At 41.9% G+C, this 60,294-nt stretch overlaps 2 protein-coding genes across 3 annotated transcripts in view; both read left to right on the top strand.

Annotated features, from left to right (window-relative positions):
• The first annotated feature begins 15,108 nt into the window (after positions 1–15,108).
• Positions 15,109–29,216, top strand: LOC137352916 (sialic acid-binding Ig-like lectin 5). Of its 2 annotated transcripts, none has more exons than XM_068018768.1 (8): positions 15,109–15,434; positions 16,076–16,412; positions 17,626–17,943; positions 18,937–19,194; positions 20,078–20,365; positions 20,998–21,091; positions 23,875–23,962; positions 28,038–29,216. In XM_068018768.1, the coding sequence occupies exons 2-8, from the start codon at positions 16,157–16,159 to the stop codon at positions 28,197–28,199; spliced, it is 1,464 nt and encodes a 487-aa protein (XP_067874869.1). In that variant the 5' UTR covers positions 15,109–15,434; positions 16,076–16,156; the 3' UTR covers positions 28,200–29,216. The 2 variants fall into 2 exon arrangements, with proteins under 2 accessions (XP_067874869.1, XP_067874868.1); XM_068018767.1 differs by having other exon boundaries at positions 16,038–16,412.
• A 27,776-nt stretch (positions 29,217–56,992) lies between these two features.
• Positions 56,993–60,294, top strand: part of LOC137352850 (uncharacterized) — a 13,179-nt gene continuing 9,877 nt past the window's right edge. The window contains 2 exon segments of the mRNA XM_068018704.1: positions 56,993–57,120; positions 60,149–60,294. The exon segment at positions 60,149–60,294 is cut by the window's right edge and continues 22 nt beyond it. Of these exon segments, the coding sequence (XP_067874805.1) occupies positions 56,993–57,120; positions 60,149–60,294 (274 nt within the window).

Here is a 60,294-nt window from a genome sequence, read left to right as displayed (position 1 = left end):
GTCCTCAAGATAGATTGCTTTGCACGCAAGATTAATGCACCTGGGCTGTATTGATGGGTTCATGGGCCAGTACAATGTATTGTTTCATACTGAGCTGCACAAACAATGAAATTTAGGATACTTCCTCGTCTCATTTTCCCGTTGATCTCATAAATGTTGATGTAGGTAACGCAGCCAGACTCAGGAATGCCAGTGGAGGAAGTAACACAGCCAATGTTCTCCATCACAAGTCGAAAGTGTGTAAGTGGATGTTCTATTGAGGACCTGTTTAATGAGTGAAATCACTTCCGTGCTTAGAAGTCTGTCAAATATCCCTATCACGTGGCAGATGAAGAAGAGGACGAGAATTAGCTCACGAAGCTTATGGAATCTTGAGCAGGATAAGAGAAAGGAAAACAATAATTTATTCTCGAAGTTCAATATTGCTATATTTGGACTTTGAGCTGTTGATCTACATGTAATTGAATTTTAAGCAAAATGTAGCAGCAATCAACATAGGTTTATAATGTGATGAACAGTTCATTTTGGACGTCGGATAACAGGTTAGTTGTAAAATGCAGTCTGCACCAGAGATGAAATAACCATACTTTCATTCAATATTATATTGAAGATATAATATGAACAGAGGGTAACTTAGACCTTGAGCGTTTACCTCAGAATATGTGACAATTTAGAAAACACATCCACCAGATACACAACAAGATTATTAATACACTTTAAGACAAGTTTGCACGGCTGACAAAGTCGCAACTTACCTGGGACACCAACAGCGGCAAGAGTTGGATAGAAAATTGCATACACTAGACCAGTTGCTGCCTCATGCATTTTGTGGCCGAAAAGATTATGTCTCAACTGTATCAACAAATGGGTTGTGGTACAGTCAATATATAGATCATGGAAGCCTCCAGAGAGACAATTAGGTATCTTCATTACTGATATTAATTCCAGGCATTTGCACAAACAAACTGAGCGAGTTTTTTTTAAAATTCTAATCTTTACAACTGAAATGATTAAAGGTTATTATGGAAAACGCCAAAAGGATCCATTACTATTTTGGTTACTTTGCTTATGAACGTACAATTGAAAGGTGATACAAACAATGATTCAGAATGGTTCTCAATCCCAGATTCTATCTTTGGAGTGTGTTGATTTAGCTGAGTTATCCACAAAGTGATGGCGGGGCTGATGAAATTGCTTGACTGTCCACATAATGCTTTCAAATTAACATCCATTGATCCCTCCTGGGTATTGTTCATTTGATATTATGATCAACAGGCGAAGGGACTGAATGTCAGCACATTGGAATTTCCTTAACCAAGGCCTGTGTTCTTCTGCATGCACGATTAATAACATATAGTTCAGAAGCATAACCTTCCACAATCTCCGATTACTGGACTATATTTTGACAGTCTCAGTAAACATCATCAAAAAGTCGTGGATTGTGATTGGAAAAATCCAGGGAAATCTTTATTTTGGAAAATACAATCTGCTTTAGGTGCACATGGAATAGTCAAATAGATATTTCTAAGTGAGAGACAAAATCCTTTGAACAGCATCATCATATGCTTAGAGTACCTTCCTGAACAAGAACTTCATTTAATAATTGTGGCCCTTTACAGCACCATAGGAAGTTATTCGACCCACCATGCCTCTACTGCTCTCTGAAAGTCTTACTCTCAAAACCCTGACTTTTTGCCTGCGTTTTGTTTCCTTCTTCCTGAAATATGCATCCACCTCCTTTTGCTGTCCTACCTCCTCATGGGGCTGGGATACAAAATGGTGGCAGTTATATTACAGTGATAGAAATCTCTCATGAGATGTTATTTGTAGTATTGTGTTCAGTTTTGGCCACTGCACCTCAGGAAGGACAGAGCTGTCTTGGAGGGGAGCACAGCATAGATTTACCAGAATAATCCCAGACAAAGAGGGTCTAATAGAGAGAACTGGTTGCACAGCTTTGGTTTGCATTCCTTTGAATCCCACAAACACTCTTGAGGCTATGCCAACTGAAAATGTTAAAACTGAGATTGAAAGATTTTTGTCAGGCATGGGTATTACAGGTGACAGAAGAAAGGTGACAAAACGGAATCATCTAAAAGAGATGGATGGTCCACTTTCGTTGTCAGGTTGCTAAATTTGTGATCATTAACTGAAAACAGGCTTCGGATGGAACCTGGACCCTTGCTGCTATCTGCAGCACATTATCACACAAGGTGATATCAGTTAACTCAGCACAGGTCTTGGTTGCAATATTTGCCTTTTGACTCTGTTGCTGTCCATGTTCCATGCCAGATACAATTAGCTAACAGCGCAGGGTAGAGAGGGAGCCTGTGTGTGTTAGTTTTCTATTTGTATCACATTAACACGGTGGGTGAAATCAGCTATCACAGGCTTCCTGTGTCTTTTCTGTCCAGTGCAGTTCAGCACCACTCTGGTTTGGAGCAGCTAACTGAACATAGTCCGGCCTTAGAACCTAGAGCTTTCCAGCTCTCTATTGCTGGAAGATTACCACCTTTGCATACATTCTTGCACTGACGGAGGGTGAGTTCCTGAGGCTGCAGGCTGAATCTGATTGCCTGCAGATTTGGAAAGCCGGCAGGCAGGTATGGGTGTGGCTTCCAGTCACTGCACCACACAAACTTTATAAACCATGTGCGTCATTGAAACGATATTGGAGCAACGGATTATCTCCGATTTCTTTGGAAGTAATCATTTCACAAAATTTTAAAAATATATATATTTTAAGAACTGCAATAATTGTGACCAGAATATTATTGATGCATGAAATAAAAACAAGAAATGCTGGAATCACTCAGCAGGTCTGGCAGCATCTGTGGAAAGAGAAGCAGAGTTAACGTTTCATGTCAGTGACCCTTCTTCGGAACTTCTTCCCTTCTTCTGAAGAATAGTCACTGAACCGAAACGTTAACTCTGCTTCTCATTCCACAGATGCTGCCAGACCTGCTGAGTGGTTCCAGCATTTCTTGTTTTTATTTCAGATTTCCAGCATCCGCAGTATTTTGCTTTTATTTTACTATTGATGCATGCTTTGAAAAAGCCAATTAAATCTTGTGTAAAAAGTGATACACACTGAAGCATTGAAAAAGTCCAATAAATCATCCTAAAATGTAGTAGATTTTTTTAACAAGGTTTATCTGACTTTGATATAAATGACTTGTTAAACGAGATTTACCAGTGCTTTTAAATGTCTTCATGTTGAACTTTTTACAAGATTTATCGGATTGGTTTAAAAAGTCATCTACATTAAAATAATGAAAAGTCTGAAAAATCTGGTTTTTAATAATTACTGACATTAAAACAATGAAAATGTTTTTTTTCAATCCTTCTAAATTACTTCAACAGTCAGACCAACCTTCTGAAATAAATATCATTTATTTGAATCCATTTTTGTCTTTAAAAATTCCTTCAGGTATGGGCTTCCCCATTAAGTATTCACGAAATGAAAGGACGCCCCTTACAACCTGGAAATATTGTTTAAAATTCCAATATAACTGTTGGAGAAAATCCAGATTGTGCCCAATTGTTGAACAAATTCTCCGGACTCAGAAGTTGAGAATCAAACACTTTATTGCATGATATCATGGGGACCACACCTTACCTAAAGGCGGTCCAGTGCTACTCCCAAGAGCTACAGATCGCCGTGGACTTATATAGTATAAAAGAGGCAGAGCTAACAATTTCATAATTTGATAAACGCCCACAAGATGATCACAACACCGCCTCCGTGACTGTGCACCATGCAGAGTCCGAGGTCAGTAGAGCGTTAGTTCCAGCATAACAAGCTATTGTTCCCTATTTAACATACACACTCCAGGTACTATATTTGGCCGTTACTTCTGGCTAGGTTGCACAAACATGATAAAAGCAGAAGAGTCAGCAACGAACAGTCTGCGTTCACTTCCCCAAAATCCATCATGAGCTCTGTTAATTCCTAAGCCAGTTGATTGTGGTCAGTTGCTCTGCCTACATTTCCTGACCATTGGTTAGGCTAGCTACAAGCTGCGTCCTGTTTTTCTATTTCTACAAAGTTAAGTAATAATTAGCAAAGCTCAGAAAATTCTCCAACAATAACAATTAACTGTCATGTTGAAACCTGTGTATGAGGTATTACACCCAAGTTAACAATCGTATATTTGGAAATCACCTTGTGTATTGGTTATCAAATTCAATTTTAAAATTTACAGTAACTTTATTCTACTGTGTATTGGTTATCAAATTCAATTTATTCAATCACTGTAACTTTATGCCCTGTGAATTGGTTATCAGCATCAAATTACCTCTTAATAATAACCAAACACCACCAGGCATTGGTTATGAAGAGGAGACAATAAATTATAGCATTATTCCTTTATCTATGTGATGTTATGTCAAAATAACAGTTAGTTGCAATTTTTTATCCAGTGCAGACGTTATCAAGACCAATTTAGCAATTAATAATTTCATGAGTCAGTGCATTCGCTATATGAAATTGAACATTAACTACAACTTTAATCACCTGTATATTGGTTAGCATTTTCCAATTCAGCACATAACTGCAATGTTGTGCGAAGTGTCCTGGTTATCAAACCCAATTTAACAATTAACTGTAACGATAGTACACTATGCATTGGAAAGGAAGGCTAATTTCACAATTAATTGGAACTTTATTCCCCTGTGCATGGTTTTTGAACTCGAATTAAGAATTGCATAGAATCTTATACGCCCTTGTACTATCAAGACCAATACAGCAATTAATTGTAACTTCCAGTGCAGATACGATGGGCTGAATCTGCGGATACGATGGGCTGAACCTTCTGCGCTGTAACAATACTGTGATTCTGTGATTATAACCTGTAGTCGTTTTCGTATCCAACTTAACAGGTAATTGCAATCATTTTACAATGATAATTATCTTTCAACGTCTATTTAAACATTGTGGGGAGATGGAGTTGAGCTAGAAGATCAACCATGATCTTATTGAACGGCGGAGCAGGCTTGAAGTGACAATTTTTAATCGTTCTTGCGACGAGCACGTCACTGGTGAGGCACGGTTTTATTGCACATACCGAATTGTCCTTGAGATCATTGTGGTGAACCGCCTTCTTAAACTGCTACAGTCCATATGGGGTAGGCATTGCCAGAGTGCTGTTGGGAAGGGAGTTCCAGGATTTTGACCCAGCGACAGTGAAGTCATGGTGCTCTGGTTCCAGTCAGGATGTTGTGTGACTTGAAAGTGAACTTGCATGTAGTGATGTTCCCATGTGCCTGCAACCCGTGTCCTTCTAGGAAGTAGAGATCGTGGGTTTGGAAGGTGCTGTAAAGGGAGCCTTGGTGAGGTGATGATGAAATACACACCTACAGACTGCAGCAACCAAGAAAAGTGCAATTACGGTCTCCAACATTCATCTCATACCAGATGCCCAAAATCAGCAGAGGCGATTGTAGCTCCAGAGCAGATCAAATGCTCAGCGCCCAGTATTCTCATGTGGAGACCATCAAACCAACATGACTGCGATAAATGCAACTGTTTCAGTAAGATGCTTAGTGACACAAAACCAGAACATGCTGGAAATACTCAGCAAGTCAGACAGCATCCGTGCAGAAGCAATAAGGGTAATCTTTTCAGAACGATGGCCTTTCATCAGAACCGTCAGTTGTTAATGGTTCGGTTTAAGTCGTCAATATTGCTACCGTGATGCTTCAATTACATTAGGTCGAAATGTTAGTCAACAGATCAAAGCTAGCTTATAATTAAGAAGGAATGAGCTACTTTCAAGGATGGATGCTGTCTGCAGGGACAAACTGCAACGAGCTTTCTTCTGATTGGTTTCCTTAACAGAATAAATAAGACCCAGATGCAATGTTAATGATGCATTTACACTGTTTGTACATACAGCGACTGGAGCGATTCCACAAGAATATATAGGCATTTGTGACTGTACAAAAACGCACGTTTTGCAACCAGTTCAGCAGAAACATTCAAATCCTGAGCAAACAATAACAACACATTAGCTTAGATTTAAATCTCTGTCCTGTATTTTATTGAATTCAGATCAATTTCAAGCCACCTGGCATTTCGTGATAAAACCAGTTGAACAAAGCGCGGGAAAGCCTGACCCAGCATAAAACATCCTGCCCTCTGTTTCGTTCTGTTGAATACAATTAATTCATCAACTAGCTACTAACTCAGTTTAATTATTTTCCAATATCCTATACTTTTATCCGCAATTGGAAGAAATGTTTCGGGCTTGAGCCCACGTTAATGTAATTCCTCGTAATTCCAGTTGAATGGTTGAGAAGTGCAATATGTTCAAGATTTTACCACACTGATCAGTTTGGCGGGACTTGCTCTTTCAATCAATTTTATTTTTTCAGCTGTATTTAATACAAAAACTTCAAGCTTACTTGGTACGTTTTTTACTTCATTCCTGGGATGTGAGCGTCGCTGGTAAGGCAAAAGTATTTATTTCCCATCCCTAATTGTCCTTGACAAGGTGGTGGTGAACGGCCTTCTTCAAACGCTGTAGTAAATGTGATGTAGGCACACCCACAGTGCTGTTTGCAAGAATTTTGACCCAGTGATGGTCATGAACGACGATTTCGTTCTCCGTCAGGATAGTATGCGAATTGGAGGAGGACATGCAGGTGGTGGTGTGTCCATGTGACTGCTGTCCTTGTCCTTCTAGATGGTAGAGGTCGCGTGTTTGGAAGGTGCTGTCTGAGGAATCTTGGTGAGTTGCTGCAGTGCATCTTGTCGATGTTCTACACTGCTGCCAGTGTTAATCGGTGGTGGAGGGAGTGAATGTTGAAGGTGGTGGATGGGGTGACAATCAAGCATGCTCCTTTATCCTGTTTGGTTTCAACTTTCTGCAGTGTTGTTGGAGCTGCACCGATCCAGATAAGTGGAGAGTATTCCATCAAACTCCTGACTTGTGCCTTGCAAATGGTGGACAAGCTGTGGGAGCCAGGCTGTGAGTTACTCACCACATGATTCCCAACCGCTGAGCTGCTTTTGTATTCACAATATTTCTATGGCTGGTCCAGTTAAGTTTCTGGTTAATAGTAACCCCAAGGATGTTGACGGTGGGGGATTCAGCGATGGTAATGCCATTGAAAGTTAAGGAGCGATGGTTAACAATGAACAAAGAACAAAAAACAGTACAGCACAGGAACAGGCCATTCGGACCTCCAAGCCTGCGCAGATCTTGATGCCTGCCTGAACTAACACCTTGTGCACTTCCGGGGCCCATATCCCTCTATTCCCTTCCTATTCATATATTTGTCAAGATGTCTCTTAAACGTCGCTATCGAATCTGCTTCCATCACCTCCCCTGGCAGCAAGTACCAGGCACTCAACACCCTCTGTGTAAAAAACTTGCCTCGCACATCCCCTCGAGACTTTGCCCCTCTCAGCTTAAACCTATGTCCCCTAGTAACTGACTCTTCCACCCTGGGAAAAAGCGTCTGACTATCCACTCTGTCCATGCTGCTCATAACTTTGTAAACCTCTATCATGTCGCCCCTCCACCTCCGTCGTTCCAGTGAAAACAATCCGAGTTTTTCCAACCTCTCCTCATAGCTAATGCCCTCCAGACCCGGCAACATCCTGGCAAACCTCCTCTGTACCCTCTCCAAAGCCTCCAATTCCTTCTGGTAGTGTGGCGACCAGAATTGCAAGCAATATTTGAAGTGTGGCCTAACTAATTGATTCTCCCTTGTTGGAAATGGCCATTACCTGGCACTTGTGATGTGTGAATGTTATTGCCACTTATCATCCCAAGCTTCAATGTTGTCCAGGTCCTTCAGTATCTGAGGAGTAACGAATGTTGCTGAACATTGTACAATCATCAGCGAACATCCCCATTTCTGACCTTATGATTGAAGGAAAGTTATTGATGAAGCAGTTGGAAATGGTTAGGCCGAGGGCACTACCCTGCAAAAATCCTGCAGTGATATCCTGCGACTGAGATGATTGGCCTCCAACAACCACAATCATCTTTCTTTGCATTACCTATGCCTCCAACCAGTGGAGTCATCCACCCATCCAACTCCCCAATTCCAATTAACTTCAATTTTACTCAAGCTCCTTGAGGCCACATTCAAGGAAATGCTGCCTTGATGTCAAGGGCAGTCACGCTCAGTGCACATCTTAAATTCAGCTCTTCTGTTCATGTTTGGAGCAATCCTGTAATGTTGTATGGAGCTGAGTGACCCTGGCGTAACCAAACTGAGCATACGTGAGCTGGTTATTGCTGTTTAAGTGCCGGCAGGCAGCACTGTTGACGACACCTTCAATCACTTTGCTGGTGATTGAAGGTAGACTGATGGGGCTGTAATTGACCGGAGTGACTTTGTCCTGCTTTTATAGGCAGGACATACTTGGGCAATTTTCCACACTGTCGTGTAATGCCATTGTTGTAACTGTACTGGGATAGCTTGGCTAGGGACTCAGGTAGTTCTGGAGCATACATTGTCCATACTCCAATCGGGATGTGGTCAGCGCCCATAGCCTTTGCAGTATTCAGTGCCTCCAGTCCTTTCTTGATATCACGTGGAGTGAATCGACTTGGGTGACGACTGGCATTTCTGATGCTGGGATCTTCAGGAAGAGGCCGAGGTACACTTGACGCTTCTGGCTGCTGATGGTTGCAAATGTATCAGTGTTGCCTTTTGCACTGGCGTGCTGGGCCTCTCCACCGTTCAGGATGGGGGTGTTTGTGATGTCTCATCCTCCCTTTAGTTGTGAATATGTCCACCACAATTCATGAATGGATGTGGCAGGACTGCAGAGCTTTAATCTGTTGGTTGTGGGATCGCTTAGCCCTGTCTATCACATGTTACTTCGTAGCTTCACCAGTTTGGCAACTCATTCTTAGGTATGCCCGGTCCTGCTCCTGGCATTCCCTCTTGCACTCTTCATTGAACCAGTGTTGGTCCACCGGTTAGATAGTAATGCCGGGCCATAAGGTTGTAGATTGTGGCGGAATACTATTCTGCTGCTGATGGCCCACGGCACATTGTGGATACTCAGTTTTGAGGTACTTGATCTGTTCTGAATCTATCCAATTTAGCACAGTGGTAGTGACACGCAACAAGATGGAGGGTATCTGCAATGTGAAGACTGGACTTCTCCTCCACAAGGACTGTGCAGTTGTCACTCCTACTAATCCTGTCATGGACAGATGCATCTGCCGCATGTAGATTGGTGAGGGCGAAGTCAAGTAGTTTTTTGCCTCTTCTTTATGTTCTCATCACCTGCCGCAGACCAGTCAAGCAGATACAGCCTTCAGGACACGGCGTTACTGAGTCACTTTGATCATGGGCTTCGAAGTTCCCCAACAGGTACATTCTGTGCCCTTACTACAGTCATTGCTTCTTCAAAGTGATGTTCCACCTGGAGGAGTACTAATTCATCAGTCAGGGCGGGCGAGGGGGTGGCGGGGAGTGGGAAGGGTGGGGTGGGGGAGTGGTGGCAGTGGGTGGTAGGTGCGAATCAGCTGGAGGTTTCCTTGTCGATGTTTAGCTTGAAACGATGAGACGTCATGAAATCCAGAGACCATGTTGAGAACTCACAACTGCCTCCCAACTTTGGTGGATCTGTCATGCTGCTGGGACAAAACATTCTCAAGGAAGATGATGGTGGTATCTTGGAGATTGCCTGTAAGGTATGAGTCAGAGAGCATGATTATGTTAGGAGGTTGATCGACTAATCTGTGTCACAGCTCTCCCACGTTTGGCACAAATCCTCAGATGTTCATAAGGAGGACTTTGCAGTGTCGACTGGGCAGAGAGCGGATTTGTCATTTCCAGTGTTTAGGTCGATGCCAGGTGGTTCGTCCGTTTTTATTCTGCTTCGACTTTTCTGTAACGATTTGGTACAACTGAGTTGCTTGCTAGGCCATTTCAGAAGGCAGGTCAGAGTCAACCAGATTACTGTGGGTCTGGTGTCACATGTAGGCCAGAGCTGTTCAGGACGCCATATATTCTTCCCAAAAGGACATTCGTGAACCAGAAGGGTTCCTCAGACAATCCATTAGCTGTCTGGTCACTATTACTCAGGCGAGTTTTATTTTGATTACATTCTTTATTAGTTCATTCAATTCAAATTCCACCAGCTACAGTGTAGGAATTTGAACTCGTTTTTCCGCAGCTTTCGTCCGAGTCTCTGGATTACAAGGTCATTGACATTACCATGAAGGCACTTGTCTCTTACATACCCGACCTCATACCAAAATTTTGAAAAATTGATAAAATGTATTGCTAACTTTAGAACAAGAAAACAGAGTGTTTTTGAGTGTGAATGTAAAGAGTTAACTCAATTAGAAAAAAAACTGTTGTACTACAGGGTCGATCTCTGACGTGAACAATGCATATTGCAAGACTAATTAACGAAGGTGTGATCATCAACCATGTACAGATTGCAGAACCTAAACTAAGTGCAGTTTCGATTCTCTTAAGATACAGCTCGTATGAGCTGCCAGAAAGCTAAATATGCGTGGAATGTGAGTCAGAGGCATCCACACGCGTGGGCGATGCTGCTCTGTCTCAGATTCCGTGCAGTGGTAATACAACTGATAGCACCATTCTTTACTGGGCATTTGCAGCGTGGAGCTGGAGTGATGTTATCAAGATGTCCAAGCAATTGAATTGATACCGGCTGGTGGGATTACTATCGATAGGCATCATGGTCGGCATGGATGTGGTGGGCCGAATGGCCTGTTTCTATGCAGACTCTATGACTTTATAAGTAGGCAACCATATGAAAAGGTTTTCACAACAAGGGAAAAAAAGTGTAAAATATAATCACCTGCGGTGAACTCCTGAAGGACAGGCCCCAACATCAGGGCCTCTGGCTGATCTGTGCATGCAGTACATTCAGAAGTTGCAGTCAGTTTCAGAGGAGTAATGATGGGACAGTTCACTGTTTAACATTCCACCCCCACCCTTCCCTCACAAAATCCGAGCCAGTAAAGTAATTCAAGATGTGACTGCCCAGAAAATGCAGAAAGCAGAATGGCCTTAATTATGAAGTGGTTCATCATTTTGATAGTGAATTTGGCAGCAGTGTCCAGCCACATGGAGTTGCATGTTTGTTTCTCTCAGCACACTGACAGGAGTAAACCAGCTATTCTTTTTACAATCTTTTCAACAGTGGGGGTGGGGGGAAACAGGAAGTACCTAATATAAATGATTTGATTATTGATTTTAAAGCTGATGGGAGGCAGTGGCGTAGTGGTCATGTCACTAAACTAGTAATCGAGATGCCTAGGCTAATGCTCTGTGGACGGCGCCAGGGCAGATGGTGAAATTTAATTTTTGTTCATAAATCTGGAATTAAAAGCTGGTGCAATGATGGCCATGAAAACATTGTCGATTGTTGTGACATTCTATCTGAGTCACTAATGTCATTTAGAGAAGAAAATTTGCATTCCTTATCTGGTCTGGCCGACATGTGACTCCAGACCCACAGCCATGTGGTTGACCCTTAACTGCCCTCTGAAATGGCCTAGCTGGGCACTCAGGTGCATTAAACTGCTGCAAAGTGTAACAAAAGGAATGAAACCAGATGGACTATTCAGCATCAACCCCGGCACCAGCAGGACAGGCCCATCGGCGGTGGCAACACAGTGGTATACAATAGGGAAAGAGTGACTCTGGGACACCATGAAGTTTCATGACATCAGGTGTAACATGGGAAATGAAGCCTCCTGCTGATCACCACTCACCATTTCCGCCCTCTGACCAAATGAATCAGTGCTTCTCCATGTTGAATACCGACTAGAAGGAGCATTTAGTGTGGCAAGGGCACAGAATGTTCTCTGCGTGGGGGACCTTCATGTCCATCACCAAGAGTGGCTCGGTAGCACCACTGCTAACCGAGCTGGCCAGTCCTAAAGGCCATAGATGCTAGATAGGGTCTTTGGCAGGTGGTAAGGGAACCAAGAAGAAGGAAAAACCTACTTGACCTCATTCTCACCAATCTGTCACAGATGCATCTTTCCATGACATTATTGGTAGGAGTGAGCACTGCACAATCCTTATGGACATGAAGTCCTGTCTTCACATTGAGGATATTTCCATCGTGTTGTGTGGCACCACCATTGTGTTAAATGGGATAGATTTCAATCACATCCAGTAACTTAAAATTGGGCATCCATGATGCGCTGTGGGCCATCAGCAGCAGCAGAACTGTACTCAACCACAATCTGTAATCTCATGGCCCAGCATATCTCCCATTCTACCATTACCATCAAGCCAGGGGACCAACTCTGGTTCAATGAATAGTGCAGGAGGGCATGCAGCAATTGACTAACAGAAATGAGGGGTCCACCTGGTTAATAAATGGGGTCATGTTATTGGTAATTTGTTTAGTTTAGACCAATTCCTGTGACCCCACCATCGGCTGAAAGCTTTGGATGATAATTAACCTTCCCATTTATGAGTGGCTGCACCGTGACTTTTCATGCTGCCGTCAAGAGGCAGTAATGTTATTCACGCTGGGATTCACCTTAACATTTCAGTGTTTCAAAAGTTTTCATTTGAGGTACAGTTAAAGAAAATGATGGAATTCAGGAGGCGAAAGTAGATGAGCCAGTGGCGTTGCCATGCCAACATTATTTATTCACCTGCCCTTGTGCATTGATGAAATTATTCCACAGGAATCTCCATTGTTTCGTACAGACAGAATGCCAACGTTCATTTGAGATAACATCAATACTGTAAATCTATACTATCCTACCTTATGTGTGATTCTCCCAGTTTTACGCTGCCCACTTGCTCAATATCGATTTAAACAGATTAGATTAGTTTATTTGAGTTCTGATGAATGTTCGCTGAACTGAAACGTTAACTCTGCTTCTCTCTGCATAGATGCTGCCAGACCTGCTGATTACTTCCAGCACTTTTTGTTGTTATTTCACATTCCCAGCATCTGCAGTATTTTGCTTTTATATTAGACTAGCTTTTTGACAGCATCAGTGACTGACAGTGTTTAGTGTAGACAGTGTGCATATATTGGAGAGATTTGGTGTGAGTCATGAGGGGAGACGGTGGCATAGTGCTAATGTCACTGAGCTATTAATCCCGAGATCTGAACGAATGTTGTTGACATGGGTTCAAAACACTGCAGCTGGCAGAATATAAATGTCATTAATAAGTTCAAATAATCGATATGGAATTGAAAGCTAGTCTCAGCAATTATGCCATGAAACTATCACTGTTTGTTGTACAAACCCATCTGGTTCACTAATGTCCTCGATGGAAGGACATCTGCAATGTGCTTGGCCCTTAACTGGCCTCTGAAATGGCCTAGCAAGTCAAACAGTTCTAAAGGGTACTTGGGAATGGGCAACAAATGCTGACCCTGTCCGCGAAGCCCACATCGCATGAAATAATTTGAAAAAGTGAGAGCGGCAATATGAATAAAATGGAAATATTTCCTCGAGTCTCGATGTGCAAGGGACTGCAAATATTTCGAAGTTTTTTTCCAATCTATTTACGGTCGAAGCACTGTGAAAGGTTTCCCTCTCTCCTCCTTCGGAGAGAGAGTGCAGAAATATTGAGGACATTACTCCTCATCCATGCGCGTTAGGGACACTGTAGATTAGTTTGAAGAATCCCTCTGCTATCGATGTGGGTCGATTCTCGCTGCGTGTGTAAATTGGTAAACAGCCTCCTAAGCAGCCTTAAACTTTGCATAAACTGCTGTTCCAATTGGGGCACGTGACTGCATCTAACTGGAAATTGATCATAGGTGCTATTATTGTGTGCTGTCATTTTTCCATGACGCGTTCATCTCTTTCTAACTTACAGTTCTCTTGCACGCAAATAACCATCTCGCTGTTTTTCATTGCATAGCGCAGATTGATGTTCTTGGTACTTAGCGATCAGGGAAAACATTCCTTCGTTTCTTCTTATCATGGAGCAAAATCAAGGACTAGTGAGAAAAGCACCGAAATCAGCTAGAATTTAGCGCCTCTTTAATCACCTATTTTCAATAATGTTTTCAGTGGAAATATAGTTTTTTCTTTCATGAGGAATCGAATCAGTATCATGCAAAAATTGATATGCATTTGTTTTTGGTGAAAAAGTGAGTCATCAACATCAAACACACCCGGTTACTTTTAGCATCGACACCAACCAGCAGCTGAATGAACAATCCGAATCATCTGGCATGATCCAGAAGACACATGCACTAAAGGCAGACTGGACAATATTTGTGCTTCAGTTTAATAATTCAGTGAACTGTTGGCCATGACCTGTTCTACCAGTGTCATTGCTTTCATAAAAAAAAACCTGTATTCTAAGGCTAAAAATAAATATTCGGTATAATACCAAATTTAATCCGGGGCGGATTTTCACTTTTACATCCGGGTGGGAAACGGGCGGTAGGCCTCGGCTCAGAAGAAAACATCCAGGGAAATGTTCACTTCCATTGAGCTCAGTTAATAAATCCACTGACCCCGAACTCTGGCGAATTTGGCTTTTGATAAAAATCCGGGCCTCTCCCCTACAATTGGAATAAATGGTTTCGACTTGAACCCATGTCAATTTCATTCCAATTCCACCCAGGTGAATGGTTCAGAATTGCTATTATCCAGGATCTTCCCACATTGATCAGCTTCTCGGGGCCTGTTGATTCAAATACGGTCATCTGTACATTTTCCAGCAGAACTTTCATTTACCACAATAACCCAAGATCATTTAACACGTCCCAGAACTTGCATCGAAATTGAAAAAAAAAACACTGCAACATTTGGTAGAATTTTGGATTATTTCAGCCAAATGACGGCGCTTGTAAAGAGTTAATTCAACTGGGGAAAGAGGCAGCTTAACACAGCGTTAAACGATTCCTAGTTCTGACGATGCAGAGGCACGATGTAGCACTAACTAACGAAGATGAGGAAACCACAAGTCTATGCGCTGCAGCAGCCACATTAGCTGAAGTGACAGATATGCAGAATTCAACTCGTATTCGTGTCCAGATGGCTAAATATGTGCGAAATGTGATTCAGAGGTGTCTGCATGCGTGGGCGGCACCGTTCAGATGCAGCTTCCAATACATTTGTTTCACTTAGTGCCTGTGTGTTTGAGCTGGGGGAGGGGGGAGAGGAGATATTTGTTTCTGAACCGAACATTCTGTAGCAACTGTTAAACGCACCAGAGCATCATACTCAATAATCGTGGGGTAAGCTGCCAACCTCGCTAACGAAGCTGAGTGAGTAAGCACAGTTCGGTAAGCTCCGAACACCTGAATTCCCAGACAGTCTGAAGCTGATTAGTCAAGAAATACAAAGATGTGACTGGCAAGAGCAATGCAGAAACGTGAATATTCTGAATAGTGGAATAGGTTCTCATTATTTTGACAGTGAAATCAGCAATTGCTCCAGCCATGAGGAGTTGCGTGTTTGCTTACCTCATGACCTTGACACAAGGTACATTTCTGATGTTTTTATAATTCCTGCAGCGGGTTATTTATATTTTATAGGAAAAGAACAGGATTCACACAATATAAATGATTTCTGGTTATTGATTTTTAAACTGGTGGAATGGTAATTTCTTGAATGATTTATTGCTGTATTGTTTTTGCCTCATCAATTAACTTTGAGGTCCAGGGCTTTTCAAATTGTATTTAATGAGCATGGCGGTGCACAACTGAAAGCATTTTAATTCATATTTATTGATCAATTGAAACAATTTAATGCAGGTTTTGATCAATGCTTCAATTAATATTTAATGAGCATTTTCGGGCATTCACTTCCTCGTTGGTGCGTACGTATTCGGTTTTTAGATGAATATTGAATCTGCATATTATTGGTTCATAAATCTTCTATCAAACAGGTATTCCATCGCACAATTTAGTAGGTGTTGTGATTCGTGTTTTTTGAATATTTTGCCTTGATTTGAAAAAGGCCTTAACTGATATTTAACTTGCTGTTGAGATGTGTTTTGTCAATTAGGAAATCTGTTAATGAATGTTTAAGATGTTGCAATCCATTTTAAATGAAAAATTAAAGGGAGTCTATGTTTTCTCTCAGTGATTAGTAGTGCTCAATGTTCTGTGACGATTCCAAAGATTCTGCCAGCGGTGTTGGGTTCATGTGCAGAGATCCGGTGTACGTTTGAAAATCCAGTCTATATCAACAGACTAAACGGAATGTGGATGAAGTGGGGTGCTGGTCCTGGTGAACACGGCGGCTCCATTATTTATGATTCGAAAGATCCACACCGTCAGCATTCTAACTATGTTGGGAGAGCTGAGTTCAAGGGCAACCTTGCAACAAATCAATGCTCCCTCCTGATAAAGAATATCAAGAAGAGCGATGGAGGCACATATCAATTCATCCTGGAAATGTCTTGGGGCTGGACTACTCGACAATATCGCAGTATCGCTGTTTCTCTTTCTGTTTCAGGTGAACGCTCTCTTTGTTCCTTTTGCACATTTTCTCACCATTGGATCAATATGAATCAAATGACGTGAAAAGTAGGCAAATATTGCAAAGTCTGTGGCCGTGTACAGATGATTTTTGAAACACAGGATGACTGGGTAGCGATAACAGTGCAGTGGTGCATATCATAAATACATAAATATAGAGAAATGACAGCAGTAAAAATAGCGTTTGAACTCAGCCAGTCCGTGTTGTTGTTTATCCTCCACATGAACAACATTCCTAATCGCATGTGCCTGCTCATTTCACATAGAAGTTCCAATTCATTTTTACCATTCCAACCTATTCCTAAATGTTCAATTCAGAATTTATTTGCAACATGGTGACTGAACGTGAAACCGGGGTTGTTGGTCGAATATATAATATAAAAGCCAGCAGGTCATTATTTACATTGAAATCGGGGATTGCTGGAATGGGTGGCTGATCGGGACTGCCAGTTTTGACGGCAATTCAAATTCTATCGCAGTCTGATTCTATCTCCGTTGATCCAGCTACTTCATAAGTTTAAGCACTTATGTTAAATTATCCCAAACTCTATTTTACTCTAATATCCGTCCCAGTTTTAAGGCTTTGTAAACATTTATACTTCCTCAAAGGAGCCAGACCCACACCAATACGCTCTGTAGCCTTGCTATAGATTGGAGCGAGAATGACCAGGTCCAGTTGTCTGGCAAAAGACGATGTTACCCGTCGTTTATTTTCTGGTCTATTTATTTCTTGAGCATCACCTTTGTACAGTGACTGTTCTTTACAACAGATTCTGGGCTTTGTCTCTATCTGCCGAAGTCACCATCACACGAGGAAGAGCTGGTCAAAAAATAGAAAGAAGGCAAATGAGTAGATTAAATATTCGTGATATTTATGGAGGTAATGCTGATTCTAACTGCAGTTTGCAAAGCTGTTCCACTTGTCTCCACCAAATCAGCTCCACCACCTGAAACCTGATGAAACAAGTAATGATGCATTAAGTGAGCTATATATTGCCGGATGAGGCATTACTACTTTATAACTCAAAGGAATAATTCAGAACAGCTAACTCACTCATAAGACATAACTGACAGAAAATAATGAAATGTGACTTTAAAAAGATGCTTTCCGAGATTTACTCGGAGCAGATCACTTCCCAGTTTTAAAATTGAAATGAACCTGACATGCACCTTATCTCCTGTTCTTATAGAAAAGCCAAGTATTTCAGGTTATGACGAACTGATTGCTGCACGAACTGCACGATTGACCTGTTCAATCACCGACAGCTGCCCGAATAGCAACCTGAACGTGAAGTGGATTTATTACAATGAGCCCCTTCCTCTTGCATGGGATACTAATGATGGTGCAGAAATAATCAACAATTGGTCACATTCTCGGAGAGTTTCATCCATGCTCACCTTCACTCCATCATTTGCTCAACACGGAAACATTCTGGGATGCACAATTATAATTGATGGCTTCCAATTTTCTTCTTCTTCAACACAAAACCTTACCTTGCAGGTTAAATGTAAGTGTTTGTTCCAAAATTAATAGATATAATTTGTCGGCCAACTAGTTCAATATTTGTATTTCCATCGCAATTAATTTATTAAAGATTTGGTACCCTATCACAGAATGCATCGAGTTACCATCCGCCCCTGTACTGTGAGAATTTATGCCGATAATCGATGAAGCGGAATGGCGCTCAGTCTCACTCTGTCAGGAAGAGTCAGACCCGGAAAACAATTCTGGGGCCTTTAAGAGTTTGGATTATTTGATTGCTAATTCTTAAACGAAGGCCTTCCAGCGTCGTTGTGAGTTTAGTCAGTCATAAGGTGACACAAATGAGTAGGAGTAGGAGACAGAAGCTGGTCTCTGATTTAAAGCCCGATTTCAGCTCTCGTTGGCCTGCGGAATGGGCTTGAATAAGATACCAGTATCACTACAAAAGTGGAGACAAAAAGGGAGGAGCAACTTCTCAGGGAAAAAAGTTATTTTATAGCTTTAAACTGTGATTCATACTCGTCCTCTTTTTACCTAATAAAATGAAGAACGGTTGAGCAGGTTGAGTCGATACCCATTGGAGGTTAGAAGAATGGGAGGTGATCTTATTGAAACACAAAAGATCCTGAGGGGACTTCACAGGGTACATGCTGAGAGGGTGGTTCCCCTTGTGAGGGATTCTAGAACTAGGGAACACGGTTGAAATATTAGGGGCCTCTCGTTTAAGACTAAGATAAGGAGAAATCCTTTCTCTCAGATGATCGTTAGATTGTGGAATTCTCTTCCCCGGAGGGAAGTGGAGGCTACATCATTGAATACATTCAAGGCTGCGTTAGTTCAATGTTTGATCCACAAGGGTCATGGGGGGCAGGCAAGGAAGTGGAGTTGAGGCCACAATCAGATCAGCCATGACCTGATCGAATGGCTGGAGCAGGCTCCAAGGGCCGAATGGCCTACTTCTGATCCTAATTCTTGTGCGTTCTTGTAACATAACAATTTAAATTAATGCCTGTTTCAGATGGACTGGAAAACCCAAAAGTCAATTTGTCTATAGTAGCAGTGGAAGGCAATTCACTATTATTATATTGCATGGCACGTTGGAAACCTCCGTTCAATTTAGCATGGGTGAAAAATGGTAAAAAGATCGGTAGATCTTCCACTGGTGAACTAAAACAGCTATTCCACAATATTAGTTCTGAAGATGACGGTGAATATTGGTGCATGGCTGAAAATGAACAAAGCAGCGCTAACAGCTCCACACAGATTTCTGTACAATGTAAGTGTGTATGACTTCCTTAATTTAATTTCATGAACGCTCGATTAAAACCCAACTTTCTGTCACCTGCTTGCTCCAAAGAGCAGATGTGACATGCGTTTGGGCTATCACCTCTCTTCCTTGCTCATTTAGCTTTAAAAAATACTCCATAGGAAATACTGGAGAAAAAAATGACCCTCTCGGTTAGGATGGCAAGATTTGCCGATGGCACAGTGTGACATAAATGTAGCCGTTTGCACGATTCTAATTAGGATATAGGCAGATTTACTGGGTGCTTTACCCTACATCTAATTGTTCAGAAGTAATATTGAAGCATGGATTAAACAGTTTGCAATCTTGAGAACTGACATTGCGCACTTTGATGCACAAAAATTATACAAAATTAAAATCGAACAAAAAAGCTGCTAACTCAGACTCTGTTCGTTGTACAAATGTTGAGCTAACAACGTCATATTTAAAGAATTAGTCTTTTAAAATGTCGTCATGTTAACTGGGCGTCTGCAGAAGAATATTTTAAATATCACAACAAAGGAAGAACATAATACATCCAGTGAAGGAAATAAAAATAAAATGGATGGACATTTTAAAACACTGACATGTCAGTCATATTGTAGATGAATTATGCACAATAACACCCAAATTCCCTCCATCAGAGGAAGCCACACAATATTTCTCTGTAAAAGTATGGTTGCACTGAACACTCACTGGATTCAACATGAAGCTGTAACTAACGTGCTACCCTATTTTAAATGTAAAGGTCATAATCTATCTTAAATTATTTCATGTTAAAATAGTAGCTGCTGGAACCATTATGGTCAGTTCAAAAACTGAATGTATTTGTCTTTGGAGACTGTGGTTGTGAAAGTAATCATTTATTTTTCAGATAAACCCACAATAGTGGCAGGCCCGATCTGCACTAGGTCTGAGAATGGGACAATTTGTAGCTGCCAGATAAGAAGCAATCCACTGGCTAATATTACATGGGACCTCAATGGGAAAATTATCACTGGGAACACGTCAGATGTGGAAGTCTTCTCCTGGGTGGTGAATAGTTACCACATGCAGAGCTCCCTGAGACTGATTCACTCAGCTGGAACTGGAAGCACGATTTCATGTGCTGCAGCAAACAAGCACGGTGATTGTATCAGCACATCCCAGCTCCACTCTGAGGGTACGTGTTTAATTTCTCTGCAATTTGAACACTATACGGGAGTTGGTCATCACTGGTCAGTCATTAACTGAACGGTGTTAGAGTCAGCAGGTTAAGACTGAATTTGTCCCTAATTAGTGTCAAGAGTTCACTCTATCACTGTTGAGTCTCATACTGAATGGTCCGGCGGTTAACTGCATTCTAGCTTTTTGTATGTGCATGCTTTCTTTATCTTGTTCAGATTAAGTTGAGTACATATAACAGATATTTGTTAAACTAAGCGAAATTCCATTATTTTCATATATTATAGACCTTTCGTCTGTAACTGATAGTGTTGGTGGGTCTACATTCTAATTAAAGTATGTCCACAGTTTTTCAAAGTGAAAGTTTGTAGACCGTTAATTTGTCAGTTGTGAGTTGCACATCATGAACCTTTAATTATTTATTGTAAACCTAAGCCAGTGAGCAAGTTCAAAATATGGAGTTTTCAAAGAAAAATCAGCAGACAGGGACAAGTGGAGTACCTCAGCCTCCATTAGCTTTGCGATCCAAATATGAAGGAAGCATCCTTCTTTGGACTCAAATATGTTTCCACAGTAGATATTTTGAACCCAATATGCTAATATACATCAATGTATTTTCCAACATTTTAGGTCTGATCTCTCGGACAAACATCTGCAGAATAGGAGGAGGGGCCTGTGGACTTGTTATTTTAACTGCAATCGTGCTCATGGTGAAGATACAAAAGTATGTGTGTTTCTAAATTGCATAAACTGGAGATTTAAAGGGGATTTCCACAGAGAGTTATAGAGTTATACAGCAGACAAACAGGCCCTTCGGCCCATCGTGTCTGTGCCGGCCATCAAACACCTATCCATTCTAATCCCATTTTCCAGTACTTGGCCCGGAACCTTGTATGCTGTGGCGTATCAAGGGCATATCTCAAAAGTTCTTAAATGTTGCGAGGGTTCCAGCCTTTCCCACACCTTCAGGTAGTGTGTTCCAGATTCCAACTAACTACTGGTTGAAAAAAATCGTCAAATCCCCTGTGAACCTCCTGCACCTTAACGTAAATCTATGCCCCTTGGTTATTGATTCCCTCTTTTAAGGGAAAACGTTTCTTCCTAACTATCCTATCAAAGACCCTAATAATTTTGTATACCTCAATTAGGTCCCCCCTCAGCCTTCTCTGCTCTAAGGAAAACAACCTTAGCCTATCCAATCTCTCTTCATAGCTAAAATGCTGCAGCCCAGGCAACATCCTGGTGAATCGCCTCTGCACCTCCTGCAGTGCAATTAGTGTGGCGACTAGAACTGTCCACAGTCCTCCAGCTGTGGCATAACTAGCGTCTTATACAGCTCCATCATTACCTCCATGCTCCTATATTCTATGTCTCAGCCAATAAAGGCCACTTAAATAACAACCCCCTGATAAAAGTGACCATCTGTGGGAGTTGGAGCAGTGTTGTGAAAGTAGAAGATGGTGGGCGGGAAGTGGAAGTGTGCCCACTGCACACTATCGATTGTCTCACATCTCCCAGCATCGATTACAGTATTCTGTTAGTAAATGCCAGGATCAGACTGTCTTTGCATTCTTCCTGAAGGAAAGCTTTCACTGGCAGCACATTGTAAACAGAGCAAACAGTAATTTCAATCAACTTAGAGCCGGTCACCTTTGTCAAGGTAATTATCAGCCTGATCATTTCAAAGCAGGGAGTCTCTCCAGAGCTTTCAAGACGAGAGTTCGTCAAGCCAAATAGCTGAAATTGTCCTGTGTTTTTTTTAATACCTGTTTAAAGAGGCCATTTTTGAACTTGTGATGACAGCGACTTCTGTCCCGGCGAGTGTTGTCACCACCCCTGCATTCTACAGAAAGTGTGTAGCATTCCCGAAGAACGAGCACAGAATGCTGTTCAGTTTGTTTCAGCTGCTGCTTTTCTCGGGCACCCCCGTGTAAGTCTCCTTGACATGTTAAGGTCTCAGCATAACAATATACTAGAATGACACTCAACCTCTAACGATCAAGCGATTCCATCAGACAGTGAAATAATAAGAAAATAGTAGAAATAACGAGAGACAGATGTTTTCCGTAGTTGTTAAGTGTGTTTGACTCCAGGAGCAGAAGATTTTATTTCAAAATTGGGTGCGACAGATCTGCGAAAGTATGATGAAATAATGAATTCTGTTGGGTTTGCTAATCTATTCTTAAAAGTGAATTAAACTATTTGGCCTGACTAGCTCTCTTTGAATACTCGAGACAGACTCCCTGCTTTTAAATTGCCGGACTGAAAATGACCTTCAAAAAAGTGACTGGCTCCAAGTTAATTCAAATTACTCTGTTTGGTTTACAATGTGCTGCCAATCAAATGTATCGTTCGACAAACCACACTCGATGTTTGCTATTGAAATCAATGAAGTGACTCCTCATGTCGGCAGTTTTGAGGTTGTGCAAAAACAGAGTGAACTGGCGGTGTTTGTGCACAGATCTTCTAATGTGGCAGGATAGGTTTACAAAGCCCTTAATGAAGAGGGATCCTGCCTGGGCTTTATAAATAGAGGCACAGAGTACAAAATCAAGGATGTTATGCTAAACCCATAGAAAAACTGTGTCGACACCAACTACAGAATTCTGCCCAATTGCAGAAACCACACTTGCAGAAGTACGGGAATGTTTTGGACACGGTACAAAAAAGGTTTACTAGAATGGTTCCTGGGATGAGTGGTTACCGTTACAATGATAGTTTGGAAATAGTCGGGTTCATGTCTTTATAGCACAGAAGCTTGAGAAGAGATTTGATTTATTTGTTTCAAATCATGACAGGTTTAGATACAATAAATAAAGATAAACTGTTTCCAATGGTTGAAACGTCGTTCATGAGAGATTGCAGATTTAAGGTGAGTGGTAAAGTGTCAGAGACAAGACGGGGAAAGAATTGTAAGGTAACCAGTACTTACAATTTGGAATGCAATGCCTGAAAGGGTGGTGGATACAGATTCAGTAGTAGCCTTTGAAAAGGATTGGGATAAATTCTTGAAAGAAAAAGATGCAGGGATTTGGGTCAAGTGTTCGGAGTGGGAGTCAAGAGAGCTGGTTCATTACGCAGTGGGCCGAATGGCCTCGATCTCTGCTGCTTCTCTATCATTCTATGTGTATATTTCTCCCATCAACATACGAGCAGAGGGGAATGTGTTTTCTCGCTGAAACGCTTCCACCTGCTATTTAGCAAGATGTTAAATTATTGAATGAGCCTCCTATACCCGTTCGTTAGCACAATTTATTTCATCTGCAGCAGACAGCACCTCGCCTTTCGCGGGCTTCACAGGAAAAGTAGACAGATCGCTTTTGAAATCTAGACAGGTATTCATTGAAAAGAATCCGGTATTGGAGCTGGTCGGTGCTAGTTAGGAAACGTAAAAGGCACAAGTCTGTCCTGATTTACTGATGTCATTCTTCTTAAGTTACAGTATACATTAAATAAATATCCAAGTTAATAATAGGAAGCCCATCATTTTTATGTTTTATTATTTAGGAAGAAGCGTACTGATACTGCATGTGTCTCAGAAAGGGATGGTGATGCGGTGATTTACAGTACAGTGCAGATCGTGTCAAACGCTGGGGTAAGTGATGCAGAGCTGCAATGACAATTATGGGATGATTGGTCTCTTTTCAACCAGCAAGTAACACATGCAAAGCAAAAAACAACAGATGAATGGGAGTTTCAGAAACGTGGTCGCTGCTATTCTGAAGAGAAGAGTAGTCACTAAGTGTGAAGTATTTCTATGGCCTCTGCAGTTAGTGACCTGTTACTCACGTGGGCGATTCTACACTAAACAAACTGGTTCAAACAGAATGTTAGCCACAACTCATTTTCATCCCTTCCCTTTGACATTTTGCCTCAAGGTTAAATGCTCAACGTGGTCTCAGAAGGTTTCAGAGGTCCCAGAAGTGATGCACATTACTCACAATCATATGCAATTTCCACTGGCATCTTCGTGTCTATATGGCTAAGTTGTCCCTCAACTTACACTCTGCAGAATTTGCCTTCAAGCTTCGCTCCAGCTTTGAAACATAAAATCTAGGCAGAAAATACAATGCAGCATTGATTGAGTGCTGCATTGCTGGAGATCCCGTCCTTTGGATGAGCCTCAAAATGTGCTCCTTTTGCTTCTTGCTTAAACATAAGAAAAAAACAATAGAAGCAGTAGTAGACCGTTAGACCCCTCAAACCTGATCCACCATTCAATAAGATCATGGCTGACCTGACTGTGACCTTAACCCCACTTTTCGGTCTGCCCCATAACCTTAGATTTCCTTGTGAACCAAAAGTCTGTCCAACTCAGCCTTGAATATATTCAATGACCCAGCATCCACTGCTCTCTGGGGAAGAGAATTCCAAAGATTAAAAACCCTTTGAGAGAAGAAATTCCTTCTCATTTCCGTCATAAAAGTAAGATACTTGAAACTGTGCTCCCGAGTTCTAGATTCCCCATGAAGGGAAATATCATCACAGCATCTATCCTGGCATGCCTCCTCAGAATCCTGCATGTTTTAATAAGATCACCTCTCATTCTTCTAAACGCCAATGAGTATAGGTCCAATCTGATCAATCTTTCCTCATAAGACAACATCTTATTCCTTGGAATAAGCCTCGTGAACCTTCCCTGAACAGTTTACTCGGTAGGTAAGAAGACCAAATCTGTACGCAGTACTCTAGGTGCAGTCTCACCAATGCCTAAACAGCTGTATCAAAACATTCCTACTTTTTTACTCATCACCCTTGCAATAAATGTTAATTAATTCCTATACCTGCATGCTAACATTTTGTCATTCATATACAAGGGCACCCAGATCCCTCTGCACTGTAGCTTTCTATAATCACTCTCCATGTAAATAATATTCTGTTTTTCTTTTCTTCCCATCAAAGTGGACAACCTTACACTTTCCCACATTATCCTCCATCTGCCAAAGTTTTTCCCACTCACTTAACCGATCTATATCTATTTGCAGGCACTTTTTGTCTTCCTGACAATTGGCCATCCTACCTATCTTTATATCATCCGCAAATTTGGCTGCAGTACACTCGGTCCCTTCATCAAAGTCATTGATGTAGATCAAAAATATTTGATGGCCCAGCACAGATCGCTGTGACACCCCACGAGTTACAGTTGGCCAAACTGAAAATGCTCCATATATCCCTACTCTTTGTTTCCTGTTACTTAGCCAATCCGCTATCCATGCTAATATATTACCCCCAAACCATGATCTTTTATCTTATGTTCTAACCTTTTATACGCCACTTCATCAAATTCTTGTTGGAAATCCAAATACACTACATCTACCATCTTCCTGTTATCCACCCCGCTTGTTCTCTTCTCAAAAAACTTTAATAATTTTTCAAGCACGATTTTTCATTCATAAAACCATGTTGACTCTTCCGCATTGCATTATGATTTTCTAAATGTCCTTTTTTTATTCTTTCATGGGATGGGGTTGTCGCTGGCATGGCCAGCATGTGTTGCCCGTCCCAAATTTCCCTTGACAATTGAATGGCTTGCTTGGCCATTTCGGAGCGCAGTTAAGAGTCAACAACATTGCTGTGGGAGTGTAGTCCCAAGTAAGCCAGACCAGGTGAGGATGGCAGATTTACTTCCCTATAAGACATTAGTGAACCAGATGGGTTTTGCAACAATCGATGATAGATTCATAGCACCATGACTGAGACTAGCTTTCAATTTCAGGTTGATTATGGAATTTAAATTCCAACAGCAGTCGCAGTGGGATTAGATCCCGTGTCCCCAGGCATTAACCTGGGCCTCTGGCTTATTAGTGCAGTGTCTTTATCACCCTGCCACCGTCTCCCCTCGGTCCTGGCACCTGGCAGACAACACAGCCTTTGGGACTCACGATCTTGGCTGCAGAGAACAGTTTCTATCCCCTAAGTAGTTTTCCGCTACAGCTGCTACATTCCTTTTTATTCGCCTCACTGGAATGGCCTCCAGCACCACGATGCTGTGGTCAGTTTGCTCATCCTTCCTGCAGTCCCTACTATAGTCCACGCAAGCTGCAAAACCTCAACCCTGTTGGACAAGTGCAAGGGCTGAGGCTACTCCATTGCTCCCTTTTGGATACCCATACCTATCGCACTCACAATCACACCCTCCTTTGCCTGACCACGGACCGTATCTGAAGTAACTAACCTAAGGGGTGTGACTGCCTCCTGGAACAAAGTGTCCAGGTAACTTTCTCCCTCCCTGATGTAACCCAGTATCCGAAGCATAACTCCCGTTCCTCAACTCTGACCCAAAGTTCCTTGAGCGGGACACTTACTGCAGACGTGGCTGCTGTAGCTCACACAGGTGTCCACCAGCTCCCACATGCAACAACCGAAACACATCACCTACCTTGAATATTTATTGCGTTGTATTTAATTAGTTAGGTTTCAAGTTCAGAAACATCACTCAGTGATAATTTGCAGCGAGATTGAGTATCTTAAAGCGTTAATTTGTAAATTATAATGCAATACTTATATCGCCCCGGTACCAGTTTAAACTGCTGTCCCAGATTCCTGAGTTATGCACTTCGTCTCGCAAGACTCAGACGGGCTGGAATTCGGGGTACTTCCTTCTTGCATTGGCAAAACCTCTTGTATTTACACTAGTTGGAATTCTAGAGACCTGAGTCAGCCCCTGCTGACTGGGGAACCAGTTCACACTAGCTACCATATAACAACTATGTACCTGACACCAAAAGGCAGCTTCTTTATTACAGACTAAAACTGCAAGAAACTACAATTTAACGTTCAAGTTCAGTTAAATTATAAATGCAAACATGACTATATTATAGAAAAAGATCAACCATTGAAATTCCCAAACTTACCATATTCTCGAGTTAAGCACTCTGTTTCGCAGGAGTCAGTCAAGCTGGACTTCTGGCCACTAACCTCATTGTTCAGTTACGCAGGTGGAAGCAATTTCTGCCTCTGCCCTTGCAAACATTTATCTCCCAATGAACACGATCTAAAACAGATTTACTCTCCATTCTTCAAATCTACTGCTTGCTGCATTTTTCCTGAATGGTCGGTATACATTAAAAGTTATCCATTGCATTGCAGTGTTGATTCTCTTCAAAATATAAAATCATACATCACAGACGGAGGGAATTCAGTCTATCAAGTCGGTGTTGGATCTTTGACAGTGCTATACAATTAGCCCCAGTGTCCAGAACTCTGTTTGAACAACACAGTAAATGTTCTCCATTTCAAAAGTTTCCCTTATCTGTGTCTGCTCCAAGGACAACCATCGCTGCTTCTCCCAAATCACCGATGGACTGAAGTCCTGTCGCCCTGGTACCATTCGTGTTAATCTCCTCTGCACCTCTCACAACACTGCAACTGAGAGCTAATCGCTGAGTTATAAAGGTTGAGCAAAATTTCCTTACTTTTATTTCTCTTATGTTCCTCATAAAGCCAGCAATCCCATATGCTTTATCATAGCTTTATCAGCTTGTCCTTATATATCGTTGCAAGTTCTTTGTTTCTTGCATAAAAACGTCACAACCCCCATCTCAGGGATCAGTGATATTGGAAAGCTGAGCTGAGATTAAATCGTTGGATTTCTTCTGGTGAAAACAACATACTCAAATCGCGTTCCACTCCCTTTCTGCAATATCTAACAAAAATACCTTCCGTTACAGAGTCACGATCAATATACAGACGCTGGTTCAGGCGCCCCACGCCCGAGAAAAACAGCTCAGAATAAAGTGTCCGCAACGATCAATATTTCAGACTTCCATAAAAATCAACGACACATGAAAAATGAGGAGACCTGCGAATATGCTGCAATCTCATATAAATGAAGGCTAACATAATTTCTCCGGTAAAGTCCGATGGTCTTGAAATTGGCAATACCTTAATACACGTGATGTTATGAAGTAAAACAGACATTGCATTTGCATTGCAATGAGGCACATGAAAGTGAACTTCTTGCAAAAAATATATGGAATATACTTTGATTGACATTCACAAATTTAGTTATGCAATTAAAATGCAATTCTTTAACATTGTTCTTTATTCTGTGATAATAACTGATTTACAAACAAGTTCTAACATGACCTTGTCTGAAAACCTGCTGCAATGAAATGCCCACAATATGAACCCTCACAACTGTGGACGAGGCTGCAAATTTAAAAAAAAATTGCGCTTCAGCACCAAGAAAACAATTGTATTTGCAGCTGCGCCTCAACATGTCGTGCCAATTTAAAGGAATTATGCGCAGGGACAAATTACACTTAGAGAGTCAGACAAGTTACCAATTATTTGGGCGCAGTTGATTTGAACCCGACTGTGTGTGTGGGCCACAATTCGAAGGGCGTATTAGTCTTTTTTTGGCTGATTCCGAAGAACATACAATTTTCTGCTTGTTTCTGTAAGTTATAACAGTGAAATCTGGGATGAATCGGCCGCACCGGAGCAAACAATGCTAACATTTTAAAACCCATTCAGCTACATCCAGAGTAATGCTTATGTTGTCCGTGATCGTTTAAGCTTGTTCAAGATGTAATTCGGCCCAATAAGGCTTCATGCAGAAAACTGACCCTTTCCCCTCCGATATTCCGTGATTGCGCTTGTTCTGGAGGCTGTTCCGTGTATGTACATTGTGTTCAGCGTCCAGTAACTAGCAGACGCTTTTTGAAAGTTTCTTCATATCAACCAATATGTAATTTCTACGAAGCAGAATATTGGTGCAGCAATTAAGTTTTAGCCCTAACCTAAAGCCGAACCCAACCAGCGCAGCTGTCAATCACAAAGTTCCCTCTTTGGAGGGTATTCGGGGAATTGTGAATGAATACGCTTCATGTTGTATTGGTTATGTTAGCGATTTCTATATTTCAGTAATAAATTCATATTTCCGTTTTTTTTGTGGAGCTACAGTGCGTCAACATCCGCGAGGGCGGAATTACAGACAGTGAACATTGTAAATGAAGGCACAACAATTTATTGTGAAAATGATTGACTGGAATTGCATCAAATGCATATTATACTATTTTCTTATTCAATATTTATATCACACCACGTGTGGCCAGTCAAAGAGCATGACTGCTCTTACCTTTCTCAACAAGCATCCGCTTTCCATTTTGCTCTCTCCATTCATCTTCCACTTCTCTCTCTCTCATTCTTTCGTTCTCTGATCTTTTGTACTTATCACCATTAAGTTTTCCACTTTCATCTAGCCCCTGCTGATTCGCTATATTTTTGTTATTTTTCTTCTGCTGTTTCAAAGCGCTTTGTATTGTTTGAGTTGATGTGGGAAAACAGTCACCAATCTCTTTATCTTGATTTGAAAATTGTAGGAAAATATCTCCACAGCAGTTCTCGTCCCATCTGTTCCTCAACAGTGAAGCGACCTCAGTCCCCCAATCCAGTCTGATCGCCTATTTCTTCAACTTCCTAATGCCCTCTTCCTGTCCTATCATTGCTGCACTGCCATAATTCTGCAACCTCTGCCACCTAACACGATCTTCTTAACCATTGTACGCTTGCCTTATTTTCTGCTGAGTCCCAGGAGGGCTTCAATTCCTCACATGGGACGTCCTGCCATCAGGACATGAGGGGTAAAACCTGTTGAGTGTTATGTACCAGCATTTAGTTTGATAAGGTTCCCCATGGCAGCCTCATTCAGAAAGTAAGGAGGCATGGGATTCGTGGAAAGTTGGCTACCTGGATACATAGAAGTCAGAGGGTGGTTGTAGATGGAAAGTATTCAACATGGAGCTCGGTGACCAGGGGTGCTCGACAAGGATCTGTTCTGGGACCTCTGCTCTTTGTGATTTGTATAAATGACTTTAATGAGGAAGTGGAAGGCTGGGTTAGCAGGTTCGCTGATGACACAAAGTTTGCTGGAGTTGTGGATAGTGTGGAAGGCTGTTGTAGGTTGCAACGGGACATTGACAGGATGCAGAGCTTGGCTGAGAAGTGGCAGATGGAGGTCAACCTGAAAAGTGTGAAGTGATTCATTTTGGAACGTCGAACTTGAATGCAGAATACAGGCTTAAAGACAGGATTCCTGGTAGTGTGGAGGAACAGAGGGATCTTGGGGTCCATGTCCATCGATCGCTCAAAGCTGCCACCCAAGTTGATAGGGTTGTTAAGAAGGAGTATGGTGTGCTGGCTTTCATTAACAGGGGGATTGAGTTTAAGAGCCGCGAGGTTATGATGCAGCTCCATAAAGCCCTGGTTCGACCACACTTGGAATATTGTGTTCAGTTCTGGTCGCCTCATTATAGGAAGGATGTGGAAGCTTTAGAGAGGGTGCAGAGGAGATTTACCAGTATGCTGCCTGGATTGGAGGGCATGTCTTACGAAGAAAGATTGAGGGAGCTCGGGCTTTTCTCATTGGAGTGAAGAAGGATGAGAGGTGACTTGATAGAGGGGTACAAGATGATGAGAGGCATAGATAGAGTGGATAGCCAGGGACTTTTTCCCAGGGTGGAAAGGGCTATCACCAGGGGGTGGAGGAAGGTGATTGGAAGAAGGTTTTGGGGAGATGTCAGTGGTAGGTTATTTACACAGAGAGTGTTGGGTGCGTGGAATGCACTGCCAGTGGTGGTAGTAGAAGCAGATACATTAGGGACATTTAAGCGACTCTTGGATAGGTACATGGATGATAGTAGAATGAAGGGTAGGTAGTTAGTTAGATCTTAGAGTAGGTTAAAGGTTCAGCACAACATCGTGGGCCGAAGGGCCAGTCCTGTGCTGTACTGTTCTATGTTCTCTGTTCTATGTTCTGTCAGGACAAAGGGTAGGACCACATTCCATGTCGAATTTTTCTGATGGATGGTCTTCTGGGTCATGCCTTTCAGGGTATTATTCATCCTTTCTACTATACCACGAGATTGCAGATGGTAAGCTATGTGGAATGTCTGATTTATGCCCAATATGGCCATTACATTTTGCATGACCTGGGCAGTAAAATGGGTACCCTGGTCGGACTTAGTACTGCGTGGGAGTCCCCTTCTGGTAAATACTTGCTGCACCAGTATGTCGGCCATTATTTTAGCCATATTAGTTCTGGTGGGGAAGGCTTTGACCCACTTACAAAAAGTGTCAATGAAGACCAGGATGTACTTATATCCCCCCTTGCATGATGTCATAGGGCTATATAATCTGTTTGTAAGTTTGTCCGGGGTCTATTTACTGGTCTTGTGTGTCTAAGCTGTCCCTTGTTGGCATAATGATCGGTATTATTTTGGGCAAACACCAAACAATTGTCCACATCGTGCTTAACATCCCTGACAACGTTAGTCCACGAACACGAGCTTTTAATTCGCTCTGTGGTTGTTTGTATTCCTTGGTACCCCTGGATATCATGGCATTGGTATATTACCTGATTGGGGTATTGGGTTGGTACCACGTACCACCGGTCCTTAAGGAGGAGTACATCCTTAATCTGTATTTGTTATATGATGCAGGGAATGCTACATCTCGGATTTGTTTTAAATCATTATCCATACATTGGGCCTGCAAAAGGTCCTCAGCCTTACTCTGATTGACAGTGACTGTGTTTACTTGCTCACCCATTGGGAGTTTCCATGGCTCCCCATCAAGGATAAAAAAAGGAGATAGTGTGGAGGCAGAGAGCATGGCTGGGATACTAACTGTGTACCATGCATCTGCTGCCATTGGGGAAGAGGATGCTACGAATATCACAGTGAAGGAGGAGACATCAACAATAGTGGACTGGATAAAAAAGATAAAGGGGACGTTGTGAAAGGTTGTCAGTCTATAAAGTAGATGGATCCTAGGTTTCTGAGGGAAGTAAGGGTGGAAAGTGGGGAGGCTCTAGTTACAATTTTATCAATCGTCCTTGTAACTGGGGCTGATGCCAGAGGACTTGAATACTGCAAATGTTACATAGCTGTTTAAAGTGGGGCGCTAGATAAACTCAGCAACGACATGCCAGTCAGCCTAACATCGGTGGTGGGGAAACTTTTAGGGACAATAATCTGGCAAAGTTAATTGGCATTTGGAAAATGAAAGTCAACACGGATTTGTTAAAGCCAAATCGTGTTTGGTGAACTTGGCAGAGCTCTTTGATGAAGTAAAGGAGAGAGTTTATGAGGGTAGTGTAGCTAATGTTATGCATAAGGACTTCCACTGTGCTTTTTATTCGTTTTGCGGGATGTGGGCGTCTCTGGCCAAACCCGCATTTATTGCCCATCCCTAATTGCCCTTGAACTGAGTGGCTTGCTAGATCATTTCAGAGTCAACTACATTGCTGTGAGTCTGGAGTCACATGCAAGCCAGACCCGGTAAGGACAGCAGATGTCCTTCCCAAAAGTACATTGGTGAACTAGATAGGTTTTTAACAGCAATCAACAATGGTTACCATTAGACTAGCTTTAAATTCCAGATTTCTTAATTGAATTCAAATTTCACCATCTGTCGTGGTGGGATTCGGACCCATGTTACCAGACCATTAACCTGGGCTCCGGATTACTAGTTCAACGGCATTATTACTACACCTGCGTGTTTGACAAAGTACCCACATAATATACGTGTTAGTAAAATTAAAGGCCATGGGGTTAAAGGGTAAGCGATATTATGGATGCAAAACTGCAGAAGGGACAGAAACAGATGGTGTTAGCGAACATTTGTTTTCGACAGGACGGATGTACACAGTGGATTTCACCAGGGTTTGTTATTAGATCCACTGCTGTTATCCATATGTATGTAAATTAAATACCTGAAAATTATACAAGGCATATTTTAAAGGTGTTTGACGAGGATACGAATCTCTGACATACAGTAAACAATGTGATGGCTAGTAACAGACGTAATGAGGATCTAGACAGACTGGTAAAATGAGAGGACATGTGGCAGATGACATTTAACACAGGGGAATGTGAAGTGGTCCATTCGGCAAGGAAGAATAAGCAGATGTAATTGGAATCATTTAAAGGGAGTGCAAGAACAGAGTGAATAAGGGCTAAAGAACACACACGCTTGAAGGTTGCAAGACACGTTGAGAATGCCGTTAAAATGGTTCGGGGATTCTTGGATTTATTAATAGGGGGAAAGAGTACAAAAGCAAGGAAGTTTACCAAACTTTTATAAATCACCGGGTTGGCCTCAGCTGGAATATTGTGTTCAATTCTGACCACACGCTATAGAAAGGACCTCAAAACATTAAAGGGTTAAGGAATAAAATTGCAATCATTATACCACTGATCAGGAAATTCAGTTTTGTGGAAAGACACGAGACGTTCGGATTATTCTCCTGGGAGCAGGGAAGGTTAAGAATAGTTTTGATACAGTAAACGAGGAACAGTCTTTTCAGTTGCAGAAGGCACGGCAGCTATAGGACTTGGTTATTAATTGATTGGCAAAAGAGTTGGAAGTGACAGAAGGAACCATTTTTTAGACAGCAATTTGTTGCAATGGAGAAGGCAATATGCGAAAGGGTGGTGGAAGCGGATTTATTGCTCGCATTCAAAGCTGACTTGGATGAATACTTGAAGACGAAAATAATTACAGGACTATGGGACAGGAACAAGAAAGTGAGATTAATTCGAGATCAACCGAAGCACAGCACAGGCGAGAATGATCGAATGGCCTCCTTCTGTGTTCCATCATTCAACGATTTAATGGACCATGATAGTTAGTACAGTTTTCAGCATTTCTCTGCTGTCACTGACCAATCTAGGATAGTTCAAATATGACAATGTATATCAGTGTGTGGCCCACAGTTAAAGGCTAACAGTTATGACTGAACACGCCTGACCAGAGTTATTGCCAGCCCCCTTCACTATTTATATAGTTACAAGACAGATGATGGCATTTTACATTACAATCTCTAAAAATAAACTTCTGCTCCAACTTTAGACACCTCCACTCACAACTCCCACATATTTATCAACAATTAAACTATGAATGTTTGTGCTGTACAGCTGTGGTTAGTTCAGTAGTCTCTGTCTGCAGACATGTGGGTTTACCACCTTCAGTAATGAGGGACACAACACGTATCTGAAATGTCAAAGATAAAAAAAGAATTTGTCAGTTAACATTTCCACGGGGCTGATCTACCATCTTAAGAAATTGCTTCAAATTTTAATATTTAAACTCCAGCGATATGAGATCTGCTGAAATTAACTCAGTTATAGCTGAGTTGCTACAATCACCAGTTTCCGATTTTTCTGATTGCATTGGTGGATCTAGGAGTCATGAACGTGTCTTCGGGTTTTAGATTAGATTGCCAGGAAACAATATGAATATTTTACCTGCAAAAGCAAATCTCCTCAAACTGATCAGTATGCACAAATCCGGGATCTATCCGGGCTCTCAGTCATCATTGCCCACCTTCAATTAGACACATTAAGGATGATGTTAAGTGCAGACTAGTTGGAAGATAGGCAGCCTATGTCACTTCTGCCATTCAGCCAAGTTTAACGATCAATCGATACCTTACGATATAGATCATATTAAAGCATTACCTTACATTATTCGCCAGAGTGAAGAACCTGAAATGAGCGTCTTCCGGTTTGCAGAACTCTCTCTCCCTTTTTCTGTTTCACAAATCTGCACCTGACTTCCGTTCCACTTTCATGAGGAAATCCATGATTTTGTGGCACGTCCTCACGTTACCTTCTTTTGGACAGTCTATTCATACTTGCTGGGCTTTTCAACACAGCAAACAGAATTCATTGTCCCAATTAACTCCATACGCACAAGAAAAGGAGCATGACAGCTAGGCGGGAGAGATAAAGACTCCTGGACATCCCGGGTACCCCAAACCATGAAGAAAACTAAAGAATGCTGCAAAGATAGAACAGCTCAGTCACTTGCTGTGAGGGAAATATATTCAAATACATTACTAAATATTTTGGCTAAATAGTTCATCAGAATTGAAAACAAACGACAAACAAACAAGAAAAAAGACTTGACAGGACTACAAAGGCGCACATTACAGGATCAATCCCTTATTAACAACAGAAAGAGAGAAAATTGGAACAGGAGTAGGTCATTCGGCCCATCGAGCCTGTTCCGCCATTCATTATGATCATGGCTCATAATTGAACTCAGTTCCCACTTTCTCCCCATATCCTTTGACCCCTTTTGCCCCAAGAGATATATCTAACTCCTTCTTGAGAACATACAATATTTTAGACTCAACTGCTTTCTGTGGTAAAGAATTCCATAGGTTCACCACTCTCTGGATGAAGACATTTCTCTGAACTCCGGCGAATATAATCCTAACCGACTCAACCTCTCCTCATACGTCAGTCCCGCCATCCCAGGAATCAGTCTGACAAACCTTCGCTGCACTCCCTCCGTAGCAAGAACATCCTTCCTCAGATAAGGAGAAAAAGCAGCACACAATATTCCAGTTGTGGCCTCACCAAGGCCCTGTATAATTGCAACAAGACATACCTGCTTCTGTACTCGAATCCTCTCGTTATGAAGGCCAACATACTATTTGCCTTTTTTCCCGCCTGTTGCACCTGCATGCTTACCTTCAGCGATTGATGTACGAGAATACTCAGGTCTCGTTGCATATTCCCCTCTCTCAGTTTATAGCCATTCGGATAATAATGTGCCTTCCTGCTTTTGCTACCAAAGTGGATAACCTCACATTTATCCACATTGTACTGCATCTGTCATGCATTTGCCCACACACCCAGCTTATCCAAATCACCTTGAAGCCTCTCTGCATTCTTCCTCACAACTCACCCTCCCACTCAGTTTTGTGTCATCTGCAAATTTGGAGATATTACGTTTAGGTCCCTCATCTAAATCATTCATACATATTGTGAATAGCTGGGTCCTAGCACCGATCACTGTGGTACCCCACTAGTCACTGCCTACCATTTGGAAAAAGACACCTTTATTCCTATTCTTTGTTTCCTGTCTGCCAACCAATTTTGTATCCATCGCAATACACTACCCCCAATTCCCATGCGCTTTAATTTTACATGCTAATCTCTTATGTGGGACTTTGTCGAAAGCCTTCTGAAAGTCCAAATAAAACCATCCACTAGCTCCCCCTCATCAACTCCATTAGTTACATCCACGAATAATTCTAGTAGATTTGTCAAGCATGATTTCCCTTTCGTAAATCCATGCTGACTCTGTCCGATTCTACCACTGTTCTCCAAGTGCTTTGCTGTAAAATCTTTGAGAAGGGACTCTCGAATTTTCCCCACTACCGACGTCAGTAACTAACTAGTTACTAGAAAACAATAAGAAAATATAATATCATTGCCTTATCAATATCATTGTCTTTGAGTCAGAAGGTTGTGAGTACAAGTCCCATTCTGCTATTTAGCAGAAGAACAGAGGGTCTTTCGTGAGTGGCCTGGTCAATGTTTGTATCTCCAGGAACATCATTAAAAATCTGGATATTATCACATTGCTGTTGTGGGAGCTTGCTATGCGCATGCTGGCTGCTACCTTATCTACATTCCAATAGCGACTCCATTTTAATAAGTACGTGTACGGCTGTGGAGCACCCTAAAGTCGCGAAAAGAGCTAAATAAATGCAAGTTCTTACATTCTTTCTTCGGGTTCTCCATGTCGATGCTGCTGTTTGTGAGGATATTAACAAACCTTCAACATTTTATCCCAAATATTCCCTCTCTCCTATTTAAAACATGATATAAATATATCGAAATAAATGGACCACAAGCTCTTTGTTTACTTTCAAATGTTGACCGACTGGTCGTGTATTTCAGCATTTACAACATTTGTACAGAAATATATATATATATATGAAACACATATTTTGGAAAAGTATTGCCTATGCAAGGATTGTAATAGCTATTTTCAAACATATGAAAACACATTGACTTCTTTTGTCAGACTCCAAGCATTGGCAACACTCCCACACACAACATATTCCAGCACCTCCCTCCAGCAGTCAACTGCAGCCCAAAAGACAATGAGATCAGATATTCTAGTGGACAATGGACTGGGCTTACATTATAACCGCTGATGCAGAGTATTTCTGAATAATTCACAATATGTTGCAGAAACGGGCGTTTCAGCTGCCTTAGTCAGTAAACGATGTTTAACAGATTTCTCTCAACCCTGTATCATTATTACGTTGAATTCAACATTTTTCATATAATCTCCTTCTCTAGCTCGATCTTCTCACAAGATCTCAAACCAGTGAAGCCCTTCGATACTCCCTTCCCTCAATTCCCTTCCTCTTCTACTCTACAGATATTCAGGGCCCCAGCCTGCCCTAACCTACCTGTTGATTTCAGCTGCATCCCTATGCGTCCCTTCTTCATTGAGTTTCTCTATGAAATAATAAAACTTCTGCTTACTGACCCTTGTGACATGCTTCGTTTTTGCAAGTTGATGTATTACCAGCGTTTCTTTATCCACTTCTATTTAATCACTTGCTGTTCACTGTGACTTCTATTTACTGTCTCTCGTTGCCTTCGCCCTTTCTCTCTCTCTCCCTCTCTATATATCTCTCAGTTTACTAAAGATGTTTACATAAGGCCGCAATCGGCAAAACACACTCAGCTTGTGTTGGACACTGCGTCAGTTTTCAAGAGCTGAAGGTGCGTTCAGCTTTCAGTTCAAGACTTTTAAAGGCCCGAACGTCAACTCACCCGGAAAACAGTGCAACTGAGCAGCCTAATCAATCAAAATCGATTTGTGAGTGGAACAGGGGCATCTGCACAATATCCCAAAAAGAAGTGTTTTGTTTTTCAAGGAAATGGGCCACTCTTCCAGTTTCTGATTGGTAAGTAAGGGTGACGCGCAACCATACAAATTCACATGACATAGAAACATAGGATTATAGGGGCTCGGAGGAGGAGGAGGCCATTCGGCTCCACGACCCTTTTTCGCCATTCAACTGGACCATGACTGATCTTCTACCTCGATGCCATTTTCCCTCACCATCCCTTGAAGATTTAATATGTGGAAATATATTGATCTCTGCCCTGAAAACACTCAATGACAGACCTTCACAGACCTCTATGGTAGAGAATTCCAAAGGTTCATTGCTCTCTCGGTGAAGAGATTCCTCCTCATCTCAGTCCTAAAAAGACTGCCCCTTATTCTGAGACTGTGTTCCCTTGTTCTGGACTCCCGAGCCAGGGAAAAGATCCTTGCTGCATCAACACTGTCAAGCCTGTAAGAATGTTGTATGTTTCAATGAGATTGCCTCTCATTCTTCTAAACTCTGGAGGATATAGGCCCAGCCTCCTCAATTTCTCCTCATTGGGCAATTCCGCTAACCCAGGAAGCAGTCTGGTGAAGATATGTGTTAATTTTTTTGAAAAGTGCAGGCACAATCACAAATTGGAGTAAATAAAAAGAAAAATGTTGTTAAATGGTAACCTTATTGACTGCGTTAACTGTGCACTCCTGTCCCTTTACAGTCATAGAGTTATACAGCACATAAACAGGCCCTTCGGCCCATCGTGTCTATGCCAGCCATACAGCACCCACCTATTCTAATCCCATATTCCTGCACTTGATCCGTAGCCCTGTATGCTATGGCGTTTCAAAGTGCTCATCTAAATACTTGTTAAATGTTATGAGGTTTCCCGCCTTCACTGCCTCTTCAGGCAGTGTGTTCCAGAATCCAACCACCCTCTGGGTGAAAAAGTGTTTCCTCAAATCCTTCCTAAATCTCCTGCCGCTTACCGTAAATCTATGCCCCCTGGTTCTTGTTCCCTCCGCTAAGGGAAAATGTTTCCTCATATATAACTTGTCAGTGCCCCTCATAATCTTCTACACCTCAATCATGTCCCCCCTCAGCCTTCTTTGCTACAAGGAAAACAACCCTAGCCTTTTCAGTCTCTCTTCATAGCTGAAATGCTCCAGCCCAGGCAACATCCTGGTGAATCTGGTCTGCACTTTCTCCAGTGCAAAGACATCCTTCCTATAATATGGTGACCAGAACTGTACACAACCCTCCAGCTGTGGTCTTATAGCTCCAGCATAACCTCCCTGCTCTTATATTCTATGCGTCGGCTAATAAAGGCAAGTATCCCATATGCCTTCCTAACCACCTCATCTACCTGTACTGCTGCCTTCAGTGATCTATGGACAAGTAACCAAAGTCCTAATGACTTTCTGTACTTCCTAGGGTCCTGCCATCCATTGTGTATTCCCTTGCCTTGTTTGTCCTCCCAAAATTCATTACCTCACACTTTTCAGTATTAAATTCCATTTGCCACTGCTCTGCCCATCTGACCAGCCCATCTATATCTCACTGTAATCTAAGGATTTCCTCCTCACTATTTACAACACCACCAATTTTCGTGTCATCTGCGAAGTTACCGATCATACCTGTTATATTCACGTCTAAATCATTAATGTACGCTACAAACAGCAAGGGTCCCAGCACCGACCCCTGTGGTACACCACTAGTCACAGGCTTCCAATCGCAAAAACAGCCCTCGACCATTACACTCTGCCTCCTACCACTAAGCCAATTTTGGATCCAATTTGTCAAATTGTCCTGGATCCCATGGGCTCTTACTGTCTTAACCAATCTCCCATGCAGGACCTTATCAAAAGCCTTACCGATATCCATGTAGATTACATCTACTCCTTGACCCTCATCAACATAGCTGGTCACCTCCTTGAAAAATTCAGTCAAGTTGGTTAGACACGATCTCCCCCTGACAAAGCCATGTGAACTATCTTTGATTAATCCCTGCCTCTCCATGTGGAGACTGATCCTGTCCCTCAGATTTTTTTCCAATATTTTCCCAACCACAGATGTTAGACTCACCGGCCTGTAATTACCTGGTTTATCCCTACTACCCTTCTTGAATAATGGTACCACATTCGCTGTCTTCCAGTCCTCTGGTACCTCTCCTGTGGCCAGAGAGGATTTGAAACTTTGTGTCAAAGCCCCTGCTATGTCCTCCCTTGCCTCACATAACGGCCTGGGATACATCTCATTTGGGCCTGGGTGTTTATCCACTTTTAGGCCCGCTAAAACACGGAATATTTCATTCCTTTCTTATATGTTCAAGTATATCACAATCCCCCTCCCTAATCTCTCGACCAACATCGTCCTTCTCCACAGTGTACACCGATGAAAAGTAACCATTTAAAACCTCACCTATGTCCTCCAGCTCCACACACAGATTGCCACTTTGGTCCCGATGGGGCCCTACTCTTTCCCTGGTTATCCTTATACTTATACTTTATACTTATAAGACGCCTTGGGATTTTCCTTTATCTTGCCCACCACTGTTCCTCCTCTTCGCTCTCCTAATTAGTTGTTTAATGCCCATCTATCTACCTCGGCCTTAAAAATATTTCACTGCCTTTTGAGGAAGAGAGTTCCAAAGTCTCATGATCCTCTGAGAGATAAACAATTCTCCTCATCTCTGCCTTAAATCAGCGATCCCATATTTTGAAACAGTGACCCCTAGTTCTAGATTCTCCCACAAGAGGAAACATCCTTTCCACAACCAAGCTATCAAGATCCCTCATAATCTTTTATGCTTCAATCAAGTTTCCTCTTACTCTTATAAACTCTAGCTAAAAAAGCCCAGCCTGTCCAATCTTTCATCGTAAGACAAGCACCCCCCCGCCCCCCCACCACCATTCCAGGTGTTAGTCCAGTAAACCATTTTACACATGCTTGACCTCGTACCAAAATTTGACAAAGAAGCCCTGTAGCAAATAGTGTAAAGATTTGGTTAATTTTGCTAAATTTGGCGAGCTCACTTGTGAATATATTGAGTTATATTAATGAGAAAACAGGCCGTTTACCACAATGACAATGGTTAACGTCAAACAGCTCCGATCTCTGATGTCATAAATGGGCACTGGAGCACAAATTAACCAAGGTCTCGAAACCGCATTGCTACCAACTGCAGCAAATTAACTGTAATCACAAATCTACAACATTCATCTCGGATTAGCTGTCAACGAGCTGAGTATGTGTAACATGTGAGTCAGAGTTCTCTGCAAGCGTGGGCGGTGCCCTACTAATGCAGATTCCAAAATGTGATATTCATGTATAGCGGCACATTATTTATGTATGTATATGTTTGACATAGACGAAAATATAATGTTTCTGTATTGAATACTCTTTCGTAGCTGTTAGATAAAATATAACGTCATATTCAGTAAGACTTGGTGACAGACAGCACCTGTGTAAAATATGCTGCCAGACAAGCTGCATCAGCCCAAATACCTGACTCCCCCAGACTCTGATGATGACTAACAAAGGAATACAATAAGTGACTGGAAAGAAGAATGCAGACATTGAATGAACTTCATGACAAAATTGGCTCCTCATTTTGACAGGGATATCGACAATTGTTTCCAGCCATGTTTGTTTCACTCATGACACTGACAGAGGGTAAATTTCTTATGTTTTAGTAATTTCTACAACACTGGATTTATATCATTTGGGAACTGAGCAGGACAGTGCGTCACAGAATTGATTTGTGGTAACTGATTTTAAAACTGGTGAGTAGCAATTACACGAGTGATTAGCGCAAGATTTACACATGTTTTATCGCCTTTTGTTGCCTATTCAAATAATATTTGAGTATTGATTCTTTTTTCAAATTAAATTTAATTAGTATTGCAATGCACATTTATGAAATACTAATACATGTTTATTGAGTAATTCAAGTGAGCAGCAATGGATATTGAACGTTCATTTTAATTAACTGTAATTTTAATGTATACTTAAGGAGGATTTTAATTGGACATTCACTTGCTTTTCAGCGAACACAAATTCTGTTTCTAGATGAGGATTAGATTTATATATGATTGGCCCATAAAAAGTGATCGAATAGGCATTCCAATAAACATTTCTATAGGTGCAGTTGGTATTTCATTAATATTTTACTTGATCCAAAAATGCATTAAAGGATACATAAATTACAATTGTGATGGGCGATTATTTGTCAATTAAAAATGTTTTCCTAGCTATTAAATATGTTGCACTGGACTTTGAATGTATTCTTAAAGGCTGTGTATTTTTGTTCTCTCTCAGTTATTTGCAGGGCTCAGTTCTCTGCGGTGATGCCTGAAGTTGTGTCGGTAGCGTTGGGTTCAGATGCAGAGTTCCCGTGTACGTTTAATAATATAGACTATATCACCAACCTGCATGGCAGGTGGTTAAAGAGGGGCCCTGGTCCTGATAATCCTGATAATGCTTCACCATCTATGATTCGAATGGCCCAACCAGGCAACACTTTAACTATTGTGGTTGAGCTGAGCTCAGGGGCAGCCTTGCAAAAGGGCAATGCTCCCTCCAGATAAAGAATTTTAGCTGGATTTATTCTAAGAATCGCACTCACCGGTCAGAAGTCTGTCTTTCTGTTTGAAGTGAGTTTTTAGTTTGTATCTTTGGTACATTGTCATTCCAGTGCTTCATTCTGAATGAACCAAGCAGAAAGTTGACAAATGTTGTTATTTCCTTGGCTGAACTTTAAGGGTAGCTGAAACACAGGGTGGAGAGTTACTGATGATAAACGCAATGGTTCATATTCGAAACACAGAGATTTATAGGAATTCCAGCAGAAAAACAGTCCCTGATACTGTTTATCCTCCATATGAGCAATACTCTTAATCTCACCTGGCTGTCCAGTTCCCACATCAGTGCTGCGGAGTCCAGGAGTTTGGTTTGTGTGATTGTTATTTTAATTCTAAGGACTTCCAGTGATACTCTGAGTTCAATCGTTAATCAATGGTTATAGCAAATGAAACGGCGAAATAGGATCTAAAGCTAGTCGCTTCTATAACATCAGATCTCATCTCGGGTTGGGCTTCATAACTGGCCTGAATGTAGGGCTAGTGTTAATAGACTGATGCCAATAAGCAAACAAAATGGAAAGAAATGGGGTAAATGGTAAAACAAATTATGGTTTAATTTTAAACTGAAACTTGAAGACAGTTAACGATTGTAGTTTGTAATTCAGACACGACATCTTACCGAATATAATGACTTCATCAGGAGCTAAATCATGCTTATCCGTCTTTCATATTTTCCCTTTACGCCTGTTTTAGGTAGACTGGAAAAAACAAGCATCAATTCAAGTGTCAAGCTTCTTGAGTGTCAAGCTTCTTGAGTGAATTCCTCCATAGTAGTGGTGGAAAGCAGCTCCTCATTATTATACTGCACGGCCAAGGCAAAAACACCGGTCAGTTTAAGATGGGTGAAAAATGGTGAAGAGTTAAGCAGATCTTCGACTGGTGAACTAAAGCAGTTTATCCACAACATCAGTTCTGAAGATGACGGTTAATATTGGTGTGTGGCTAAAAATTATCTGGGCACAGTAAACAGCTCCACACAGATTTCTGTACAGTGCAAGTCTGCATGAATTTCTAAATTGGATAATTGCCTCTCATTGCATGAGTTCTGCATTAAATTCCAACTTTCCCTTGTACACTTACTGTGAGGCTGCAATGTGAATGAGGCAAGGACAGTGACAGTGCTGGGATCGTTCCTGCAGATAGAGCGCAAACCAACCTGGATGTCTTCAATCATGGAAATTGACCTGGCCATCTCACTGAGAAAGCTAGGAGTAGAACATGGCTCAATCTGGAATCGCATATTTACTCTGCATCGAATAGTTCACAAGTAATACCGATGGTCTGAAGTGAACAACCTTCCATTCCTTACAATTTGCCTCCCATATTTTGATGAGCATAAAATTTCCGTATAGTATCTGATAAAGTGGTGGCAACCCAACCTCTGATATATGTCAGAGAGTCATAGAGTCATTACAGCACCAAAGGAGGCCATTAGGCCCATCGATCCATGCCGGCTCTCTGTAGATCAATCCAGTCAGTCACATTCCTCCACTCTATCCCTGTAACTCTGCAAGTTTATTTCCTTCAAGTGTCCATCCAATTTTGAATGCATTCATCTTCTCCTCTTCCCTCACCCTGTCGACAGCGAATTCCAGGTCATTACCACACGCTCGGTAAAAAAGGTCTTCCTCACATCCCCCTGTATCTCGCCCAAAATCTTAAATATGCGTCCTCTAGTCCTTGCACCATCAGCTAATGGGCACAGCTTCGGTTTGCCTACCTTATAAAAACCTCTCACCATCTTGTACATCTCTATCAAATATCCCCTCAATCACTTTTGCTCCAGGGAGAACAACCCCAGCTTCTCCAAACTAACATTGTAGCTAAAATCCCTCATCACCAGAACCATTCCGGTAAATATCCTCTTCAGACTCTCAAGGATCATCACATCCTTCCAAAAGTGTAGTGACCAGAACTGGATGCAAACTCTAGTTCTGGACTTTCAGAACTTTATAAAGGTTGAGCATACCTTCCCTGCTTTTGGACTCACCTCTATTTAGAAAGCCCAAGACCCTATATGTTTTGTTAACTACTCTCCCAATATGTTCTACCACCTTCAAAGATCGATGCCCAGGAATCCTCAGGTTCCTCGATCCTAAACACACTTAAGAACTGTGCCATTTAGTCCATATCGCTAATCCCTATCCCTTCTGCCAAAATGCAGAGCCTCACACTTCTCTGTATTAAATTCTATCTACCACTTGTCTACCCATTCTGTTCGCCGATCTGTGTCCTGTTGCAGTCGATATGTATCATTCTTACTGTCTGCAATACCTTCCAATTTGGTATCATTGGCAGATTTTGAAATTTAAATCTGTATTACAATCTCCATTTTCTATGCATATACAAGTAAAGCAGTTGCCCACGCATTGAACTTCGGGGATCATTAATTTCTACCATCCTCCAGTCTGAAAAACAACCATTTACCAAGACTCGCTGTTTTTGTGCTTAAGCTCATTTTTCTTTAAATCCAGGTTGACGCTGGCCCTGCTATTCCATGAGGCTCAATTTTGTTAATCAGCCTTTTCACTTTGGCGAACGCGTTCTTTAAATCCAGGAAGGCAACATCCATTGCTTCCCCTTCAACAATCTTGTCTGCTACTTTTACAAATCCGTGCTGGCTGTCCTTAATTAACTCAAGCCTCTGCAAGATAAGTATTAATGTTGAGTTAGTGAGGAATTGATTTTTTAAACTGGCCGTCTGTTAGCTGACAGAGGAATTTGCTAAAAGAGCAAAAGTAAAGAAACTATTAAAATTAATTGACCTTTAAAACACTGGCAGGTAAGACACATTGGTGGGCTATTATAGATAATTAGCACTTTGCAATTCCCCCATCTGATGAATTCCCACAACATCTGTCAAGAGAAGTATGGGTGGAATGAATATTCATTGGATTCGATATGAAATGGTATCTAAGTGCTAACCTGTTACAAATGAAAATATAATAAGCCATTAAGCTGGTGCAGTATTGGCTGTTTACTATTTACAAGAAAAATCTACCAGGACCATTATGGTTAGTTCAACAACTAAATTGATTGTACTTAGACACTGCAACTGTTAGATATAATCATTTCTTTTTAAGATGAAACCAGAATAGTAGCCGGTCCGACCTGCACAAGCTCTGAAAATTTGACTAATTGTACCTGCAGGATCAGAGCTAATCCACCTGCAAACATTACGTGGTGACACAATGGAAGAATCATCACTGAGATCAGGTCAGTTGTGGAAATCAGCTCCTGAACGGTGAATAGGTACCTGGTACAGAGCTCTCTGAGACTGGCGCAACCAATTGGAACTGGAAACCTCATTTCATGTGTTACAGCCAACAAACACGGAGACTGTGTCAGCAAATACCAGCTCCACTCTAAGAGTACGTGTTTAATTCTATTGAATACTATGAAGGAGTTATCCATTACTGCGCAGTCACTAACTGAACAGTATTAGTGGTCAGAAATATCAGCTCTATTCAGGGGGTCAATCCTGATTCTATCTCTAATTAGTACAACGTGCATTTTCCTTCAGTGGCCAATGACCAACTGAATGGAGTGATCGGCATCACCCATGTTTACTTTCAGTCTTCTGAAACTTGCTGCATTTATATTTGTCAGGAAAGATGAAGTTATCTGAACAAAAGAGGTGACCAATCATATTTTTAAAAAATATTTTGAATGTTCGCTGGCATGTTTTCTGATTCAATAATACTCGTTGTTTTGGCAAGTCTACAACGTCAGTGTGCGCTTAATTTTCCAGATGTAGATTGGACACCTGAACGTAAAGTAAATCTTCTATTCTTTAATTTATATTTGCACCAAGGCACAGCACAGAATAAGTTCGTCCAATGCAAGATTCAACACTGACGATTGAGAGGAGTCCTTAATTTGTCGTTAGGTTTCTGGTTCTAAGATAAAGGAAATTAGCTTTCCACACTCAGAAATATGTTTCCAAAGTGGATGTTTTAACCCAAATGTCCTAGCGTGCAATAACATTTTTACAACATTTTAGGAAAGAAGTGCTGGGCAATTGTCTTCAGAACAGGGGGTGCAGCCGCTGGGCTAATTGTTCCAATCGCAGTCGTGGTGAAGGTGATGATACAAAGGTATGTGAGTTTCCAGACTACATAAGATGGAGCTTTAAAGATGACCATACATCAGAAAGACTGTAACTCAAAAACTAATGTAACTAATCACCCATGTAAACAGAGAACAACTGCCTGAACTGGTACTAGTGGGGAATATGTTTGCACATTGAAATTCGGCCATCTGCTAATTAAATAGGTGTTAGGATATTTAATGAACCTCCCATACCCGTTTAGTTTAGTTTCGAGATACAGCACTGAAACTGGCCCTTCCGTCCACCGAGTCTGTGCCGACCATCAACCACCCATTTATACTAATCCTACACTGATCCCATATTCCTCCCACATTCCCACCAGTCCCTATATTTCACTACCACCTACCTATACTAAGGGCAATTTATAATGGCCAATTAACCTATCAACCTGCAAGTCTTTGGCATATGGGAGGAAAGCGGAGCACGCGGAGGAAACCCACGCAGACACAGGGAGAACTTGCAAACTCCACACAATCAAATTTCACCGAGACCAAACAGCATCACACCATGAAAAAGTGCCATTGATAAAGCAGCAAGGTCCATTTTGAAATGTTAGCAGCTGAAATTGTAAATATTTGCTCTCGAATCTGGTCTTTGCTAATAACGAAAAGTAAGAAGCCCAAGACTCTCGTGACCTCCTGACGCCCTTCATCTAACAGGCATGTTATGCATGAAGCAAACATTTCATCTTATTATGAGAAATATGTCATTTGTATTTGTTATTCTCCAGGAAGAAAGTCACCAAGGCTGCATGTGTCATGGAATGGTCCGGTGATGCGGTGATTTACAGTACGGTGCTGAATGCACTAAACAGTGAGGTAAGTAATGCCGAGAAGCAAGTGACAATTGCAGAATAATTGGCATGTTTTCAACCAGCAACTGAAATATCAGGCAAAACACAATAGATAAATTATAGTTTCAGAATCTTGATGGCCTTTCTCAGCAGAAGTAGCCTCCTCAAGGTGATCACTGACTGAGGATGTATGGTAACACAGTGGTTATGTTATTCGGTCGGCAATACGGAGGCCTAAACTGACAAGTCATCGGTATGAGTTCAAATCCCACTACGTTGCGAATTTCAATTCCATTCATTTAATACATTTGCAATTAAAAGCTAACATCAGTAATGCTGACCACACAACTATTGGATTGTCGTACAAGCTCATCTGGTTCATGAATGGCCTTAAGGGAAGGAGATCCAAAGCAAATCTGACCTATAACTGCATCCAGATCTACAGCAATGTGGCTGATTGCTCTCCGAAATGGTAAACAGTCCATTTAGTTATATTAAATTAGGCATCTCAGCGCCATCTCCGCAAGGGCAATTGGTAATAAACGCTTGCTTTTCTTGCCAATGACGCCCAAATACTATGAAAATGTAAAAAAATCAGTGGTCAGATTCTGCATGTAGTGGGCTGGGGAATGGTCTTCGGAAGTAGTTTCCAGTTCACGTTCCTTCTGAAACCATACTTATTCAATAAGAACAGAAGCAAATTCCGGCGGTTGCTTGACATCTGAAATAAAAGCAGGGAATATTCAGCAGGTCACACAGCATCTGCAGAGAATGGAGAAAAGTTAACGGTTCAGATCGATCACCTTTCATCAGAACTGAAAAAGTGGGAGTTATAACAGGTTTTAAACAAGTACAGTGGAAGTGGAGGAAGGAACAAAAAGGGAGCTTTGTGATAGGGTGGGAGGCTGGATAGATCAAACGACAAAATGGATGATGCTGCAATGGGACAAATAAAGAAACAAACGATCAGTTTGAGGAGGTGTAAATGGCAATGGCTGAATCCGTATCAACAGCAGCTGTCCGAAAACCTGTCTGATCATAGTCACTGCCCCCATTCTTTCAGACACCAGATGTTGGTAATGTTTCTGCTCATTGTCATTTCCAAATCCTCTCGAGCCATCTTTTGTTGTTGTCCCATTTCCATTCCCTTTTACCTTGCACCATCATCCCCTTTGCCATTTAACCTCTCCTTCCTTCCACCCTAACACAAACCTTCCCTTTTGTTATTTGCTACTCTCCGCCCCTTTCTCTGCCTCTGTACAGACTTTATAGTTTTACATCTTGTCCCCACATGCTCAATTTTCGTTTCACCATGCCTGCTTGCTCTTTCCAGGTTTTGGCACTCGCCCCAGCCGCTCCGAACCATATCCCCAGCACATTCAGGTAGTCTGAGCTGACGGTGAAGGGAACAAAGTATCGGTCAGCCCAGGTCCCAAAGAACATGGCCTTGCTCTTGCTGTGATTTACTTTGGCTCCCAAGGCCAGTTCGAAATGGTCGCCGATGCTCATCTGCAGATGCGAACAGACAGCGGATCCAAGCAGAAAATGGTGACGTTGTCCATGTACAGGGAGACTTTGACCTGAGTGCCTTCCCTGCCTGGGATTGTTAGCCCTCTTATGCCTGCATCCTTACTGATAGCTTCCGCAAACGGTTCAATACAGCAAACAATACAGGACAGGGGAGAGAGGACAGACCTGTCTGTCTCCAGATTTGATTGGGAAACGTTCCGATTCCCAACCATTGATTGAGACTGGGTTACTGATGCTTGTGTGGAGAACTTGGATCTAATTACAGATTCCCTCCACAAACCCCATTTTGGAAAGCATGTAGTTGTGTGATATCATGCCAAAGGCCTTTTCCTGGTCCAAGCCGATGAAGCAGGTGCACACCTGCCGCAACTACACACCACCCCCCCACCCTCTCCCCGCCCCCGCCCGGCGCCCCACCCCGTACATAGGCGATCGTATAGCTGAAAATTTAACGCAGAGTAAATTCTTACTTTTGCTGTGGTGTAGCGAGCATACTCACATGGCGTTTAGCTCCACATCTGCAATAGTTCCAGATCTAACACAAGTTCCTTTCGTTACAGAGTGACGAACAATACACAGACGCTAGTCTTGTCACCCCACTATCGGTAAAACCAATAGTGACAATGAAGAAATTGTGTACACAACTGTCACTACCTCAGACTTCTGCAAACATGAATAATTTGTTCAAAATGAGCAGGCCTGTGAACATACAGCAAATAAACATAAGTGAATGTTAACACAGATAATGCTTTCAGCGTGGGTGGTCTTGGCACTGACAATACCTTAAGACGCCTTTGTGCTATAATAAGGACCATGAGAATTTCTCTTCCAAAAATATGCTTTATCCATTTTTTTAAAATTACGCAACAGTTTGTACAAATACATTACAAAACTATTCAAATTGGACATTTCATAAAGTGCAATAAAGATCAGTTTCTTTCAATACAATACATGAGGTGCCTCACTACTCTTGCCATTCCAGGTTATATTTACAATGTACATATGCAGAACTCCTGATGTCAAAACCCATTTGAAATCTGTAACCAACATGTGATTTTATGTACTTATGAACCACACATACCTCTGTACCGTCATTGCGATCAGAATCAGAATGATAAGCGCTGACGCTGTTACTACTGAGATGACAATTTTCCAGGGAAATGTTCCTAAAATATTCAAAAAGATCTTGCTGTTCATTATTGTTCTAATATTGCAACATGGGAGTAATATAAATCTTATCTGTGAGTATAGGCACGTTTCCTACCTATTGATGTCATAAAAGTAGCAGTCTGAATTGTTCTATCCTTTCTTAAAAACTCAAGTCTCTGACCCGTGTGATCATGGGATGGACAACTATAAAGTCATCCCAAATCAATCTCTGTACACATACTTGCTGTAGTTTATTAATGTAATGGGGAGTCTCAATAAACAAGAACAGGACAGCGTTTGAACTGGTTTCCCTTTACATGAACTGAGACCGGCTATCACTCAGGCTTTATTTTGTGTCCTGTGTGAAGTCGGGAGAAATATTTTAAGTTTAGCTTTATATGTGCAACGTTCAAATGAAATTAAAACTAAAGACATTCGCCCTTTGTGATTTGTGCGCTTTGACAGTTTCGAGAGAAACACACAATCTGCTGAATCTGTCTGATTGGAAATAAAGTCACATCCATCTGTGTGTACTTCCAGCAAGGATGAGATTCTGTTCCTCCAATAAAGCTTCGCCTTTCCTTGGAAGAACCAGATTAATAATCATGGATTTCCTTCAAAGGAATCCAGCAACCCTTTGGTGGTTTGTAAAGTCCACTTTACTTTCTATTAATAAGAATTCTATCTGGGTTTGATACGGTGGCTGTGGAAAGCCAATGAGTCTCCCAAATGGCCCCACTTCGAAATAAAAGTCTGGCTCCTGAATCTGAATATTTTCAGTTCAAATCCCACTCCTCAGACTTTATTGCTAATATCGCAATTTCATTAATAATGAAGTATTTTGAGAGTTCAAGAGGTCGTGAAAGGCGCTTTGTGAATGCATATTTTTCTTTATGATATGGAAACCTGTCGGTGAGTCGACCCAGGAAATCCCTCTTATGCATTTCCCATGTCAGTCGATATCTTCATTTGGAACACAAATCTTTCCTGATGGATGTGCTGCCAGTCAGGAGGGAATTTTGACCTATTGGTCTGTATGGTTCAATAAAACATTGAGTGTCGCACTTCTTAACTGAACAGCTCAGTGAGTTCCTGAAGCTATTCAGAATGTCAGCAATGCATTTCTGTCCAAGTGAAAATGTAACACACATCTGGATATTACTCAATGAACCAGCACTGCTGCTGAAACCTGAGGATAGGAGCAGAGATAGGATTAAAGATAGGATAATATATTGTTATTTTAGGCTTAAATCAAAAGACATTGAGGAGATGGGAAAACACCAAAGAAGCAAAAGAAAACCAAACCCTAACTAGAATAGAAAGAGTTGTAAGAGTTGGGGCAGTGTATCGATCTGTAGTATTATGGGGTATTGGTCATCCTCAGTGCCAACTAATAGTCACCCTCTTCACTCTTCCTGATATCCTTGATCAGTAAGGAACGCTGTTTCTTTGTAACGTCGCCGTTTAATTCAGTTCTCCCTTTATATTTAGTGTTTACAGTGTATGCATCTCTGGAATCGTACACAATACCGTTCCCCCCCGCCTTCACCCCCCCCCCCCCCCCCCTCCCGCCCTCCCACCCCAGCACCCCTTCAGGACTCCCCGTTAACCACATAATGTATGGATTGCGGCCATTAGTGGCATGATAAAATGTACAAGGGATTTCGATACATGAATCGTTTTGAGCCGAGACCTTCCCTGGTATGTCTTCACAGCCCATCGTGAACTCTGGACAACTGATGAAGAAGTTTTGATTAACCATCACTGAAATCTCCAATATTATGCCAATTAAAATAGTCCCTAATTTCCCAACTAAATACTGTGAACTTACTCTTTGAACATCCACCAATATCACTAACCATTAAATTGATGAAACTCATTAAATTCCATTCAAATTTCAATTCAGACACCGATAATGCTCATTAATTATTCAGTAACTGCGAACAAAATTCAGAATAAAGCTTGGAGTGTAATAGACATGAAATAACTTCGTCGCAAATTTACAAATCACTCACTATCAATATGCTACTTCTATCAATACGTACTTTGTTAGTTTTCCACAAGCTGGAAATCGCCTCAGTCTGAAATGATTAGAAAGAATATTATACCTTTGCTAACTATCAGGATGGAAGAAGCAAACTTCACAATCTTCATCATTACAGAAGCTTCACCATGTAGAAATAAAGAGCAACTATCGGATTATAATGTTAAACATTGTTCTGGATTCCGCTGGTTGGTAGCATATTGCTTAGCGATGCTAATTGAATTGGGGTATTGGGAGGTCCCCTGCTGGACACCCATATTGGGAATCATGTTACCTTGCACAGCTTGTGCTCTCTGCTCCTATCCTTCACTGTCATAGACCATAACTACCAGCAATCTAGAACAGAGTCAATATAAAGGTGGGAGCAAAATGTGGGACCTACAGTTACTGGATATGATGATATCAACACAGTTACAAAGACTCTCGAACAGAGAATGAATGAGCTACATTCCCATCAGCAGCAGCTCAGCAGTTACAGGACAGGAACTGCATTAACATCCCCCCCCGCCCCGCCCCTTCCCACATCCCCACTCTATCAGCAGCTCTGCAGTTATAGGACAGGAACTACATTAATCTCACCTCCTCTCCCCTTCAGCAGCTCTGCAGTTACCGGACAGGAATTGCATTAACACCCCCCACCCCTCCCCCTCCGCATCAACAGCTCTGCAGTTGCAGGACAGGAACTACATTTCACATTCCAAGATAAAGCTTCTCTGCCTTTTCAGACTGTCACTACATGCTGAGGTTCTATCTGTCCCGCGTGCTGCAAAGGATGGTTATGGCCACATTGCCGCTACACACTGCATTTAGTTGTCCCTCGTGGAAAGGTTTGTGCAGAAAAACACCTTTGACCACCAATCCATCAGGCAGTGCAATGCACAGAATGTCCTCAAGACCCTACGGGATAAGTAGATGGTAGATCCTGTCAGATGGTTCCCTGAACAGATTGTCAACTCATTTAGCAGAATAAATCATTGCCAGAACGTTCAAACAAGCAAAACGGAGTAGCTTGGCTGGTGGTGTGAAGCTCCCTCCCCAACAAATCCTTCCTGCATGCCAGGAGTGTCAGTGCCTCTGCACGCTGCCCTCGAGGCGGCTGTGGTGAGGAAGACACCGTCGTCCACCTCCTTCTGGAATGTCTTTGCAAAGTAGGTGTGGAAAGAGATACAATGGTTTTTGCCAAGGTTCATCCTGAGAAGCTCCATAACACAGGAGTCTGTGCTCTATGGGCTGTTCCCAGGGACTCATACCGAGATAATCATCAACTGCTGCTGATGGGAATGGGGATGTTTGTGAAGTCTCCTCCAACCTTTAGTTTTGAATTTGTCCACCACCATTCATGACTGGATGTGGCAGGGCTGCAGAGCTTTGATCTGTTGGTTGTGGGATCGCTTAGCCCTGTCTATCACATGTTGCTTTGCAGATTCACCAGTTTGGCAAATAATTCTTAGCTATGCTCTATGCTGCTCCTGACATGTTCTCTTGCACTCTTCATTGAAGCAGGGTTGGTCCACCGGCTAAATAGTAATGGTAGAGTGAGGGATATGCTGAGCCATAAGGTTGCAGATTGTGGTGGAATACGATTCTGCTGCTGATGGCCTTCATGGATAACCAGTTTTGAGGGGCTTGATCAGTTCTGATTCTGCCCCATTTATCAGAGTGGTAGTGCCACGCAACACGATAGAGGGTATCCTCAAGGTGAAGATGGGACATCGCCTCTACAAGAACTGTGCAGTGGTCACTCCTACCAATTCTGTCATGGACAGATGCATCTGTCACAGGTAGATCGGTGAGGGCGAGGTCATGTAGGTTGCTTCCCTCTTGTTGTTTCTCTCACCACCTGCCGCAAACACAGTCTAGCAGATATAGCCTTCAGGACTTGGCCAACATGGGCAGTCGTGGTTTTACCGAGCCACTTTGGTCATTAGCTTTGAAGTCCCCCAAGCAGAGTACATTTTGTGCCCTTACTACTATCGGTGCTTCTTCAAAGTGATGTTCGACATGGAGGAGTACAAATTCATCAGCTGGAAGTTGGGGGGGCGGGGGCGTGGGGTAGTGGAGGTGTGGTGATGGGTGGTAGGTGCTAATAAGCTGGAGGTTTCCTTGCCCATGGTTGGCTTGATACCATGAGACTTCATGAAATCCAGAGACAATGAGAGAAGTCACAGTGCAATTCCCTCCCAACTGCTGTCACCTTTGTTGGGTCTGTCCTGCTGTTGGGAGAAAACATACTCAGGGATGATGATGGTGGTATCTTGGAGATTGCCTGTAAGGTATGATTCAGTGAACATGACTATGTCAGGCTTTTGATTGACTAATCTGTGTCACAGCTCTTACAATTTTGGGACAAGTCCCCAGACGCTCGTAAGGAGGACTTTGCAGTGTCGACTGGGCAGGAACTGGCTTTGTCATGTCCAGAGTCTAGGTCGATGCCAGGTGATCCATCCGCTTTTATTCTGCTTTGACCTTTCTACAGTCATTTGAAACAATTGAGTGACTTGCTCAGCTATTTCAGAGGGCAGTTAAGAGTCAACTGGATTACTGTGGGTCTGGCGTCACATGTAGGCCAGAGCGGTTAATGACGCCATATTTTCTTCCCTAAAGGACATTATTGAACTAGAGGGTTGTTATGAAAATCCATTTGCTTCCTGGTCACCATTACTGAGATGAGTTTCTGTTTTTTTCATTGCATTCTTTAATAATTAATTGAATTCAAATTCCACCAGCTGTCATGCTGGGACTTGAACTTGTGTCTCCTCAGCTTTAGTCCGAGCCTCTGAATTACAAATCAATTAACATTACCACTCAGGCACCGGTCTCTTACATACCCAACCTCATACACAAATATTGAAAAATTGATAAAATATTGGTTCACTTTAGAACAAAAAAAGCGTGCTTGAGTGTGAAGGTAAAGAGTTAAATCAATTCGGGAAAAAAACTGCTATACTACAGGGTCGATCTCTGACGTGAAAGATGCATATTGCAAGACTAAGGTGTGATAGTTACCTGTGTACAGATTGCAGAACCTAAATTAAGTGTCGTTTCGACTCTCCAACATGCATCTCATATTAGCTACCAGAAAGCTAAATACGTGTGAAATGTGAGTCAGAAGTGTCCATATGCGTGGGCGGTGCTGTTCTGCCTCAGATTCCGTGAAGTGGTAATGCAACTGATTGTACCATTCTTTATGGGGCATTTGCAGCGTGGAGCTGGAGTGATGTTATCAAGCTGTCCAGGCAGCCAATCATATGAAAGGGTTTTCACAACAAGGGAAAAAAGGTGCAAAATAAAATCACAGCAGAGTCTGTGGAGGACTCCTGAAGGAAAAGCCTCAACTTCAGGACTTCTGGCTGATCTGTGCGTGTTCTACATTCAGAAGTTGCAGCCAGTTTCAGAGGGGTAATGATGGGACAGTTCGCTGTTTAGCATTCTACCCCCATGCTTCCCTCACAAAATCCGAGTTAGTAAAGAAATCCAAGATGCGACGGCCCAGAGAAAATGCAGAAAGCTGAATGGCCTTAATTAGGAAATGGTTCATCATTTTGATAGTGAAATGGGCAGCAGTTTTCAGCCACATGGAGTTGCATGTCTATTTCTATCATGACACTGACAGGAATAAATCTGTTATGTTTTTTTACAATCTTTGCAACAGTGAGGGGGAAACAGGAAGAACATAATATAAATGACTTTGGTTATTGGTTTTAAAGCTGATGGGAGGCAGTGCCGCAGTAGTAATGTTACTGGGTTAGTAATTCAGATGCCCTGGCTAATGCTCTGGGGATGGCACCATGGCAGATGGTGAAATTTGAATTAAATTAATAAATCTGGAATCAAAATATAGTGTTATCGTGATCATGAAACCATTGTCGACTGTTGCAAAAGCCTATCTGGGTCACTAATGTGATTCAGAGAAGAAATTCAGCAGTCCGAACCAGGTCTGGCCTACATGTGACTCCATACCGACAACAATGTGTTTGACTCTTAACTGCACTCTGAAATGACCGAGTAAGCCACTCAGTTGTACTAAACTGCCACAAAGTGCAAGAAAACTAATGAAACCAGATGGACTACCCAGCATCAACCTAGGCACCAGCATGACAGACCCACCAGAGGTGGAAGCACAGTGGTATGCAATAAGGAAAGAGTTTCTCTGGGACTCCATGAAGTCTCATGACATCAGGTGGAACATGGGAAATGAAACCTTCCGCTGATTACCACCTAACACCGCTCCCACCGCACCACCAGCCCCATGCCCCACCCACCACCACCACCCCACCGCCAACCCACCTGGCTGATGTATCAGTGCTGCTCCTTGTTGAATACGAACTGGAAGAAGCACTGCATGTGGCAAGGGCACAGAATGTACTCTGGGTCGGGGACATTCATGACCAAAACCAACATGGCTCGATAGCATCACTACTGAGCGAGCTGGCCAAGTCATAAAGGATATTGCTGCGAGAATGGGTCTTTGGCAGGTGGTGAGGGAACCAAGAAGAGGGAAAAACCTACTTGAACTCAGTCTCACCAATCTGTCGCAGATGCATCTGCCCATGACATTATTAGTAAGAGTGACCACCGCAAAATCCTTGTTGAGACGGAGTCCTGTCTTCACATTCAGGATACCCTCCATCGTGTTGTGTGGCACTACCAGCGTGCTAAATGGGATAGAGTTCAAACAGATCCAGCAACTTAAATTTGGGCATCCATGAGGTGCATTGGGCCATCAGCAGCAGCAGAATTGCACTCAACCACAATCTGTAACCTCATTGACCAGCGTATACCCTATTCTGCCAGTACTATCAAGCCGGGTGACCAACGCTCGTTCAATGAAGGGTGAAGGAGGGCATGCCAGGAGCAGCACCGGGCATACAACAAGTGAGTCATAACAGAGATTAAGCGTCATCACGGTTCATAAAGGGGCTCATGTTATTGATAATTTATTTAGATTAGACCAATTCCTATAACCCAACCATCGGCTTATTCTTTTGGGTTACAATTAGCTTTTTCTTTTATGAGTGGCTCGACAAGCTGAACCTTGAATTTTCATGCTGCTGTCACGATGTTATTCCCGCTGGGATTTTCCTTAACACTTCAGTGTTTCACAGGTTTTCATTTCAGTTCAAGTTAAAGTAAATGACGGAATTCAGGAGGGGAAAGCAAATGAACCAGTGGCGTTGCCATGCCAACATTATTTGTTAATCTGCCGTTATGCATTGATGAAATTATTCCACGGCAATCTCCATTGTTTTGTACAGACGTATGCCAACGTTCATTTAAGATATCATCGGTGCTGTAAATCTCTCCTATCCTTATATATGTGTGATTTCCCCAGTTTTACACTTCCCACCTGTTCAATATCGATTTATACAGATTAGACTCGTTTATTTGAGTTCTGATGAAAGGTCACTAACCTGAAACGTTAACTCTGCTTCTCTCCCCACAGATATTGCTGGATCTACTGAGTCTTTCCAGCGCATTTTGTTTTCATTTCAGATTTCCAGCATCTGCAGTATTTTGCTTTTATATTAGACTAGTTTTTTTGTCAGTTTCAGTGACTGACAGTGTTTAGTATAGACACTGTACATTTAATGGAGAGATTTGTCCTGTTCTGTAGGGGAGCCTTTGGCCCAGTGCTATTGTCACTGATTTAGTAACCTCGAGTCCGAAGCTAATGCTATGGATCTGGTTTCAAATTCGACCACAACAGCTGGTGTAATTTAAATTTAAGGAATACATCCAAGTAATCAATCCGGAACTGAAAGTTAGTCTTTGTATTTGTGCCAGGACACTATCATCGACTGTTGTACAAACCCATCTCGTTCACTAATGCCCTTGATGGAAGGACATCTGCAATGTGGTTGACTCTGAAATGGCCTTGTAAGTCACCCAGTTATCAAGGTTAATTAGGGATGGGCAACAAATGCTGGCTTTGTCAGCGACGCCCACCTCCCATGAACGAATTTTTAAAAAGTATGAGTGCCAATACGAATAGAATGGAAATATTTCCTCTCGTCTCTTTGTGGTAACGACTGCAAAAATTTCGAGGTTTTTTTCTAAGCTATTTACGGGCGGAGCAGTGTGGAAGTTTTCCCTCTAGTCTCCATAGGAGAGAGAGTGTAGAAATGTTGGGGACATTACTTCTCATCTATGCGCGTTAGGGACACTGCAGATCCAGTTTGAAGAATCCTCTGGTATCTATGTGGGTCGATTCTCGTTGCACGAGTGGATTGGTAAACAGCCTGCTGAGCAGCTTTAAACTTTGCATAAATTGCTGTTCCAATTGTAACACATGACTGCTTCTAACCGTAACTTAATCATAGCCGCTGCTATTGTGTGTGCTGCCATTATTTTCCATGATTTTCTGAATTATCATTCTCCTGCACACAAATAACCATCTCACTGTTTTTTACTGCATAGTGCAGTGCTGCTACTTAGTGATCAGGGCAAACATTCTTTCATTTCCTCTTATCACGGTGCAAAATCCAGGATCAGTGAGCAAAGCACTGAAATCAACTAGAATCTCCCCATTTAGCGCCTCTTTTATCACCAATTTACAATGATGCCTTTAATGGAAATAATGTTTTTTTCTCATGAGGAATCGTGTCAGCATCATGCAAAAAGTGATATGCATTTGTTTGTGGTGAAAAGAAGTGTCCACAACATCAAACACACCTGGTTACTTATAGCATCTACTCCAACCAGCTGCCGAATGAGCAATCCGAATCATCTGTTATGAACCAGAAGACACATGGACTAAAGGCGGACTTGACAATATTTGTGGTTCAGTTTAATAATTCAATGAACTGCTTGCCATGACCTGTTGCACCAGTGTCATTGTTTTCATAAAAAAACCCCGTATTCTAATGCTAAAAATAATTATTCAGCATAGTACCAAATATAATCCGAGGCGAATTTTCACTTTTACACCCGGATGGGAAACGGGCGGGAGGCCTGGGCTCAGAATAAAATATCCCGGAGAAATGTTCACTTCCGTTGAGCTCAGTTAATAAAACCACTGAACCCTGACTGTGGCTAATTCGGCTCTTTTTTACGATTCGGGCCTTTCATTCACAATTGGAATAAATGGTTCGGACCTGAACCCATGTCAATTTCGTTCCACTTCCGCTCAAGTGATGTTAGAGGTGAATGGTTCATAATTACTATTTATCCAGGATCTTCCCATATTGATCAGCTTCTCGGGGGCTGTTCATTCAAACACTTGCAAGCGGCACTTGCATTTACGACCATAACTCAAGATCAATAAAAAGTACCAGACCTTGCACCGAAATGTGAAAAAAACACTGCTACAATTGGTTTAATTTTGTATTATTTCAGCCACATGACGGCACTTGTGCGTGATGGTCAAGAGTTAATTAAATTGGGGATAGTGGCTGCTGCACAGGGGGTTAAGCAATTCCTATTTCTGACAAAGCAGATGCGCATTGTAGCGCTAACTAAGGAAGATGCAGAAACCACAAGTCTACACGATGTAATAGCCACATTAACTGCAGTGACATATCTGAAACATTCAACTCGTATTAGCATCCAGAAAGCTAAATGTGTGTGAAATGTGATTCAGAGCTGCCTGCATGCTTGGGCTGCACCGTTCGGATTCCGTTTTCAACATATTGGTTTCCTAAATAACAGTACATTTGGTGCGTGTATGTTTGAGCGAAAGAGAGATATGTTGTTTCTGAACCGGGCATTCTTTAGCGACTGTTAGATATACCACAGCATTATACTCAATAACATTGGGGCACACGCAATACACGGACAAGATGCGCAAACTGCCGACCTCGTCAACGGAGCTGAGTGAGTAAGCACAGTTCGGTAAGCTCCGAATATCTGAATTCCCAAACAGTCTGAAGTTGATTAGTCAAGAAATACAAAGATGTGACTGGCAAGAGGAATGCAGAAACGTGAATATTCTGAATAGTGAAATAAGTTCTCATAATTTTGACAACGAAATCGGCAATTGCTCCAGCCATGAGGAGTTGCGTGTTTGTT

Source organism: Heterodontus francisci, chromosome 39 (genome assembly GCF_036365525.1).
Source record: "Heterodontus francisci isolate sHetFra1 chromosome 39, sHetFra1.hap1, whole genome shotgun sequence".
NCBI classification, from domain to species: domain Eukaryota; kingdom Metazoa; phylum Chordata; class Chondrichthyes; order Heterodontiformes; family Heterodontidae; genus Heterodontus; species Heterodontus francisci.
Note: the sequence above shows the minus strand (reverse complement) of the source record. Positions and strands in the feature narration are given on the sequence as shown.

What these genes read in the sequence shown, in the direction of transcription:
- LOC137352916 (XM_068018767.1), top strand. Translation starts at nt 15,392, where the DNA reads ATGAGGAGTTGCGTGTTTGCTTACCTCATGACCTTGACACAAG. An exon ending in TGTTTCTCTTTCTGTTTCAG is followed by an intron (nt 16,413 to 17,625) that starts GTGAACGCTCTC and finishes CTGTTCTTATAG; the next exon opens with AAAAGCCAAGTATTTCAGGT. An exon ending in CACACAGATTTCTGTACAAT is followed by an intron (nt 19,195 to 20,077) that starts GTAAGTGTGTAT and finishes TTTATTTTTCAG; the next exon opens with ATAAACCCACAATAGTGGCA.